Here is a 72089-nt window from a genome sequence, read left to right on the forward strand (position 1 = left end):
GAGATAGCCAAGGTTGTACCTTGTGTTGCAGCTGGGCTTGGTAATGTGTAAAAGTCAACTGGGTGGTACTGGTTTTGAAGGTAAGAAGGATCATGGAGAACAAGTGAGGTTTGTCACTGTGAGAGGCCAGGAAAGGCCAATGGTGATGGTACAGCCTCAGTTATAGTTGAAGGACTAAGGCTGAAGGGGTTATGCAAAGAAGTTGAGGCTTAGCAACATAAAGAGAGCCTATGAGAGGTTATATGTGAGGCATAGCTGCAACAGAAGACCCCAGCAGCGTATTGGAGATGCCAGTACCCAGTGGATGATCACCAAGAACAGCAGCAGCAATGGAGTAGAGTCAACCAGAGGCCTGGAGTGCTACAGAGGGCAGAGCTAGAGAAGTGACTCAAGCCCTTTTGAGAAGCCCAGAAGATCACATGTGGATCTCGGGCACTGGAACAAGAAGCTGTAACATTGAAGTTGCCTTAGCGACCCCAAAGATGTTTAAGATGCCAGAGCTATGGACTATCTACTGAGGAAAGCTGCTAAGAGGGAGTGGAACCATCCCAAGAGAAAGAAATGTTTTGCATCCATCAAAGCAGAAAGGAGTTGGAGACCTGGTGAGCACTTTGATATCATACATGGAGATGCAGAGTTTGGAGTTTGCCCAACTGGTTTTGGTCTTGCTTTGGTACAGTGTATCCTCTCTATATTTTGAGATGGTAATATATCCTGTGATGTTGGGGGCATGAGATCTGTTTTTTTATTTTGACTCTGTAGGGAATTAACTTTGGACTTTTAACATTATTAAGATTGTAGTCTAGAGCTCCGGGGTACTGGTTAGTTCATAATGTTGTTCCACCTATAGGGTTGCAGATCCCTTTAGCTCCTTGGGTGCTTTCTCTAGCTCCTCCATTGGGAGCCCTGTGATCCATCCAATAGCTGACTGTGAGCATCCACTTCTGTGTTTGCTAGGCCCCTGCATAGTCTCACAAGAGATAGCTACATCTGGGTCCTTTCGATAAAATCTTGCTAGTGTATGCAATGGTGTCAGCATTTGGAAGCTGATTATGGGGTGGATCCCTAGATATGGCAGTCTCTACATGGTCCATCCTTTTGTCTCAGCTCCAAACTTTGTCTCTGTAACTCCTTCCATGGGTGTTTTGTTCCCAATTCTAAGGAGGGGCATAGTGTCCACACTTCAGTCTTCATTCTTCTTGAGTTTCATGTGTTTAGCAAATTGATTCTTATATCTTGGGTATCCTAGGTTTTGGGCTAATATCCACTTATCAGTGAGTACATATTGTGTGAGTTCCTTTGTGAATGTGTTACCTCACTCAGGATGATGTCCTCCAGGTCCATCCATTTGGCTAGGAATTTCATAAATTCATTCTTTTTAATAGCTGAGTAGCACTCCATTGTGTAAATGTACCACATTTTCTGTATCCATTCCTCTGTTGAGGGGCATCTGGGTTCTTTCCAGCTTCTGGCTATTATAAATAAGGCTGCTATGAACATAGTGGAGCATGTGTCCTTCTCTTGACTCTAGCTGCATATGTATCAAAAGATGGCCTAGTTGGCCATCACTAGAAAGAGAGGCCCATTGGACACACAAACTGTATATGCCCCAGTACAGGGGAATGCCAGGGCCAAAAAAAAAAAAAAAAAAAAAAAAAAGGGAATGAGTGGGTAGGGAAGTGGGGGGGGAGGGAGTATGGGGGACTTTTGGGATAGCATTGGAAATGTAATTGAGGAAAATATGTAATAAAAAAAAAGATTGTAGTCTACAGAACTTTCAAAGTTAGACTAAGAGTATTTTGCCTTATACCCTAATTTTGCAGGCAAATGAATGGAACTAGAAAATATCATCCTGAATGAGGTAATTCAGACCAAAAAGGACTTGTATGCTATGTACTCACTAATAACTGGATATTAGCCAAAGAATGTACATAACACCTAGGATACAATCCACAGAACTCAAGGTTTGCAAGCAGAAGGGCCCGAGTTTGGGAGGGAAAAGAAAGCAATCACAGGGAGGGGCCAGAGGGACCTGGGTGAGAGAGGGGACAGGGAGTGGAAAAGGGGAATATGATCAAGTATTGTGAATGGGGAACAGGAGTGAAGCCCTGAGGGCCAGCGGAATGAACTGAAACAGGCAACCTTGGGAAGTAGGAAGTGGGGAGACCCTCTAGAATTTACCAGAGGCCTGGGAGGTGAGAGATGCTCAGGACTCAAAAGGAGGGACCTTACATGAAATGCCTAATAGTGGGGAGAGAGAACGTGCAGCGTCCATCTTTAGTAGAGAGACAGGACATCAAGTGGAGGGATGGGGTGGCTATTCCACAGTCAAAACTCTGACCCAGAATTATTCCTATCTATAAGAACTTCAGGGACAAAAATGGAGAAGAGACTGAGGGAAAGGAGGTCCAGTGTCCGGCCCAAATTGGGATCCAGCTCAAGGGGAGGCTCCAAGGCCTGACACTATTACTGATGCTATGGTGTGCTTACAGACAGGAGCCTAATATGACTGCCCTCCGATAAGCCTAACAAACAGCTGGAAGAGTCAGATACAACATCATACACTAGCTGATATGAGGCCCCTGACACATATACAGCAGAGGACTGCCTGGTATGACCCCAGTGAGAGAAGAAGCACCTAACCCTGGACAGACTTGTGGCCCCAGGGAGTGAGGAGGTCTGATGGGGTGGAATCAAAGGGTGAGGACATCCTCTTAGAGACAGGGGAGGAGGAATGGGATGAGGAGTAGTCAGAGAGTGGACTGAGAGGGGGATAGCAACTGGACTGTAAAAACAGATTAAAGAATAATAATAAATATTAGTTGATATTAATTATTAATTATTATCATTAATGAAGAGTCACACTGAAATGTATATACCTAATACCCAAACCCAAGTAATCTGCTTTTAGTGGCACAAAATAGCAAGAAGAAGGAGGAAGAGGAGGAGGAGGAAGAGGAGGAGGAGGAGGAGGAGGAGGATAAGAGGAAAAAGAAGCTTGTCACTCAGGTCTTATACTTTAGAAAGATAAAACCTCTAGTGTAGACACTTATTTAATATCAACCTCAACCCAACTACATTTCTAAAATTAGCCACTGCAAATGTTGTTTGTAGACACCAAGTGAGAGTAAGTAGAAGATCTTGACTACTGTCTTGGCAAAGATTTCAACAGAAACAATTATCAGTCCTTTGGGTACTTGAGAGGTCAAAACATTACCAGATCCTATATCTCTCTGAAAACCTATTTAAACAACTCTTTGGAATCAAGGGAGAAGGAATTCCAGAGAGCTTGTGAGCCAATTATTAGAGATATAGTAAAAATATTTCTTTAAGAGACACTACTTGCTCTGGGTGAGTTTCTAAGAGGTAAGTTAAAGGAAAACTTGAGTTATGTCTGAAAGAGATTCACTCTGCATAATATTCCTGGGCGACTAAGAACCAAAACAATTGTCCAAAGAGGTACAGAAAACCAAGTCTAATCAAGTTATTCTTTTCACTTACACATTTTATAGTAGAATACATAAATGCTTTCTGCTTTGAGATTTTGGCTTTATTTTTAGGGTTTTTAATGTGAAGTATAATAGTTCCATATACATGGAAATACATGTGGCTATAAATATATATGAGTGACAAAGTGCATAGGAATTAAGTTCAAAAACCATCAAACTTTCCTGGCTAAAATAGCTGCTTTTGGACTAAACTGTGACAATGAGAATAAGAAAAAAGAAAGAAAGAAAGACAACATCCACTCTAGAAAGACACCAGCTCACAGAGTTGACTGAAAGCTATGCTGTGTGTGCCCAGAGTGAAAGAAACAATGACTGCATTAAATCTACAGAGACATCTCTACACTCAACTATGCCCAGGTTGGTGAAAACTACATTGTTTCTTTACAATTTTTAAACAGATTCCATTGATTTTTGACAATTTATTCTCACACTGAAGCAGACCTTATAATCTTATAGTGGACTCAAATTGTAATGGTTTGCTACAACAATAAGTGAGTGAAACACAATAGCATTAAATAATCTGTGGGAAATCACAAATCAGGTCTTGTCTAGAGTGACTGAAATCACTTTTAAAGTGCTGTGGCCAGTAGCCTCACTAAATACAGTGATTCTGAAGTCTTTTGGTAACAATTTGAAAGCTTTCACCCTTTCCCAATTACATGCTGCTACTTTGAAGTTAGAACCTCAAGTAATAAATACACTGAGAATGATTAACCACATAGACCTCTATAGAAGACCCATGAATAGGAGGAAAATCCTCAGGTAATAAGCCACTCTAAAATCCAAATAGATTTCTCTTCATTTTTATTGTAACAGAGGGGTCTTGATGCTCAGCTCTCTATCCAGAATTTGGATATTACAGGAGAAAAATTATGTGGCTTTATGTTTTTGGAAGATGTTGTGGAAAGAGGCACAAATGGGAAGAAAAAGAATAAATTTTCTCCTTTGTGAGACCACTGACATACTAGTGAAAGTCACAGTTAGAGTTAAGAGAAAATATTTCTTATAGCATTAATCAACATTTCTACCATTTGTCTACTTTGAATGTATACCAAAAACAGAAATTATATTCTTAGGTGTCCTCACATCATGTAGCTTCATTTATAAACAATACAAAACAGCAGAATTTTCCCCGACCTTTAACATGATCCTAATTGAAGAAATAGTTTAACATTTAGAAAAAAAACTATAAAGTACTGTGATGACTAGAGGCACTTTGTACCCTTAACATGTATGCATCCAACAATACGAAGAAATCATGAAAGGATCATGAAAGAAGGAACCACGAGAAGCCTGGCACAGAGCTGCTGTTCTAGAATTAATCATACTCAATGAGATATAAGCACAAATGTTCTTTTATTTTCCATAATAACTCTGTAATTCTGTCTCTGTCCCTGGGTTCATGTGCATCCTATGATACAGAGGAATGATACATACATAACACAGACCTTTACATTGAGTGAGGCTTCAAGCTTTAGTTCTTTAGTGTCTCACTTACTTTCATGCACACTGAGTTCATAGACCTTTAACAGTCACAATCATGCACAAATGTAATTTCAAACAAATTGAGATTCATGATATTTGTCCTATAAGAACTAAACCCAGCACTGAAAGAAAGTCCTATTTGAGATTATCCCCTGGATTTAATTTTAAAAAATAATTGGCAGTAAATCATCAGCCAATAAGCATAAAAGACTTTGGTTGGTTGAACTATTACAATAAAGTATTAGTAGTAAGCCAATCTACTTCTCATCTTCAAAATTACCTGCACAGTGATCTTAATTGAAGAAGTAAGAATGTAGGGTTTTTTCATTGTTTCAGACATTCCAACAATGAGATCACAAAATACTTTAGCTTAGAGTTTAAAATATCACATGGATATTCTCTTGTTTTACAGATGATCATATCCACAGAACCTGAACTAACCCAAGGAAAAGGATGAGCAATGTCACAGAATTTATCCTCCTGGGCCTGACCCAAGACCCAGATCTGCAGAAATTCTTATTCATTGTGTGCTTAATAATCTATTTGATCACACTGGCTGGTAACATGCTCATCTCAGTCACCATCTTCATCAGCCCAGCCCTGGCCACTCCCATGTACTTCTTTCTTTCCTACTTGTCCGTCATAGATGGTTTCTACTCTTCTTCCATAGCACCCAAAATGATCTATGACCTAATCTCTGAGAAGAGCACCATATCCTTCAATGGCTGCATGACTCAGCTTTTTGTGGAGCATTTTTTTGCTGCAGCTGAAATCATCTTGCTGATGTCCATGGCCTATGATCGCTATGTAGCCATCTGCAAGCCCTTGCACTACATGACCATCATGAACCGACCTCTGTGTGTATTCCTGGTGGGGGCTGCTGTAATCTTAGGATTCATCCATGGAGGGATACAGATTTTGTTTATGGCCCAGTTACCATTCTGTGGCCCAAATATCATTGATCACTTTATGTGTGATTTAATACCACTCCTGGAGTTGGCCTGCACTGACACTCACACTCTGGGACCCCTGATCGCTGCCAACAGCGGGTCACTGTGTTTACTCATTTTCTCTATGCTGGTTGCTTCCTATGTGGTCATCCTTCGCTCCCTGAGAAATCACAGTGCAGAAGGGCGTCGCAAAGCCCTGTCTACCTGTGCCTCTCATGTCACCGTTGTTGTCTTATTCTTTGTTCCTTGTTCATACCTGTACCTAAGGCCCATGACCTCCTTCCCCACTGACAAAGCTGTAACTGTGTTTTGCACCCTAGTGACACCTATGCTGAACCCTCTGATCTATACCCTCAGAAATGAGGAAGTCAAAAGGGTTATGAAGAAGCTCTGGGGTCGAATGAGGAAAGCTGGTGACATGTAATCCTGGTGATTTTTATTCTTAGAAACAGTCTTTAGCGCTGTTCAATGGACAGTTGTTCTCCTTAAATGGTGGTGGTGGTGATAATAATAAATTATATATTATCTGTACTATTTTTCCACTGAATAATAATTATATATTTAAATGGAATACATTGTGACAATCCATGCAGATGTGATCAAATCATCGTGAAAAATGTTTCTATCCTTTTGAGATTTGACCTTCTGATATGTATTATAATGATACGTACTGCCCCCAAGACCTGGTTGGGCCCAGGAATGAGTGAATCTGCATGTACAATGCTCCTTAATTTAAAACTATTGGTTAAATTAAAATGCCAACAGCCAATAGCTAACCAGAAGAGACCTAGGCAGGGTTTGGAGTTCCTGGGCATGGGGTCTGAGTGACCACTCAAGGAGATTCAGGAGACTGAAGAAGTGGTGAGAGGAGAAGATGCCATAGGGTAAGAATCTTAAAATCATGGTGATGAGGGCTGGCTAGCTGAAGTTAGAGCAGCCCAGATAGAACATAGTATGTAATAGCTCAGGGTTATCCAAAGGAAAGTAGATTCTAATAGCATAGAGGGTAGATATCTGTCCACCTTTAGTGCTGACAAAGGTTTATTATAAATTAAAGGTCACATTTCTTCTGAGGCACCTCGATTTTGATTCCTGTTCTCCAACCTCACAATATTCCCCTCTTTCCAGTCCTCCCAGCCTAAAATAAAGTATCTTGGCTTTTACATTTGAGTGAGAGTATGCAGTATTTAGCTGTCTGTGCCTGGTCATTTCCCTTATTTCCCTCCAGTTCCACCCAGGGTGCTACAAGCTATAAAACACCATTCTATTTTATAGTTGAATGATATAATGTCAGTGTACACCTCATGTTTTTTTCATTATATTGAGAATTTTTTACTTGAATGCTGTATTTTTATTATCTCCATCTCTTTCCATCCAACTCTTTATAAGGTTTTTTTCTATAATGTGTGTTTGTGTGTGTGTGTGTGTGTGTGTGTGTGTGTGCATGCGCACACACACTCATAAGTGTTACTCATAAGAACGTGTGTTTAGAGATGACTACCATTATGTATTTGATTGCCTATTAGGAAAGTCATCCCTAAAAATGACTAATTCGTACTCTCTCTGGAACCATTGGTTGCCCATGTTTCATCTAGGAAAATATGCAGTCTTGAGAAATCTCCCTCATTTATATTGTCATGTCAACTGGTGTCCTGATCATGCTAAATCAATACAGTTCTAACTTTGTTCCAGATATGCCTCTTACTTCCCATCAAAGAAATTTCTTTTTTTTTTTTTTAGAAATTTCTTTTTGCTACAGATGGAAACTACTACAGAGATCTCCTACTAGTCAAAATGCAAAGAATAAGTGGCCATGGATGGCCTGCCCAAATAGTAGAGCTAAAGCTCAGAAAGCAGTGCAGAAGAGGGGACAGGAACATTGTACGGGCCAGGGGGGTTGGATGCCTGCTGTGAGATACTAGTTACTAACCATGGCAGGGATACCATGCCCATGAAATCTCAGCCATATGGTTGCTGAAATGGAGAGACAATTTTGGAAGTTAGGTTTCTTTAAAAGCACACTAGTGTTATAAGAGTATGCTTTCATTTTAATCCCTGGTGTAGGGATGTGGGGCTGCTTTGCACTGTCCACAGCAGCTGAGCGTGATTTGCTTCATACCCTAGCAGAAGTTTGGATTTGCCAGCTACAGATAATTTCAGCAACGGTGTGATATTTGGAACTGTGGGAACTTTGCAGAAGGTACATATATGGTAAAACCCCAATAGGCTGTCAGTGGTGTTGGTCAGTTAGAGGTTGTTTGTGGTTTGTTAGTCATGGTCAAAGAAAAACAAGAGGAAATAAATTAGCTTCATGGGTTTTCCCTAATTTCTCAGTCTCCTCCATCCTTGTGTCTCTCCTGTCTAGTGTTAGGGGGTGACACTGGGGGTGCGGTTGGGAGTGACACTGGGGGTAAAGGTGGGGGGTGGGGTGGGATAAAGTGTGGGAAAAAGAAAAACACACAAAGCAGCAAACACCAGCTACACTGAATCACACCACAGTTTTTTAATTAATTCTTTCTTCACTGGCAGAAATAGCAATTCACATTAGGCATACATATAAGTGGACTGGACTAACAGTAAGACTCAAAAGGAACAGCAACAGTCCACAGTGTTTTTAGAACCCCTACAATACTTAATTTCTATAAAATAAGAAAAATTAATATAACATAAGTCCCAATTAAACAATACTCATCATTATACCAAGGCCTTCATAAAACATAAACTTTATTTGTTTTTTAAGGAAAATACTTATAAAGAGAAAAGAAACAAGAATTTGCATGGTTCTGTTGTTGTAGGTGTGAAATTGATCAACACTAAAATATTTGGTACCTTTCATGCTCAGCCCTACAGGTTGTATTTTAAATGAGGTTAAACTAAAAGAAACAAAGACAAGTATATATAAAAGTAGTAGAGGAGGTTGAACAAGTCTTCAAGAATGCTATCTTCCTAAGTTAGGTTATCAAATATACTAAATCTACTAACACAGTAGAAAGCTTTTCACTTAGCACACACACACACACACACACACACACACACACACACACACACACACACACACACCTACCTCTTTCAGAAATTCTTTTATGTTATGTCTCAAGTACAAAATTATCTGCTTAAAATAATTCAAGCCGAGGAAATGATTTCTGTGCAAAGTGCCTGCCATGAGAACCTGAGTTTGGATCCTCAGTTCCCATAAAAACCAAGCATGGCAGAAAGCTTATATAACAGTGGTGTTGGAGGAAGGATTCAGAGGGCTTCCAGGGCTTATGAGCTAACACTATGTCTAAACAGTGAACTCTAGGATCAGTGAAAGACCCTGCCTCATAAGTAAGGTGGGAAAATTTGTAAGTCACCTAACTGTGATATGTATATTCACATACATCAAAATACTTAGAAACTAAATATAAGTAAAACTATTTATTAAAATGTTTAGGAAATTGGCTTGAGTAAAGAAAATATGGTTGATAAAGCCTGGAACAAACAGGCTTGCTGTGTCATCTTAGCCTCTGACATTGATGCGCACTGTGAATGCATGCCAGTTGCTTCTCTCTCTACCTGATTCATCAGTACAAAGGAGAATCACATAGTTTTTAAATAGCAAGACATAAATTCTTTACACTAATATAGTGCAGTAGTTGAAAGATTGTGAAAGTTGTTCAAACTCTGGACAAGCTTCACGATATCACCGGACAATAGTAGATGCTGGGGCTGTCATTCCTAATAGAATGTTCATAGCATACAACCCCTGTCCTGCAGTATCCATGACTACAGGAAGTGTTTTGGTTTTGACTTGTTTTATGTAGTGGTTTGTCTATATTTAATTCAGGTTCCATATTAAATGTTAGCTGCATAAAATGAGTTTTGAAGAATTCCTCAGTCTCAATTTTGTAGAAGAGTTTAAGAAGTACTATGAAAGTCTTTCTGTAGGATTGTAAGAACTTGAGATTATCAACCTGAATGAGATAACCCAGCACCAAAAAGACATACATGGTATGTATTAACAAGTGGATATTAGCCATAAAATACAGGTACTCTGATACATTCCACAGACTCAAAGAAGGTAAACAGGGAGGAAGGTGGAAACGAGAAACCTTGAATCTCACTTAGAACAGGGAATAAAATAGTCATAAGAGGAGATGTAGGGAGGACACTTGGAGAGAGGGGGGATGGCAGAGTATGAGGTTCAGATTCAGGTGTGGGGGAAGGATAAACAAGATAGCTAGATGGCCATGAAAATGAATAGAAATCTGCAACTGACAGGGGTAAGGAGTTGAGGGCATCTCCAGGATGAGATAGAGACCCTGAGTAAGGGAGGCACCAAAGAATCAATGGGGGTGATCTTAGCTGTGACTCACTACATTGGAGATACAGAACCTGAAGAGGCCACCTCTAGAGCCAGACAGGAACCTCAGTGGGGCAATAGAGGCACCAACCCACCCACAATATTTTCAACCCAAATTTTATCCTGTCTACATGTAATGCAGGCATGAGGGAGAGAGCAGATACTGAGGGAATGGCCAACTAATAACCAGCCCAACTCCAGACCTATCCCGTGGGCAAGCACCAGTGCCTAATGCTATTAATGATACTCTGTTATGCTTGCAGACAGAAACATGCTGTCCTCTGAGAGGCTCCACTCAGCAGCTGACTCCCACGGATACAGACACCCACTGCCAAGGTGTGGATTGAGCTTGGACACTTATGGAAGAATAGGAAGAAGGATTGTGGGGCCCAAAAAGAATAGGAACTCCACAGGAACACCAAAAGAATCAACTAACCTGGACCCCTGGGGTTCTCAGAGTTTGAACCACCAGCCAACGAACATACATGGGCTGGACTTAGGCCTCTTCACACATATGTAGCTGATGTGTAGCTTGGTCTTCATGTGGGTCCTGAACAACTGGCAAGGAGACTATCCCAAAAGCTGTTGCCTGTACAAGGGATATGTTCTTCTAGCTGGGCTGCCTTGTCTGGCCTCAGTGGGAGAAGAAGTGCCTAGCATCAAAGAGACTTGAAGTGTCAGAATTGGAATATACCCAGTGGGCCCCCACCCACTCAAAGAAGGAGGGGAGGGGAATAGGAGAAGGATTGCAGGGGTGGTGACTGGGAGGGGGCAGTGAGTGAGATATAAAGTGAATAAATAAAATAAATATTAAATATTAAATTAAATATTAACATAAAATAAATATTAAATTAAAAAAAAAGATTTTGAGAGAATCAATAAGTGAGGCTTTCTAGGTCAGGGACTTTCTTTCATGATGACCTGCTTCAGTCTCAAATGGGAATCAAATTTAAGCACATGTTCCAACATAAATGAGTTAAAGGCATTACTCTAAGTCAAATAGGGCATGAAGAAGGTCTATATATGATTCTCAGTGGAAAAAAATTTTATAAATTGGTTACTTTATTTATTAACATTTCAAATGTTATTTCTCTTTCTGGTTTCCACTCCAAAAACCATCTATCTCATAGGCCTTTCCCCTGCTTCTATGAGGATGCTCCCCCACCCACCCACTCCTGCCTCACTGCCCTAGCACACCCCTATGCTAGGGCATTGAGTTTCCACAGGACCAAGGACCTCCCCTTCCATTGATATCAGATAAAGCAAGTTTCTACTACATAACCAGCTGGAGCCAGGGGTACTCTTTGGTTGGTGGTTTAGCCCCTTGGAGCTCTGGAGGATTTGGTCAGTTGATATTGTTGTTCTTCCTATGGGGTTGCAAACCCCTTCAGCTCCTTCAGTCCTTACCCTAACTCCTCCATTGGGGTCCCTGTGCTCAGTCCGATGGTTGGCTGAGAGCATTACCATCTGTGTTGGTCAGGCTCTGGCAGGGCCTCTCAGGGGACAGCTATACCAAGCTCCTGTCAGTAAGCACCTCTTGGCATCAGCAATAGTGTCTGAGTTTGGTGTCTGCTGATGTTATGGATCTTGAGGTGGGGCAGTCTCTGCATGGCCTCTCTTTTAGTCCCTGCTCCACTTTTTGTCCTTGAATTTCCTTAAGAGAGAAGTTCTGGGTTAATATTTTTGAGATGGATGGGTAAACTTCTGGCCTAGCATGTACATAAATCTGAATTCAATCCACAACCCAACAGCATTTCTAAAACTAGCCACTGCTAATGATGTTTGTAGGTACCAGTGGGAGTAAGCAAAGGACCTTGGCAAAGATTTCAAAGGAGAGGATTACCAATCCTCTGGGTATTTGCAAAGCTAAAATATGACCAGACTTTCAAGACTGTGCAAATCTCTTTAAATATTTCTCTAGCATGGAGAAGAAACAGAAGAATCCAAACAAAGGGTTAGTGTGTCAATGCCTGAAGCATAGCATGAATCAATATGATGAAGATTTGTCTAAGAGAAACTACTCTAATGTTTGTGTGTTTCCAAGGAGAAGGAGTTAAAGAGGAGCTTGAGTTGAGAGATAATAGAAATGCTATTTCCACATTGTTCCCAGACTCTTAGGAAGAAGAAAAAAAGTACCTGAATGGATAAGGTGGAAATCTAACCAATTTGATTTTATTTTCTTATACATGCTATAGTTGAATATACTAATGTTTTCTGATTTGAGTAATTTGCCTTTATTCTGTGTTATTATCTATTATTGTGGTGTAAGTGTGTGTGTGTGTGTGTGTGTGTGTGTGTGTGTGTGTGTGTGTGTGTGTCTACACCAATCAATCATAGAAAATTAATAAAGTAAGTAGGAATTAAATCATAGAAATATCAATGTTCCTAATTAGAATATTTTATTTTGGAATAAATTGTGAAAATAGAACCAAAACTAAAAAATAAAAATACATAAATTAGAGAATTGTCTAGAAAAATAATAACTCCAGTGTTAGATTATAGAATCGACTGAACACTGTGCTGGGTGTGTCCAGAGGGGAAGAAAGAATAACTGCAATCAATCCACAGAGGAATCCACAACCAACTACAACCCAGTAGGTGAACACTAAATCTTTTCTCCCCAAATTTAACTTGATTTAGCCAAATTGTTCTCACTCAAGAAGAATATGCAGTTATATGCTTGAAATAAATTTTGTATTTTTCTGTGAAAATGAATTTGGACACAAAATTGGGAAAACACTATCAGTAATTTTACTTACTGTGGTGCTGCTGAGAATGATGGAAATCGCTTCTGAAATGTTGTGGTTTGTGTCTACAACTCACTAAGCAATTAATTCTACATGCTTGTTTGTAATGACTTAAAGTTTGTCCCCTTCTCATGATTTCAACACTGTCGATGTGAAGTTAGGATCTGTGAGACTGATTAGCCGCATCACCCCCTCCTACGGAAGCTGTAAGCAGAGTGGGGACACTCTGGGACTAAAGCCAAATTGAAGATCTATTGCTTCTTCACAGTTCCTCTGCTTCTCACTCTTAATTGGGCTGAAATTTATGGGAATTTTTTAAACTGGAGTAGGCTGGAAGAATTTTTGGTATGATTTTGGGTAGATATTAGGGAAAGAAATAAAGAAAAAAATACCCACAGCTCACTAGCAGCAACTCTAATTCATACTTGGAAAATCTACATCTATTTCATTTTAAATAATATATTGTACTCTCCTTAATATTTCTTCAACTTTACAACGAAACTATAAGTTCATCTTATTTTGACTTAATTTTCTGTTAAAAGGAAAAGTGTGATATCTTATGTGACTCTGTCACTTGTGTTTCATCAACAAGAAAGTTGAGGTAACAACATATCTAGTTTAATTCTAATTGTTAAATGTGATTAGAGAGGAGAAATTTACCCAGTCCTAAGAATGATTATTCTTATGATCAAAGTGCAACTGTAAGAAAAATTTATTACTGAAATACTGAGGTATTTTATGGAGATTTTTTTTTTTACTACTTACATATAAACATCCAGATATGGAGAAAAGAAACATGGAAGAAGTGACCATGGAGAACCAGGGATAAAATATGGTTTTCTGGAGGCATTATACTCAGTAAGCTGTAACACATATGGTTCTTTGGCATTTGTAAAGAAGACAGTTCTACCCATAGCACATCTCTGTCCCTAGGGGCAGATATTATCATATGATAGAGAAGAATTGTAGATCACAAAGTTTAAGGGCTTTAAGTTTAGCAGCATTTGCCTATATAGTGTGTATTGTCCATTTATTTGTTCAGTAATGAATTTTTATCAAAAATGTCAATGTACATAAACAGAACTTCAAAATTATTAATATCTGCCCTGGAAAAACACAATGAAATGCCAGGGCCTGGTTAGAAGATAATTTGTAAGTCATCTACTATAATGATGTTTTGATTTCTTGTAAGATCCTGTCCATGAAAATCCATTAGGAGTAATGCAACCTATCCAATATGATATAACTGCATGGGATGTGTTACTGTCTGCAGAAGTAAACAGCAGTGCAGCTATGTTCACCTCAGGGACCAGAAGTAATAAGATAAGTACTTCAGTGTTTCATGTTAAATATCATCACTGAGACACCCTATGGTTTCTTTTCAGATGACCATATGCACAGAGACTGTACTAAATTGATGGGGAAAAATGAGCAATGTCACAGAATTCATCCTCCTGGGCCTGACCCAAGACCCAGATCTGCAGAAACTCTTATTTATTGTGTGCTTAATAATCTATTTGATCACACTGGCAGGTAACATGCTCATCTCAGTCACCATTTTCATCAGCCCAGCCCTGGCCACTCCCATGTACTTCTTTCTGTCCTACTTGTCCATCATAGATGGTTTCTACTCTTCTTCCATCACACCCAAAATGATCTATGACCTAATCTCTGAGAAGAGCACCATATCCTTCAATGGCTGCATGACTCAGCTTTTTGCTGAGCACTTTTTTGCTGCAGCTGAAATCATCTTGCTGATTTCCATGGCCTATGATCGCTATGTAGCCATCTGCAAGCCCTTGCACTACATGACCATCATGAACCGACATGTATGTATTTTCTTAGTGGTAGCAGCTGGAATCGTGGGGTTTGTTCATGGAATGATACAGACTACATTTATAGCCCAATTACCCTTCTGTGGCCCCAATATCATTAATCACTTTATATGTGATTTAATACCACTTTTGGAGTTGGCCTGCACTGACACTCACACTCTGGGGCCACTGATAGCTGCCAACAGCGGGTCAATGTGTTTACTCATTTTCTCTATGCTGGTTGCTTCCTATGTGGTCATCCTTCGCTCCCTAAGGAATCACAGTGCAGAAGGGCGTCGCAAAGCCCTGTCTACCTGTGCCTCTCATGTCACCGTTGTTGTCTTATTCTTTGTACCTTGTTCATACTTGTATGTGAGACCAGTGATCTCCTTCCACATTGACAAAATTGTGAGTGTGTTTTACACCCTAGTGACTCCTCTGTTGAACCCTCTGATCTATACCCTCAGAAATGAGGAGGTCAAAAGGGTTATGAAGAAGCTCCTGGGGTCAAATCATGTCAAACACTAGTTAAATAAAGCCAGTCATTTGTTATAGCAAGGCAGGAATACCTAGTGGTATTTCATATAGATTTTTTTCTCTAAGTGATTTAAATTAATATAGACAAGTACATTTTGTACCAGAATTAGCACAGGATGATATATATTAATGTAGTAGAAACAGTATAATTACACTTATAGAAAACGTATATGACAACATCAAAATGATAAGGGTTTCTAGGACATTAAAATTTTATTAATTATTTATATTTAAAATCTTTAAATTCAGTTCCAATTTTTAATCAAAATAGTTTATTGTGAACTATGGTCACCCTAGTCTGCTTAGAAGGCATTTCTCCTATTGAACCATATTTAGGGATTTGTACCCCTACTTCACTTGCTCCTTCTCTTTCTTGCCCTCCCTAGCCTGTAATGATCTTTACTTGGCTCCCAACTTCAGTGAGACAAAGACAACAAATGCTGTGGAGAATGCAAGGGAAGGGGAACTCCTATTCACCTTGATAGAAGGGTAAACTAATGCAGCCACAATGGAAATCAGTTAGAGTCTTTTTCAAAAAAATAAAATAAAACAATATGACCCAGCTATAACTCTCCTGGGCATTTCCTTAAAGGGCATTGACCTACAACCAAGGTGTCTGTAAGTCTGTGTTAGTTGCTTCTCTCTTCATACTAACTAAGAAATGGAATTTACCAATGTGTATACACTGATAAATGGATAAAGAAAATGTGGTAATATACATAATGGAATTTTATTCCACACACAAAAAAATGAAAATACATAATTTCCAGGACAGCCAGGGCTATACAGAGAAACCCTGTCTCAAAAAACCAAAATAATAGTAATAACAATAATAATAATTTTCATATAAATGATTGAGTCTAAAAAATATTATATTGAATGAGATAATCCAGATCCAAAGTGGGAAACACTGTATGTTCTTTTTCACATGTGGATCTAACTTGTACTTTTACATTTCTATAGTTAAGGAAAAATCCCTAAAAAGCCTTGAAAGCAAGAAAGAAAACAAAATGGTATGAAGAAGAAAGAGGGTTGAAGGGGAAGAATAGAAAAACACATTTCATGTGAAAGTTAGGATGCAAATACTATGGGCGAAAATATTTAAATGGGGGTTGGGGGAAGGGTGAAGGAAAGTGGGAGTGATGGGCAGCAGGGGGATAAACAAAAACTAAGGATGTATGAAAACCATATGGAAACCTACAACTATAAAAACTAACTGACTAACTAAAAGGATATAAAAATGGGTCTAAGCCACTATTGATTGATTTTTTTTTCTGCTTAATTTTATATTTTGTTTTGTTTGTTTTTAGTTACTTGTTATATTTTTGAGATAATAATACAGTTACCTCATTTCTCCTTCCAAATGCTCCTGTATAATGCTTCTTGCTTTCTTTCAAAATCATGGCCTCTTTTTGTCAATAATTGTTATATATATATTATATATATTCGTGTGTGTGTGTGTGTGTGTGTGTGTGTGTGTGTGTGTGTGTGTGATCATAATGTATATAGTCAGAGACAAAACGATGATGGAGTTTTCTCTGAGGGTGTGTCTCCTAATAATGCCAAAGCTATACTCATAAAGTCCCACAGATATGATTGTCTACACATGAACTGAACAAGGATAACAGCAATAGGCATGCTAATGTGAATGGGGGAAAGGCCGAGAGGACTCAGCCCTACACAAAGAACCACAGGCAACTAAGGAGTACCAAGAGCAGGAAAAATAGTCTTCTTCAGGGAAGAGCACACCAATACCAACAATGGTCATTGCTTAAAAAATGCATACAAGTAATATAATTTTCAAAAAGTGTTTAATAAGTAGGTTTTAACATGATGATCTCAGAAGCCATAGTTTAATAAACCAAAATCTATTACAATATCCCTACCAGCCTTGGGGAAACCCAAATACTGTTTTTCTGCTAAAGGAATACAGCAATACAATGACTCTTAATAATATTCTGCCATACTCATAGATCTGTGCTTCACTCACCCATCATAATAGAAGCCTCTTCGGGCAATAGATGAAAACTAACACAGAGACCCACAACTGGAGTACATATCAAGAATGAGAAATCTTGGAACACGCAATTCTAAATGGGGTGTTTGCATTAAACCTTTCCCCTTCAGGACTCAGGGAGCTATGTCAAAAAGGAGGTAGAAAAATTGTAAGAGCCAGAGGGAATGGATGAGTCCAAGAAAACAGTATCTTCCAGACACAGTAAGACTGATGCACATATGAACTCAAAGAGACTTTAGCAGCACATATAGGCCTTGGATAGGTTCAAGCTATACAGGGTCCCATGCAGAGACGGTGAAATGAACATAAATTCTCAATCCTAACCAACAAGCTATCTCCTACTGACATCAGATTGCAAAGGAAAAATGGAGTCTCCAATGACTCCAATGTCCAATACACAGACTCTCCAATGGAGTCTGTGTATATTAACCACATAAGGTTAGGGGCCTATGCTCAGCAGTAAATGACCAACACAAAATTAACTCACTGGTAGTTTTGTAAACTTTATGTCTCACGTTGCTTTATTTGGACATTTTTGCCTTACTAAGATTCTGCTTATATGCTATGGTTTCAAAGTTTAAGATTTTTAATGGTTTGTTGGTGTGTGTGTGTGTGTGTGTGTGTGTGTGTGTGTGTGTGTGCCTCTCTGTGTATATGCCTCTGTGTGTGTAACCTCTATGTGTGTGTGCCTCTGTGTGTATGTGTTTGTGCCCATGTTCATATGTATGTTTATGATTTTTATTTGCTCTGGTTTATTTTATGCTGATTTGTTTGTTTGTTTGATCATTTGCCTGTTGGTGTTATAAAAAAAAAAAGAGAGAACAAAGCCTGTAGAGTTTGGGGAGGAGGTTCTGGTAGGATTTGGGAGAGGAGTAACTGTGATCAGAATATATTGTATAAAATTTTTAAAAGAATAAATCCCAGTGTCATGCAGGATAGGGCACTTTGAACTATTGTTGAGGGACCTTCAGAGCCTCCCAAAATAACATAAACTATTGCCATTCCTCTTGATGCAAAACAGATCAGATTGCAAGAACCTTTTGTTGAAGATAGCATACAGTTTGAATGCAGGACATGGGTAAGTCAAGCTGGAACTGACCTGAAAAATGACTAACCTTCACAGTGCCAGAAGTTGCTATGAAGGATACTCCATGAGAAAAGCCATCAATGGTCTTATCTTGTTGTAGATTCTAAATCCTTATTCCAACCTCCCAAGGTAAATTATGTCCATTGATTTAATAGTGGCAAGACTGTTTTGGATATAGCCAACTGCTTTCTAGTTGCATTTGAGGGCCATTCGCGTGCAGAAATGATATCTGGTTCTGTAAGCCTCGTAAAACACCTGTGGCTGAGTGCCTCAGACCTAATCAAGGCATCTTCATCTCCCCCTCTAAGACCCAAAGAACATTGTGGAAAAGAGAGCAGGAAGAAAAAGACAGAGGACATAGGTGAGCTATGAAATACCATCTTGTACATGTGACATGGCCACTGCAATCTTGAACATACATTAGCTGAGGCTACTGCATCAGACTTACATAAATAAAAACACATAGTGGAAATTGACTATTGAGAACTCAGCAGAAGTAAGAGGGTTGTTAGAGGGCGGCTAGTGGGCAGTGCATATGATCATACCGCACTGTCTATAAGTGTGATACTGCCAAAAATAAAGAAACTAGTATGTGATTTATTTAGACAGTGGACTTTTTAGCCATAAAAAAAGAAATTATGTCATTTTTAAGAAATAGATGCAGCAGAAAATAATCATATTAAGCAAATTAAGAAAGACCACATGTCTCTCTCATTTGTGAAATCTAGGTATTATGTATATAAAGTCATTTGTTTGTGTATGCATGATATGAGTGTAAAACACTCTCTAGAGTAACAAAGAGGAGAGAGGGGGATGATAAATTAAGGATGGGGTTTATGGGGTGAGTATATTCAAAGTACACTATATACTCATACATGAATGTCTTTATGGAATACTATACTGTCTACAATGAAGATATGTCAATTCAAAATATTGTTAAAACAAAAACTTGAGTTCATAATTCTCAATAGAATAAATATGAGATGAAATCAAGTGCAAGTGATGGAGCCTGGAGAGGAGGGAGAGCAGCAAATTAATAAAAGGAAGATACAGAGCAGTAGGGAGGCACACATGAGAAGAAAGCACATGTAAAAATGCCACAGTGCAATCCATTGTTATGCATGTGTGACAATACACGGGTTTTTGTAATATAAGAAGGCATTCTTGAGGGGGGAGTGAAAAAACACTCAGGATCCTCTCCTCTCTTAGTCCTCTGGAGGAAGGAGGAGACTGGACCCAACAGAACCAGGACCAGATTTCCCTCTGGGCTAAGCTTGTAGTTTCTGTGGGGAGCTCAGAAATTTATCTGATACAGAAACTGGAATATCTTCTGCTGCCAGAAATTCCTGTGCTTTCAGACTTTACAACAGGTCAACTTCATATATAGAACATTAAAAAGAGCAGGTGCTATACTATGATTTCTCATGAATGCCCATCTTGTAAACATACAGAAGGAGTAATATTCTTTTCAGCATTGTCTTCATGTGGATTCCCCAACAACAGGTGCTGGGGCTGTCCCTGAATCTGCTGCCTGCCTGCCTATGGATCCTGTTCCCCTAACTGGGCTGCTTTGCCTGGCCTCAGTGGGAGAGGATGTTCCTAATCCTACAGTGACTTAATGTATGTGTGGGGGAGTGATACCTAGAGAAGTGCTCCCCTTCTTAAAGGAGAAGGGGAAGAAAGAATCAGGGAGGATCTGCATGAGGGAATTCTGGAAGGAGAGGGGGCTGATGTTGGGATGTAAAATGAATAAATAAATTTAATAAAAATTTTGAAAAGAATTAAAAATCAAACTCACTTCTTTTAAAGATCTAATTTTAGTTTCCAAGCAAAACAAAATGAGAAATATAGTTAATACATTCAATCAACACTAATTAGATTCAATAGTTTGTATTAAACACATATATAACAATAACTGTTGATGATGTCATGAATTTAAAGCAAGAACACATATGGGGTTGTAAAAGGAGGGGATAAAAATGATGGAGGTACAGTATTTTTATGTACGAAATCCTCAAAAATGTAAAATAAAATTTTCTTTAAAGGGTGAAATGATGTTAAAGGTGATGATCATTATTAAAAATCGTGTGAAGGAAATACCATATTCAAAATTGCCACTTCATGCTAATTACGAAGACACTAACTCATGATGTTATTTTTGTGATATAAACTTTAGCTAACTTTTAACTAAAATTGGCTTTAAAGATGTTGAGCTAAAGTTGGGATTAGGTAGAACACAAGTCAAAGTTTCTCTAATGTAAAACCTTTCTGCCCTATGAACCTCCACACTTATTCTCCTGAATGTAAGCAAAACAAGCCAATTTCTTACATTTATGTTCCTGTCATTTTTTAATTGAAGAGAATCTTATTAGAGTTTAAAAGAAAAACCCAGGGTAGCAAGCTATAAATGTTTGTAGCTGCTCAAAGAGGGAAGATGAGGAGAAAAAGTGATGCCATTTGGATTAAACGAGAAGGGAAACCAGTCACATGATAAAGAGAGGAGCATTAGAGACAGAGTAAGGAAACCCAGAATACCAGAAAGCACATTTACTCTGCCCAGCAGTCAAAAGAAGACAGAAGTAAAGAATTAAAAATAAAGTAACACGTAATGCTTTCTGAAGTCTCAAAGTAGCACACCACCCTATCAAATGTCACAGAGGCGCATAGTGACAGCCTTCAGCACAAAAGAAAGAGGAGGAAGAGAAGGAAGAGGAGAGGAGGAGGGGGGAGGAGGAGGGGAGGAGGAGGAGGGGGAGGAGGAGCAGTTGAAGGGCCAACAGGAAGAGGAGGAGCAGAAGAAGGTGAAAAAAAGAAAAGAAATCCTTCAGTTGGTGGAAAAGTTTCAAAAGGTGAATAGAAAAAATGTTTTAAGTAGTTTTCCATGAATATAGAATATATTTTTTCTGTTGTGGCATAAAAAATTTTTCAAGTATGACTTTTGTCTTTTTGTTGCCCAGTATATTTTCCACAAAAATTAAATAAACCTCATTCTTATGAGTAATGTGTCTACTTGCTTTTATTTTTCTGTTTTAGTGATCATTTGTGAATATGAATCTGCATTGCAATGAAGTTGTAAAAAGTAAGTCAATTTGCTTTTATTTGTCCCTTCAGTAAAGAAAATAGAGTAGTGGATGTGAGCATATTCTTCTAATTCCTTTTGAAAACATAGCAACTGCTTTCATATGGACAAAAACATATCACATATACACAGGTATACTCTTTACTGATAGTAAATTTATATATTTTGGGGCTTTTGTTCCTTTGTTAATTAGTTTGCTCATTTCATTTTTAGTGGTCAAGCTTTGTGTTTGGTTTTGCTTTGGCCAGAGTCTGAGTATGTTCTCCATTCTCAAGATTTTCCTGCCTACACTCCCAAGTGCTGGGATTATAGTCATGTGCCACCATCAATAGCAATCCATAAATCTTTAAGTACAGTTTGACTCTATATTGTTTTCCAGACCAGTTTCTATTGGTGGATGCAGATCTGATTTCACTTTGTTCATTACTATAGAATAATCCATCATATTGGCTATATGATATTGAAGAATTCTCCTACTTAATTATTTCTCTGTTTTATCACCAAAAATATATTTTATTACCAAAAAATATGGTAAATATACTTGTACGTGTTTCTGTGGCACACTCATGAGAAAGTTTTCTAAAAAATATTTAAGAAAACTAAAGTTTATTTTATATTTTTACTAAATAGACAGCATCAAGCTACTACTTGTAGTTTCTGTGTCACCAGCAGTATGAGAGGTGGGCCAGTTCTCATCACTGATAACACTCACACTGTCAAATATCTTAGCCTTGAGCTGCAGTTGGGCATCTTATGGCAATGTGTGTTTGCCATATTTGCATCTATAAACTATTAATACCTTCATCTATTCGTCTCTGTATCTATTAGTTGATTAACTTTGCGTGTGTCTTTGTAGATGTGTTCTTTGTTATTTCACTGTTTTTAGCTATGGGGTGGTCTGCAAATATCTTCTCTGAGGCAGTGACTGACTTTTAACCTACCTATGACATCGTATCATTCAAAAGCACTTCATGATCTTGTCATCTTCTCTTAATTTAATTAGCATACACAATATGAGCTTCCACTGTGGCATTTTAAACACAGTTTGTTCCTGTGATTCTCCCCTCTCATTCTCCTAACACAGGGGCCACCCTTCATACCCTTCTACTCCTCAGACTACTTTCTGCATTCTGGTCACCTTTGTCATATTGCTCTCCCCAACCTTCTTCAACATCTCTTTTGTCATCTTGTGATCTCCTGTTCAATTTCATAGACTATAACTACATTTGTCTCTTTATACATACACATAAGTATGCCAAACCTATATATGAGATACAGAAACTTTTTGTCTTTTTGAATCTGGATTATCTTATTTAAAATGAAACATTTTAGAAAAAGCAATTGATCGGTGAATCCATCTGCTTCTGAAATTGCCTCTCACAGAAGACCTTTTTATTACTGGGTCAATCTCAAAAACTAATCAAATTCTGAGATATACTTCAACACAAATTAACCTAAAAATCAGCACACTAGGTATATGAAGCTTGAGGACAAAACACTTGCATCCTCCCAACAAGGCCATGAGTTCAATCCCCAACACCCGCACCCCACATGTTTCAATATACTTTATACCTAAGGTGGACTGTAATTAGCACAGTAGTTGCAAGAAACTTACAAAAAAGTAAATTACTGCTTAAGAAATAAGAAAAACAAGAAAGTTTCCTAAAAATTGTTGACCGAGGTGGACTGCAGTAATATGAATGTGCTTAATGTCACTGAATTCTAGAATAAAATTAGTTAAAATTGCATTCTATGGATTTATGTGTATGTGCATATGTAAAATATATACAGAACCATACATAAATGGCTTTAGAAGATAAATAGTAACAGGGGCCCATGAATCAGGTTGATGGCAAACAAAGGCACAAAATCAGGAAAACAAACAATCCAGAAAAAAAAATGAGGACTACTGGCCAAGGAACTAAAAGATCTGCTTTGGTTTGCTTTGCTAATCCTGTAATTCAGGAGTATCTGTTGATTTTAATCAGCTGTCAAAAGTTGCTAACAAAGAAAGAGGATTCCATGCAAAGTTGCAGTCAGTTCGTTATCAACACAGAGGTTAGAGGAAAGAGTATAGTAGAATTTCCTTTGTAGAGGAATTCCTAACTCCCAAGGTATTTTTACTCAAGTACTTGTCTGTGTGGCTTGACTTTCTCAGTGGTACTGATCTAGAGCATAGAATCTGAGTGTCAGCATGCTCTGCCAGAGGAGTTGAGAGAAAAAGATGCATGCCCCTCAGACTACAAGTTCCTCATGTGTCACATAAGTAATTACACTAAAAGAATGTGTCTATTCTAATGCTTTTATTAATTACTACACAATCTTTGGTGCTAGAAATCCTTCCATTTAATCTCTTTAGCCATTTGCTGATTTTTAAAATAATTGCAATCTACAAGAGCCATCAGGACACTTCCATTTCTAAACCAGGTTCAACAATATCACAATCAGCAAACAAGCCCCAGAAGGAACCTTTCAAAGTCTTACAATTAATCTCAACCTAAACTGCAACCTAGATGCCTACTTAATGCCAGCTGCATTTCTGATGCACTACTAATGATGTTTGTGGGAGTAAGCAAGACGTCTTGACTGCTGCCTTGGCAAAGACTTCCACAGAGACTACTACCGATCCTCTGGGTGTTTGAGAGGCAAACCATGACCAGATTCTGCAGACTGTGGAAGTTTATTTAAAAGCATTGGTTCTCAACCTCCCTAATGCTGCAACCCCTTAATACAGTTGCTCATGTTGTAGTGATCCTTCACCATGAAATTATTTTCATTGCTACTTCATAGCTGTAATTTTACTACTGTTATAACTCATAATTTAAATATCTATGGTTTTCAATAGTCTTGGAAAACCCTAAAGAGGTCACAGTCACAGAAATCCCTGATTTAAAGGTTTATTTAGGATCAACAAAGAAAGGATCAAAAAGATGGGGAATGGTCAGTGAGCAGCAACAGAAGCAAGCATATGTCAACAAGGTGAAGATTTGTTTAGAATGCTGCTGTTGATGTTGGTAGGTGTCTAAGGAGACATATAAAGAGGAGCTTGAGTTAAAATGAAAGGACTTTTCTCCGCACAGCGTTCATGGACTCTTAGAAAGCAGAGCGTAAGCCAAATATGGAAAGAAAAAACAAGTTGAGTATATTCACTTATTGTTTTATATTTAAATACAGTGATATTTTCTGATTTGAATGTTTTTGTTTAGGTTGAACTTGATAATAAAACAGAGAAGGGTAGTAAGAATTGGGTCCTAGAACTATCAAAACATCACTATGAGCTGTTCTATAGCTTACTTTGGGAGCTAATCACAACTGGAACCAAATGGACATTAATATCTAAATTGGAGAAGTGTCTAGAAAAATGATAATCCCAGTGTCAGCTTATAGAGTCCAGTGAATGCCATGCTGTATGGTCCCGGAGGAAAGAAGCAATAAATTATTCAATCTACAAACAGTGGAATCCACAACCAACTAAACCCAGGTCAGTGTAAACTACATCTTTTCCTCCGAATTTTAAAGCAGATTAACTTGACTTAGACAATTTCTCACTGAAGAATCCTTGTAGTTGCAAACTAGCTAAAGCTTAATGGTTTTTTTATGAAAATAAATAAATGTAATGTAACATTATGTTACTATTAAAAATACTTTCTGTAATTCATCCAAACCAGTTAGTATTGGGAAAGAAGACACTTGTAAATAATCTTACAAGTGCACTGATTGTAAACAGTTCTGCTTGTAGCCAATTAAAGTTTTCCCTCTTTTCATAACTTACACAGTCACTTTGAAATTATGATTTGTGAATGAATTAAAGTCATTGAGAATTATTAGCCACAAAACCCCCACAGAGAGGAACCATGAACAGAACAGATACACTTAGGGACTTAGCCATCCTGAAAACCAAATGTGTTTTCCTCATTTGTATTGGGTAAAGGTCACAATTATGAGCTTTGTAGCCAAAGCTGTTGTAAAAATTATATGGAATGTTTTTTGCAGATAATATGGAAATAGGGGAAATAGGGCAGAGAAAGATTAAAAATCCCAGTATTGATACCACTGGAAAAGCCACATATAGTACATTTAAAAGAACACACTGTTGCATATCTTCAAATTTTCTAGCACTTGGCAATGAAAACTGCAAATTCATCTTATTTTGACTGAAGTTATCCTCCAAAGGAAAAAGCTTATTATATTAGCTAGCCATCTCATTTATGCCTTGTCAATAATAAAGCTAGAGTAACCTCAGTCTCTAGATTTTTAATTGGTAAATGTTAGTGCAAAGCACGGTTTGGCTTAACAGTGAGCATATTACTAGACATCATAGAAGTTTAACTTCAAACATACTTTCTAAGGGCCCCTAAGGAGACTTTGTATCACATGTAGAGTTTCAAAGATACAGGTGAAGGAACATGAAAGAATGGATATGAATTGGGCATGAAACCTGTAGCTATAAAATGAAATGGAGTATGCTAAAAGAGGTGTAATAAAGGTGGATCCTTGATATTCAGAAGGAAAAAGGTCAGTTTGTAGCTGTGGCTGTCTGAGGTGCTGGTCATTCATTTGATAGAGAGGAATAATATACCACAGAGTATAAGTACTTTTGATTTAAAAGGATTTATTTCATTAGTATGGTATATACAGATGAATTTCATAAAATATTGGTATTTGTGCATCCATAACTTCAAAACTACTATAACTTCAAAATAATTGTGATGTTGATTACATTTATCCTACATAAAACCAATGAAATAAGCCAGGTGAGAGACTGGTTAGAATTTAAAAGTTACCTGTGTAATCAATAATAACAGCTTAATTTTTTTCCTCCTCTCCCTCCCCCTCCTTTTCCTCCTCCTCTCCCTCCTCCTCTCCCTCCTCCTCTTCCTCCTCTTCCTCTTCTTCCTCTTCCTCCTCCTCCTCCTCCTATTTGAAAATAGATTCTTCTCTCAGTCAATTCATCCCTACCAGGTTTCCTTCCCTTCACTCCTCCTGCCTCCTTACAACCTCCCTTCTCTCCAAGTTCTACTTCCCTTCTGTTTCTTCTTCAGAAAAGATCAAACCTCCAAGTGATGACACCTAAGTATGACAAAACAAGATACAATAAGGCAAGGTGAAAGCCCTCATAGAGGGACTGGACAATGCAACCCATTAAGAGAAAAAGAGTTCTTGCAATGTATGTAAGGTCCTGTCACTCTTCCATTAAAACCCATTAGGAATTATCCAACCTATCAAATCTGATTTTATAGCTGCATGGGATGTGATACTGAGAAGAAATGCAGCTACATAGACCACAAAGACCAGAAGTAATAAGATGATACAGTACTTCAGTGTTTCATGTTAAATATCATCACTCACTGAGACACCCTATGGTTTCTTTTCAGATGACCATATGCACAGAGGCTGTACTAAATTGATGGGGAAAAATGAGCAATGTCACAGAATTCATTCTCCTGGGCCTGACCCAAGACCCAGATCTGCAGAAACTCTTATTTATTGTGTGCTTAATAATCTATTTGATCACACTGGCAGGTAACATGCTCATCTCAGTCACCATTTTCATCAGCCCAGCCCTGGCCACTCCCATGTACTTCTTTCTGTCCTACTTGTCCATCATAGATGGTTTCTACTCTTCTTCCATAGCACCCAAAATGATCTATGACCTAATCTCTGAGAAGAGCACCATATCCTTCAATGGCTGCATGACTCAGCTTTTTGCTGAGCACTTTTTTGCTGCTGATGAAATCATCTTGTTGATTGCCATGGCCTATGATCGCTATGTAGCTATCTGCAAGCCCTTACACTACATGACCATCATGAGCCAACCTCTGTGTGTATTCCTGGTGGGTGCCGCTGTAATCTTAGGATTCATTCACGGAGCAATACAAACTTTATTTATGGCCCAGTTACCCTTCTGTGGTCCCAATACCATCAACCATTTTATGTGTGATTTAATACCACTCCTGGAGTTGGCCTGCACTGACACTCACACTCTGGGACCCCTGATCGCTGCCAACAGCGGGTCACTGTGTTTGCTTACTTTCTCTATGCTGGTTGCTTCCTATGTGGTCATTCTTCGCTCCCTGAGAAATCACAGTGCAGAAGGGCGTCGCAAAGCCCTGTCTACCTGTGCCTCTCATGTCACCGTTGTTGTCTTATTCTTTGTTCCTTGTTCATACCTGTACCTAAGGCCCATGACCTCCTTCCCCACTGACAAAGCTGTAACTGTGTTTTGCACCCTAGTGACACCTATGCTGAACCCTCTGATCTATACCCTCAGAAATGAGGAGGTCAAAAGGGTTATGAAGAAGCTCTGGGGTCGAATGAGGAAAGCTGGTGACATGTAATCCTGGTGATTTGTATCTTTATAAACAATGTCTAATGCTATTTCATGGACATTTGTTCTCCTTTTGAAATGAGTAAAATTTAAGATAGTCAATTTTCTTATTGGCACAATCACAATATTTATTGGTGATGTGCAGTCTCTTAAATACATGTAAACAAAATCTGTAATCAAACCAGTGTAGCAAATTTTCCACCCCATTAAAATTTATCATCCATTATGTTGAGGTTCTTTAACTCATTTCTCTTCTCTGTAAAATAACAAATACCTCTGAACATGGCTAGCCCCTCTACTTAGAACTCATTGTTCCTTCACAAGTGTATCTTTATACCAATTGTCTAACTTTACCTACTCTCCCTCTTTACTAACCTACCTAGCCTCTGTGACCTCAGCTTCTGAGATTCTACTCTCAGCTTCAGTGAGATAAAAATGCTTTGACTTCCACATATGAGTGAGGACATGCAGTATTTGCCCTGGTGGTCTACCTGCCTACTGTCATTGCCACATATGCTAGGATTCCATTCAGGTCTTGGTTGAGTAGGATTCTAATGTAAATATAAACTACATTTCCTAGTTAGAGTTATATATAAGTGAATTGTACTGACACATTATGAGCAGCATGAAGAGGTCACAATAAATCTCGGTATTCCCATAATGCTTAATGTCTTTAAGATACGAAAAATAAGTAAATACCACTAAATTCAACTTAAACTGTATTCATTACTTACCAATGCACCCAGAAAATGCAATTTTTAATATTTTATTAGGCAGATATCTATGTGGGTTAAGTATCAAAGCTTCAAACAATTATTTTATTTAATGTGATATAGTGAAAACCATGCAACATATTCTGATCGTATTCACCATGCACTCTGTTCAGATCCACTCCAACCTCCTGATGCTCCTAACTTCATGTCCTTTTGTTTGTTTTTTTTTTTTTTTTTTTGGATAGGACATTGAGACAAATTTGTGCTGTCTATAAATATATATGAGGGGTGGCTATTGAAAAACAATGGGAAAAGTAGGAAGGAAGGGGAAGAAAGGAAAAGAATAAAAAAAAACCACTTAATATGTGTATTCATTCTCATATTCAATAGAAATCTAAGCTCTATTTGTGGGTCAATGATTTAATAAATGGGGAAAATTCTATTTTAAGAAGTTTTTCAGCCCATAAGGGTGTTATGCATAAATTTGAAATGAGGCTATTCTCTTTTTATTAAGTGGTATATTTTCCACAAAACTTAAAAGTGAAGTTTTACTGTATTTCAAGTCTTTATTCTTTAATTTCACTATCTAATATGAACCAAGCTCCAGTTCCCATCAGCTGCTATTCCTCTCCTATCCTCACCCATTTTATTGGGCACAGCCTAAGGGTGAATAAGGATGAATTTGGGGGCAAGGAACCAGGATCATAAAGATTTATATGCCTAGGATGCTTTGTTAAACTGAGCAATGGAATAATTTATCCCTTCAGTGTAGTTACCAACTTTTAGGCAAGCAGAGGCTTAAACTTATTGACTGTAGCAAATGTTACATTAAAGAGCCAATAATTGAAGAGTAGAGATAAAAATAAAATGGTTGAATAGTAAAGAAGTCATGGAGGTAGTGAGTGGATAGATCATTGCAAAAACTAACTTCACACAGGATGAATACATGCATACTGCAATGTCTGGAGACACAGGAAATTCTTGGAACTGGGAGCAGACATATATATACATACATGTATATATGTATGTGTGTGTGTGTGTGTGTGTGTGTGTGTGTGTGTGTGTGTGTAGTGCCTGAAGAGACATAAGAGGGTTTGGATCCCCTGGAATGGGAGTCACAGGCAACTATGAGTTGCCACATGGGTGCTGGAAAATGAACCCAGGTCCTCTTGAAAGAACATTAAGTGCTTTAAATTTCAAAGCCATCTCTCCAGCATCAAATGCCATGTTTTAAGACAGAAGATGATCATTGTTTTCTATCAATGGGCACCATTCTTATGAGCACCATGTCTCTCTAGTTTTATTTTTCTACTTGTAATAATCACATGTGGATATATTTACATATATCTCTGCTTTTCTGTGTCTTGAATAAAGAAAATATTATGATGAATTTCATTATCATCCTTTCAATGCTTTTCGAATCAAAAATTATAAGCCAAAAAAATAGTGTTTTCTTTTCTCATTAATAGTATAACTAACACACACACACACACAAAACCACTTCATTTCTTTGTTCATTTCTTTGCTCAAATTGTTTCTGTCTTTTGTTCTGGCTATGTAACTCAGCCTGGTCTTAGCATTCCCCTACTAATGTATTTCTGTCTTGTAAAAAAAAATCTACTATTTATTTCAAAAAATAATTCTGTGCTGAATACATGTATAAGGATGTTTTCTAAATAAAAGAAATACCTGTGAATAAATAAAACAGCTCAACTTCTATGTTTAATAAATACCACCAAATGGCTTTCTGTACAGACTATGTCACTAGCAGAGTGCTTATCTTAGAAGCATTGACATTATCATGTGTCTAGTCTTAATGAGATTGGGCCTCTTTGCCAATATACATTTAAACTGTAAGTTCTTCTTTCCATATTTGACTGATTACCTATTGGTTAACTTCACTTTTTTCCTTGGATAATTATTCTTTATGTTCCATTTGTTAGTTGCAAAAATAGATTGTAAATATCATAACGTGCTTTTGTGTGTTATCATTGAAAATATTTTATATATTAGGTAGTCACATTTTTAATCCCTTTTTGTCTCACCTCAGAAATTTTTCTCTAGCCTAGGATATGAATGTATTCTCAAACATCATCTTCTAACAATCTTCCAAAAGTAATTCTCAGATGTAGTATATTTTAATCTGGAATTTATCTTTATGGTCAAATGAAACAAGAATTGAGTTTTTCCCCCAATTGGCTCCACGTTCTCTTGTAGGGCTAAATCTAACTTTCCAGTTGTGCACAATTTTACATGAACTTCCATTGAATGCAAAACTCCACTTACAACATTAATATATAATATAAAATTAACTATATGTAATCAGTATACATGAAAATATGTGATAGTGCATCATATATAATTGATTCATATCATATGTGATGTATATATTTCACATCATATAGTTAATATCAAAATGGGAAAAAGTAACCGATAGCAATATTTGGCCTTAAAACTTTTCAGCTGCTAGTTTATTAGATATATAAGTTTAAGAATAAAGCAATGACAATTCTATAGAAAGCTTCTGCTTTTATTAATTCTTGGAGCCAAATATTTTATATTTTTCCTGATAATAATCTTTATTAATTTATAACTTATTGTTTTCTATTATGAGACTTGGGGTTAATGGAGAAATTTTTACCTAGCATATACACCAAAAGATAAAGGTCTCTATGTTACAATATACTGCACCACAGATTATGCATCAAACAAAGGATAAATTTGTTATAAAGTATAGAACCTACACAATATCAAAGAGTGAAAATTTGAAAAGCATAATCAAACTTTGTAAAACAAGAAAATGATGGAATAAAAATGGGTCTGTCTTTAAATTTCAAAGACACAAGGACTAGAGAGATGATGCATCAATTCAGAGCTTATACTGCTCTTGCACAGGACTGACCCAATTCCTAGCACCCATGTTAGGCATAGCCACCTAAAGCTCCAAAGAGATCCAACTCTTCTAACCTCCTCAGTAGGCAGCTACACTCAAATACACTCCTGTGCACACATACATAATTCAAAAGTAAAAAATATAAACCTTTTTCAGCAAAATATTTCAGAACACAAAAACCCTTTGGGATGTATAATAAGAATGATTATAGTCACAAAACAAAAATTCTTAGTCTGTGAAAGGAATGTGTGGGGAGAGGAGAAGGAATCAGAAGGAGACAAGAAAGGATGGGACGAGAATCATCAGAATTCATTATATAGATGTAAGACATTATAAATAAATAAATAATAATAAATAAACAAATGCCACTTTATTTCTCACCCCCCCAAAAAAAAATCTGCTCTAAAGTCAGGATATATTGAAGCTAGTGAAGACAAGGCAGCAATCTATTTCTGAGGGGGACTAAGTAGACATAGTATCAAACACATTAATAGTTTCCCTTGTTAAGGAAACTGTTAAAAACATAATTTGGATTAATTGTCAAAAGTGGGGGTGGGTGGATATGGGGGACTTTTGGTATAGCATTGGAAATGTAAATGAGTTAAATACCTAATAAAAAATGGAAAAAAAAAAAAAAAAAAAAAGCACCACTTTGACAATGATATCAACTATCTTGGGAATTTCCTGTATTTGGAAACTGAATTAAAAGCTTCATCTAGATCACTTAGTAAAATAGCACTTTGAACATCAATTGTCTTCATATTTCCCTGAGTTTATTGAGATACACAGTTAATACCTTTAAAACGTAGAGAATCCTGTCACTCACTATAGACACACAAATAGACAGGGAAGAGACAATGCTAAGTGAAATAAACCAGACACATCTAGATAAATACAACATGACCTGACATACAAATGTAAAATATTTTTCCCTTACTCTAAATGCATGTATCAAGGACATATGAGCTTTGTATCCCTTATCTAAGGTCATGGCAGTAATAAACATAGAAACTAAGACTGAGACTGTGGTCTGTCTCCAGAGCCCAGGCTCTTGCTTAGCTTGTCTGAGCTAGTGTGGAAGCCATGCTGCCAGTGTCACAAAGGATGACGATGCACACCATCTTGTAGGTACACATATATGACTATATACGAAGGTTTTTCAAATGTGTCTTTCCACACTTTTCTATAGCTCAATTAATTATCACACAGACACAAATTGTCTTGCAATTTAAAGAAAAGAGCATTGATTTCCTATGTTTTGAAACTGCATTAAAGCCTTATCTATATCATATAGTAAAAATAACACTTTAAAACATAAATCATCTTCACATTTCCCCAGTGTATTGAGATATAGAGTTAATACCTTTAAAAGGTGGAGAATCCTGTCATCATGGGTAATAATGGGTTAAAAATAACTGATTTTGATTTATGAAACTAGAATACTTTGGTAACCACACCAGACAACAGAGTTTCCTTATTTCTAAACAAGTAATAATGATAATTCAGGTCAGATTTATCTGTACGGCTAGTCTATAATAAAACAGTGCAACTTAAGTAAAAACACAGTAAACTATGAAAGCTTGGAGGATGGAGGATGCATGGAGTAAGGTGATGTGTGGTAGTGAAAAGGACAAGCTTTAGTTGTCTTGCTTGGAGAAATAGAGTCACCGTTGTTACCTTCTTTCCCATTCAGGCACCTACAACTTCTGAGCGTGTGAAGAGCTTTCTCATGGCATCTTTCACTTCTTCATTTCTCAGAGTATAAATGAGTGGATTCAACATGGGTGTGAGAATACCATAAAACACTGCCATGTTTTTATCTATAGGTAAAGTAGTCGATGGACGCATATAACTAAATATACAGGGCACAAAGAACATAGTAACCACAGTGAAGTGAGCCCCACAGGTAGACAGAGCTTTCCGTCTCCCCTCTGCACTGTGGGACCGCAAAGAGTGCAAGATGACAATGTACGAGGCAGCCAACATGAGGAAGTTCAGCAGGCAAATCACACCACTGTTGGCCACCACCAGCAGGCCGATGACGTATGTGTTGGTGCAGGCCAGCTCCAGTAAAGGATACAAGTCACACACAAAGTGGTTTATTACATTGGGTCCACAGAAAGGCAACTGAAAAATCAGAAGGATCTGAACCAACGAATGCAGGAAACCACCCAGCCAAGCCACCGCCACCAGCACGACACAAAGGTGCCTGGTCATGGTGGTGGTATAGTGCAGGGGTTTGCAGATGGCCACATAGCGGTCATAGGCCATCACTGTGAGCAGAATGATCTCAACACCTCCCAGGAAATGAGCTCCAAAGAGCTGGGCCATGCAGCCCTCATAAGAAAGAGTCGTCCCTTCATACAAGGAATCAGCAATAAGTTTAGGCGCCAAAGAAGAGGAATAGCAGGTGTCAATAAAGGATAGATTGGAAAGGAAGAAATACATGGGAGAAGCCAGGCTGGAGCTGAAGGTGACAGTGACCACAATGAGCATGTTGCCACAAACTGTGACTGCATAGATAACCAAGAAGACCACAAAGAGAAGTCTCTGGATCTCTGGCCTCTGAGAAAGTCCCAGCATAAAAAACTCTGTAATATTGTGTGGTATTTCCATAGATTCCAAGGATACTGAGTATGTAGTTGCAGTGTTGCCTATAAAGTGAAAAGAATATATACAAGAAAATTACTCCAGGAGATAGGAAATGTTGCAAGGTTTCCTTTGAATACTTCACTCTCCTCTTAGCATGCTTTTCCCAGAAATTTTATACGAATTTATTCTGTTATCTCTTAAATATCATCACATGCCCTTTGCTTCACGGAGCACTAGTTATTAGTTACAAATAACTCATGATCTCAGCTTCTTTGCTTACAACTGTGATTAAACCTTTAATAGTAATTTTTCTAATTCCAAATGAGATGTACTTCCGACCATATTCAGGGTCAATATAATGTAATTTGAGGAAAATAAGAAGAGATGAAGAAGAGGAACAGGAGGAAGGGGAGGGGAGAGGAAAGAGGAAGGGGAGGAAGAGAAATAAGAGGAAGAGGAGGAAGAGGAGGAACTAAAGTAGATGTGAGAAACCAGATGTGGTTACAGTTGGAGACTTTCATGTTTTCCTCTTTGCTTCTGCTCATTTACTCCTGTACTCCCCCACCCCAGGCCTTGGACAGGATCATGTATAAGAAGCCAACCTAATTTACCATCTCCCACACACTCACAAAAACCCTTTACATTGTTTACGTTCTTCTGGGTTTTGCTTGTCTTTGATCTTACTAAAATCCACCTAGCTAAAGGCTGCAACTTCCTCTACTGACTACTAGACAGACTTGGCATTTAAAAAGGTAAGTGTCACTGTATTACACAATCTATTGATAACATAAAACAAACTATAAGGACAGAAATATCAGGCATTCTGCGATGCTCTACTTTTTTCTTTGCTTTTGTTTTCAGATAGGATCTTACAACACAGCCCAGGCTATGTACAAGCCTCTTGTCTCAGCCTTCCTAGAGTTGAGATTGCAGACAGGAACTACATTAACCAGCTCGGATGCTAACAGGCTATAAATGACAGACTAGTACAGCAGAACATTCCTACATACTTCCTATGCTCCTGATGATATTAGACCACTGCAGCTTTTGTTTCGAGAAACCTGTCAGTAGGCCTTCACAACTCTCTTACCTAGAAGTACAAGCCTTTTTGAATAGTTAAAACTTCCCACTTGCTAAAGATATAGAATATTTAGTACAAGAACTAAGGGAAAAACCATAGAGTGTCAGAAAGATCAATCCTGCAAGGAAAAAAAAATGTGCTAATCAGGAATCATGTCTCTTTGCTGTTTATGCTGTACTGCAAGGAGGTAAATATAAGTTTCTATAAGTGACAGGACTGATGGGGCAAACCTTTCTAGCCAAAAGTTCAGACAGCGACACTGCAGATCAAACCAGCATGACCCTCCCCGAGCACTTTGCAAAATATATCAGCTAATTTCACTCTCACGTCATCCCCACGGAGTAAATTCTCACCTTGTACACACAGAAAATGAGACACTGCATTCAACAACTTTGGGCTAGTCCTGAGCAGTTTTAGTGCATTTTGTGTTTCTGTTTTGGTTTTCTTTTGAGAAATACAAATAGCAAATTAGTGGCAGATCTAAGTCTTGCCCCCAGGCAATCCTGCCACAGTGTCTGTGGGCTGGGCTATATGATATTGTCAGTTAATACTTCTCTATGTGATTCCTGCCATTGGCAATCATTCTCAACCTAACAATGGATAATGTACAACTTCTCAAAGCCTTAGTGGTTTTGTCTATAAAATAAGAGCAAACATGCCTGCAATTATTATGTCCATGTTCAAAACTGGGCTAAGATTTTAAGTAAAAGAGTTCTGGAGCAACCTAATGTAGCAGCAAGGACGTGAAAACAGGGTAAGTTATGTGTATATAAGGACCTGGAACTGATAAATATCTAATAATTAATATATGTGATTATCACTAGCAGCTAGATCATGGACAATTCTTTGTGTGGTTTAAGGAACTAAGACAGACTGCAGACTGGCATTTTAAATATATAAACATGAAATGTGAAAAATGTCCTAATCTTTATTCTAATACTGAAAATAAAATCACACTGAATATTATAAAATATAAATGGTAAATTAATATTCCCAAAATAAAAATGATATGATGACTTGTCTCTCTGATTCATACTTGTGACTATAGAAAAAATATTGATTAAAAACTATTTTTAAAAACTCTCCTGTTTGGATTATCTATACAAGTATTCTATGTAACATGAGAATTCTACTAAAACTGCCCCAGGGCATTTTTATTCTGGATGTTCTTATCTTTTGTTTTAAAAATAGATTATAAGCCAGGCTTAGTGATACATGCCTATAACATGGATCTGAGATGTTAAGACAGGAGCTTGCTGTGAATTCAAGGTCAGTCTCAGCTGCATGATGAGAAGTACCAAACCAGCGGGACAACATAGCAAGATCAGATGCTCACAGTCATCTACTGGATAGAACACAGGGCCCCTAATGAAGGAGCTAGAGAAAGTACCCAAGGAGCTAAAGGGGTCCGCAACCCTATAGGTGAAACAACAATATGAACTAACCAGTACCCCCCCCCCCCCCATGAGCTGTGTCTCTAGCTGCATAAGATGGCCTAGTCAGCCATCAGTGGGAGGAAAGGCCCTTGGTCTTACAAAGATCATATGCCCCAGTACAGGGGAATGCCAGGGCCATGAAGCAGGAGTGGGTGCATTGGGGAGCAGGGCAGGGGGAGGGTGTAGGGGGCTTTGGGGATAGCATTTGAAATGTAAATGAAGAAAATATCTAATAAAAAAATTTTTACAAATAAAAACAAACAAACAAGAAAGAAAGAACACTTACATTGACTGAGTCTGTGCACACCACAGGAGCTCCACAGTTTTCTCACATCCCCACATCATGAACTGGTGAACCTGGAAAAGTTCATAAAGGGTCATCAAGGCTAGCCTGTACATGTGATCTCAAATTTACAGTCTCCTATCTGTTTTAATTTTTGATGAGAGTTAAGCAATTTTTACATTGATGCAAAGCACATTATAGTTGTCACCAAGTAACAAAATTTGTCTGAACTGAAAACTTCCTGCTACTAGTAAAGTAAATGTGAGGTCCAAAAGGTCAATCATTCATTCACAAAAGGTCAATCATTCATTCACAAAAGGCTACGAATCCACTGCATTGCCACTCCCCTTTCATTTGCTAAAGAACATAACTTTTAAAATCTCATTTAATCCTGATGGATTTGAGATTCAGGAGAGCAGTTGTTTCAATCCTGTGTAGGAGGTATGAAGCAAAAGCATGACTGGATCCTAGGTCCTTCCTCAAATCATGCTGTGCCCTGTTCAGATAACCACAGCCTTCAGCTTTCTACTTCATCTGGCTTTTACTGCTAATGGCCAAGGAGAAAAGTTTCACAGAAGGGTTATGTGGCTTGGTCAGTCTGCTTTATGCAAAGAATTTCCATGCACAGAGTCTCAGAAAAAAAACCTTTTCCCTTCTACTGAAAGGGGTTATTTATACGGTGGGAATATGGCAGGGATTATTAGCCCCATATGCTCTCTGCCTCTCGGAGGACAATCACCCCACCCCCACAGGATCAACTGCTGGAGCCAGATTAGAAGCAGCTTCTGGTCACAAGTTGGGACAGTGTGGAGGCCATCATTAATTAATCCCTGTGAATACAGTTTGCTCTCCTAAGGAAGAAATTTTAGTTTGTCTCTTAAGATCTCTCACATCCTTCTAGTGTCTAGAGACAAAGAGTCCACCAATTGCTAAGAAGGAAAGAAAGTTAGGATATTTCAAATTCTCATATTGGTGGTTGGAATTTTTAGAGGATCCCCAAAAGAGAAGGAAACAAAATCATCATCACTTGTTGAACCTCCTGTTCTAGACACAGGGACCAGGCCCCTCCAGGTGTCATCTTTTCCTTCCCCACTCTACACAGGTAAGAGACAAAAGTTACTGCCTGATACCTACATCTCTACTCCAGGTTATGCTAAAAGATTAAGGGAAGTAAAGTCAGAACAACTTTAGTTGTAATTATACCTCCACCACTTCCATCCTCCAGAAAATAACCAGGGCATCTACCAAAATCCTATATAACATTTGCGCATAATGAGTATAGCAATAAAATAAATGAATTATAGGTTCATATAACCTGAGAACATCTCACAAGTCCAGTGATGGGCCTAAATAAGCAGACATCAAAGACAACACATCATATTATTACTTATCTTAAAATTTAAATATATAAAAGCATAAAGAAAAATAATTTTTTCATAACGTCAATTGGTAGTGTTGGGTTTTAGAGACAAAAAGAGGTGGGTCTTGAAGTGACTAAGAGTCTACTACATCTTTTTTGTTTGTTTGTTTGTTTGTTTGTTTGTTTGTTTGTTTTGTTTGTTTTGTTTTTATTAGATATTTTCTTTACTTACATTTCAAATATTATTCCCTTTCCTAGTTTCCCCTCAGAAAATCACCTATCCTCCCACCCCTTCCCACTGCTCCCCAACTCACCCACTCCCATTCCTGGTTCTAGAATTTCCCTATACTGGGGCCTAGAGCCTTCACAGGACCAAGGGCCTCTCCTCCCATTGATGACCGACTAGGCCATCTTCTGCTACATATATAGCTAGAACTATAACACAAGTTCCACCATGAGTTTTCTTTGATTGGTGGTATAGTTCCAAGGAGCTCGGGAGTGCTAGTTAGTTCATATTGATGTTACTCCTATGGATCTTCCTATGGGTGTTTCTCTGGCTCATTCATTGGGGACCTTGTGCTCCTTCCAATGGATGACTGTGAGCATCCACTTCTGTATTTGACAGGCACTGGCAGAGCCTCGCAGAAGACAGCTATATCAGGGTCCTGTCAGCAGGCTCTTGTTGGCATCTGCCTAGTGACTGGGTTTGGTGGTTGTTTATGGGGTGGATCCCCAAGTAGGGCAGTCTCTGGATGGTCATTCCTTCAGGCTCTGCTCCAAACTTTGTCTCTGTAACTCCTTCCATGGGAATTTTGTTCCCCATTCTAAGAAGGTATGAAGTATGCACACTTTGGTCTTCCTTCTTCTTGAGTTTCATGTGTTTTGCAAATTGTATCTTGTGTATTCTAGGTTTCTGGGTTAATATCCACTTATCAGTGAGTGCACATCATGTGAGTTCTTTTGTCATTGGATTACCTCACTCAGGATGATATCCTCCAGATCCATCCATTTGCCTAAGAATTTCATGAATTCATTGTTTTTAATAACTGAGGGATACTCCATTGTGTAAATGTACCACATTTTCTGTATCCATTCCTCTGTTGAGGGACATCTGAGTTCTTTCCAGATTTTGGCTATCATAAATAAGGCTGCTATGAACAAGGTGGAGCATGTATCCTTGTTACCGGTTGGAACATCTTCTGGGTATATGCCCAGAAGAGGTATTGCTGGATCTGCAGGTAGTATTATGTCCAATTTTCTGAAGAACCACCAAACTGATTTCCAGAGTGGTTGTACAAGCTTGCAATCCCACCAACATTGAAGGAGTGTTCCTCTTTCTCCACATCCATGCCAGCATCTGCTGTCACCTGAATTTTTGATCTTAGCCATTCTGACTGGTGTGAGGTGGAATCTCAGGGTTGTTTTGATTTGCATTTCCCTGATGATTAAGGATGTTGAACATTTTTTCAGGTGCTTCTCTGCCATTCGGTATTCCTCAGGTGAGAATTCTTTGTTTAGCTCTGTACTCCATTTTTAATGGGCTTATTTGATTTTCTGGTGTCCAGCTTCTTGAGTTCTTTGTATATATTGGATATTAGTCTCCTATCAGATTTAGGATTGGTAAAGATTCTTTCCCAATCTGTTGGTGGCCTTTTTGTCTGATTTGGTCTTCTTTTGGGACTCCTAACACTGGAAGCAGGGGCTGCATCTTACTCTTTTGCCTGCAGCTGGGACTCCTTTCCTCCTACTGGGTTTCCTTGTCCTGCCTTAATATGAGGGGAAGTGCCTAGTGTCATTGCAATTTGATATGCCATGTTTGGTTGGTATCTCTGGAAGGCCTGCCCATTTCTGAAGGGAAAGGAGGGTAGGAGGAGTGGATCAGGAGGAGAGAAGAGGTGGGAGGAGGAACTGGAAGGAGATGAGAAAGGGGAAAACGTGGTTGGAATATATGAGAGAGAAAAAATTTTTTAATTACCCAGTAAAATAGAACTCACTCACAGAGTTGAGAACTGTTACTATTTTGACACATGTAAATAGATAACTTATTTATGCCTAGATACTAGATAATAAGGTACAGAATTTTGCATCACTGGGAAATATGTTGTTTCAACATGTTTTTAATCTCAGCAATATGTTAACACTCTTTCTATTATAGCAAATTAACATAAGTATCATGTTTTGAGTAGACTGTTAAAGTTACTATACCACAGAAAATAAAATTGCAAATGTGTGTTACTTTCCCTACATATTAAACAGTATAATTGTATAGTTAATGAAACCAGGAAAGGTATCTAATAACAGTACACAGGGAAGATTGCTTCATCTAATAAGTTATTTCACTTTGTGTTATTTTCCTCCACAAAGGAACATAAAACAAACAAATAAATAAACCAACTTTCTTGACCATGGTTATCAATTAAATTCAGTCTTCAAGCATCATATGTGAGATCCTGATGAGAGACCTCCAATGGCACAGGTCAGAATGAGACACTCACAGGGCAGACTAAGAGTATTTAAGTTGGCAAGTGACTAGGACTAATCTTTTGGCAAGTGCATTAGAGAGATTAGATGATATCTTTGATAATGGGTCTAAAGTTGTATGTGGATACACATTCAGGCTGTAGAGATGGCTCAACAGTTAAGGACATATGCTATTCTTCCAGAGGCCCTATCATATCACCTTCAAATATCGATACTTTGACTTCTTCTTTTCCAATTTGTAGCCCCTTGATCTCTGTCTTATTGCTCTAGCTAGTACTTCAAGTACTATATTCAAGAGATATGGAGAGAGTGGAAAGATTTGTCTTCTCCCTGATTTTAGTGGAAATGCTTTAATGTTCTCTTCAGTTAATTTGATGTTGCCTTTTGGCTTCTTTGCCTTTCTTGTGTTATGTGTGCCTCATGTATCCCTTCTCTCCCCAAGACTTTAATCATGAAGCAATGTCAGATTTTATCAAACATCTTTTTGACATCTAGTGAGATGATCATGTGGGTGTTTTTCTTTCAGTTTGTTTATATTGTGGATTACATTGGTAGATTTTCATATACTGAACCATTCCTGCATCCCTGGAATAAAGACTACTTGATCATGGTGTATGAAGCCTTTGATGTTTTCTTGGATTTGATTTGCTAGTATTTTATTGAATATTTTTTCATCAATGTACATAAGGGAAATTGATATGAAATTCTTTCTTTATTTAGTCTTGGTATGCTTTAGATATCAGGGAGATTGTGATCTCATAGAATGAATTTGGCAGAGTTGCTTCAGTTTCTATTTTTTGGAATAGTTTGAGGAGTATTGGCATTAGCTCTTCTCTTAAAGTCTGGTAGAATCCTGCACTGAAATCATATGGCCCTGGACTTTTTTGGTTGGGATACTTTAAATGACAGGTTCTATTTCTTTAGGTGTTACAGGGCAGTTTAAATAGTTTACCTGATCTTGATTTAACTTTGGTAAGTGGTATCTGTCTAGAAAGTCATCAATTTCATTAAGATTTTCCAATTTAGTAGAATACTAAAGTAAAACCTAGTAATTCTTTGAATTTCCTCAATGTCTGCTATTATGTCTCCCTTTTCATTTCTATTTTTGTTTATTTGGATTCTGTCTGTCTTTTGGTTAGTTTAGAAAAGGGCTTATCAATCTTGTTGATTTTTTTTTCAGAGAGCCAGCTCTTGTTTTTGTTGATTCTTTGTGTTGTTCTCTTTGTTTCTGACTGATTGACTTCAGCCCTGATTTTGATTATTTCCTGCCTTACAATCTTCTCTGGTGGGCTTGCTTAATTTTTTTTTTCTTAAAGCTTTTGGGTGTACTTTTAAATTTCTGTCATGAAAACTTTCTCATTTATTTATTAAGGCACTTAATACTATGAACTTTCCTCAGCACTGCTTTCATCGTGTCTCTTAAATTTGGGTATGTTGTGCCCTCATTTTCATTGAATTCTAGAGAGTCTTTAGTTTCTTTCTTTATTTATTTCCTTTCTTTTTTATAATAGATCACAATTTTATTTGAAAACAATTCTTTGGTATACAAATCCTTTACCATCTTTTAAAATCAAAATTTGATGCTAATCAAATACTTTTTTATTTTAGAGTTACATCCTTTTAAATTGTTTTATTTGTTTATATTCCAAATGTTGCCCCCTTCCCATTGCCCCCTCCAAGAGTTCTTTACCCCATCCCCATCCTCTTTGCCTCTGAGAGGGTGCTCCTCACCACACCACCCAACCACCTGCCCCTGACTCACTCTACCCTCCACCACATCCTCCCTCCCTGGGGCAGCAAGTCTCTACAGTATTAGGCACTTCCTCTCCCACTAAGGACAAACAAGGCAGTTCTCTGCTACATATGTACCAGGGTCCAAGGACCAGCCTGTGTATGCTCTTTGGTTGGCAGCTTAGTCTTTGGAAGCTCTGAAGGGTCCAGGTTACTTGATACTGTTGGTCTTCATATGGGGTTGCCATGCCTATCAGCTCCTTCAATCCTTCCCCTAAGCTCTTCAGTAGGGGTGCTGACCTCAGTCCAGTGATTGGCTGTAAGTATCTGTATCTGTCTCAGTCAGCTGTTAGTAGAGCCTCTCATAGGAGAGTCATATTTGATTCCTGTCTGCAAGCATAACATGGCATCAATAATGGTGTCAGGGTTTGGAGCAACAGATCCCAAGTTGGGCCTGTCACTGGATGGGCTTTCCTTCAATCTCTGCATTTCTTTTAGACAGAAACAATTCTGGGCCAAAAATTTTGAAGGTGGATTGGTGACCACATGCCTCCACTGTAGATCCTGCTATCTACTGGAGGTAGTTTCTTCAGGTTCCATCTCCCCACTGTTGGGCATTTCAACTAAGGTCACCCTCATTGAGTACTGGAAGCCTCTCACCTCCCAGGTCTCTGAGACTTTCTAGAAGTTCACTTGCCTGCCCCCACCCCCTTACAGCTATATATTTCCATTCATTCTCTTGGCCCTCTGGGCCTCTCTACTGTCTCCCTCCATACTTGATCCTGCCTCCTTTTTCCCTCCACCTCCACCCTCCCACTCAGACTGCTTCCTCTCTTCCTCTGCCTTCTGTAATTATTTCCTTCCCTCTTTGAAGTGTGATTGAAGCATCCTTACTTAGGCCTTGATTCTTGTTAAACTTCTTGTTATCTATCATAGGTGTTCTGTACTAGTTGGCTAATATATATTTATCAGTGAATACATACCATGCATGTCCTTTTGGGTCTGGGTTACATCACTCAGGATGATATTTTCTAGTTCCATCCCATTTGCCTGTAAATTCATGATGTCCTCATTTTTAATAGCTGGGTGGTATTCCATTGTGTACACGAACCACATTTTCTGTATCCATTTTTCAATTGATGGACATCTGGGTTGTTACCAGTTTCTGGTTGTTATGAATAAGGCTGCTATAAGCATAGTGGAGCACATGTACTTGTGGAATGGTAGTGCATTTTTTTAGTATATGTCAAAGAATGGTATAGCTGGGGCTTCAGGTAGAACTATTTCTAAATTTCTGAAGAAACACCAGATTGATTTCCAGAGTGGTCATACCAGTTTGCAATCCCACAGACTAGATATGTGAACAAGATCAATCATTTTGCTGCATGTAAGAAACACACATCAGCATCAAAAGCAGAGACTACCTGGAAAAAGCTAGAAAAATGTTTTCCAAACAAACAGTCCCAAGAAACAAGCTGGAGTCTCCATTTTAATATCCAAAAAGATAGATTTTCAATCAAAAGTAATCAAAAAAGATTGGGAAGAACACTTCATAATCATCAAAGGAAAAAATCCACCAAGTTACAGTCTGAATTCTGAAAATCTATACCCCAAATGCAAGGGCATCTTTCTTTCTTTCTTTCTTTCTTTCTTTCTTTCTTTCTTTCTTTCTTTCTTTCTTTCTTTCTTTCTTTCTTTCTTTCTTCCTTTCTTTCTTCCTTCCTTCCTTCCTTCCTTCCTTTCTTTCTTTCTTTCTTTCTTTTTCTGTAATTAAGTTTATTTGTATAGATAATTGCATTTTTTACATTTTAATTAGATATTTTCTTCATTTGCATTTCAAATGCTATCCAGAAAGTCCCCTATATCCTCTCCCCACCCTGCACTCCAACCCACCTACTCCTGTATCTACTTTCTTGAAAGAAACATTACTAAATCTCAACACACACACATTAAAATCCACACAATAATAGTGGGAAATTTTAACACCCAACTGTCTTTTAAATTTATTTCTTCTTTTTCTTTATGTGCTGTCACACTCACATGCATACACACACACACACAGACACACACACACACACACACACACACACACACACATAAACCCATACACACTTATTCTAAAATGCATAGATACAGACTTCTCTGTCTCTGTAACATGTAATGTTACTTGTATTTATATGTTTTCAAGGCCAACTGCTTGGTTTTGGATAACCAGTTGATGTGCTTTTCCAGTGGGAAGATTATTTCTCTCATTCTTTTTTTTTTTTTTTTTGCATTTTTTAAATTAGACATTGTCTTCATTTACATTTCAAATGCTATCCCAAAAGTCCCCCAGACCCTCCTCCCCACTCCCCTACCCACCCACTCCCACTTCTTGGCCCTGGCATTCCCCTGTACTGAGGCATATATAGTTTGCAAGACCAAGGGGGCCTCTCTTCCCAATGATGGCAGACTAGGCCATCTTCTGATACATATGCAGCTAGTGCTTTGTCTAGTGTTGAAGTCTTGTGAGCTTTATCTCTTCCATACTAACATGGCCATTGGAGTCATCTTTGTTCAGATTAGGTTTAGGAAACCATGATGGTGAGACTTCATGGTTGTAACTTCTGATATTTCTAGGAGACAATCTTACAGCAAACAGTTTCTCTGGCTCTTACAATCTTTCAGGCCTCTCTTCTACAATGATCCTTGAGCCTTAGATGCAAAGTTGTGTTGTAGATGTATCAGTTGAAACTGGGCTTTGCAACTCTAAATTTTGGTTGGTTGTGGTTTTTTGTAATGGTCTGTGTCTATTGCAAAGACAAGCTTCCTTAATGAGGGGTGAGGAATACACTTATATCTGTGGGTACAGACAAATATTTAGAGCATAGTTAGAGATTGTGATGATTTTGTAAAGGAGTGGTTGTAGGTTCTTTTCCAAGATCCATGACATTTGTAGCCCTGAATAGTTGAGTAGATTTTCAGTACCAGGCATGATTTCACTCTTGTTGATCAGATAGGTATTAAGTCCAATTAGAGAACTGTTGGTTAGTGCCAAGAAATGAGGACTACTACTTCAAAAACGTTTCTCCAATGAGGAATGAGGAATGAATGAGAAATATACTACTATGGGTATGCAAAGAAGTACTTAGGGAGTAGTGTAATACTATGCATATTTAGCAGATTAATATTTAGAGGTTCTCCCCTAAGAGCTATGACCTACCTAGATTTTTTTTCTATGTAAGTGATACCAGGAATGAGTTCCATCTTGTGGAGTGGGTCTTAAGGCCAAGCAAAAAGTGGTTGTTTACATTTGTGCCACTATTGTACCAACGAGGAAATCTTGCAAGGCTAGTTGTTATTGTAGCTTTCAAGAACCACAGATGAATGAGACTCTTATCCCTCCCCTATCCCTGTCACCTCCAGTCAGTACATAGCCCCTTTTAGCACTGTAAAAGCTAACTTGCAGAGATAAAACTTCCATGTCAATACAATTTTATACATTCCATGGCACAAGCTTTTGGTGTCTTCAGCAATAGAGTTTTGCCATCTAGTCTGGAAGATAACTAATGCAATAGCAATGACTTATAATGTTAGGGGACCTTACTAACCAGCAACTTAAAAAGATGTTACCCATAACTAGCAATTGGCTTTTAATTTGATAGCTAGTAATGACTGTGAGGGACATTGTCCCCTCTTTATAAAGTGACTCCTTTTAAGCTTTTAAAAGTACATGTATTTTATATAGGGAGAGAATTTTCAAATGTCTTTACTGTTAAGTTTTCCCTCCCCACACTCTCTCCTCTATCTACCCTCCCATCTCCCACCTCATTCAACCATTCTTGTTCCATTGTTATTCTTTCCCAAATCATACTACATGGTTTTACATCCTTTCTTCTACTTTCCATACATGGTCCCATGGTCCCATACTAGCTTCCTAAATTCTACACACACACACACACACACACACACACACACACACAAACAAACACTTAATAAATAAGTCAACAAAATATTTTTAAATGCAATGTAAATATATGTAACTAAAACATTGGTTTTTCTTGGCCCTGATTATAATAAATAATGCCATTCACACACAATCTTATGACTTGGAATTTTCACTTAACATATTTCAAAAAGCCACATGTATATTTCATAATTTACTAATATAAATAACTCATTGAGTGAATGTATTAAAATTACTTTACCATTTTTATGTGTATTGTTTTTTTTCTATATTTTTCACATATAGATGTTCATGTAAGCCTTCTCTTACATGAGGAAAGGCTTCTCTAGCATATGCAGTGCAGTGTAAAATTGTTGCTGAAGGGTATGCTTAATTGTTTAAAAAGTGACTGAACAAATATGCATTCTAACTAGCAAAGGTTAGGGAGATTCTGTTGCTGTCCACCCTTGACAATACATGTACAATGACTTTGTATGGCAGTTTAGAGTGTAGGTACAACCCATATTCTTAGGTTACCTGAGAGGCTACGACAAGAATACTAGTTTGAAATATCTCAAACACAAATATTGACTTGTTATTGTTGGGACAGCTCAAAGGGAAGGCTCCAGAACATTAGATATCTGCTAAGGGCTTCCTTCATGATACAAGGATGCAGGTTGAATTATTTGCCCAACGGGAAAAGGTGGTAACAGAGATCTGGGTGAAAGTGAATCTATAGACTACTGATGAGGGTATTGAACTTTTTCTATGGATGCTAAAGTATGACTGCAAAGATGGGAAATCTGGGTCACAGGTTCTTCTAGACATTGCCCACCTCTCTATATTATCACATGTGAGCTATGGGAAAAAAAACAGGGCCACAGAGGACTGTGATGTTTAAATTACTGGTTCAGTGCCAGCTTCCTCCAGCTTGGGAGTTGGAAGAGATTGCTTTTCTTTAAGAGTGGAGTCTTCATTTCAGATACATGTGGAAGACACCTTCAACTTAGTCTGGTTTTCAGAACTGGAAGAAAAGTAGAGTGGTGTAATTCCTATTTGAGTTAGACATCTGGTTAGTGACTTTATTCTAGAAGTCAAACATTGGAGTGTCAAAACTGGGATCTCTAGGTAGGAAGAACAGCCATCTATTTCTCTAATTGTCTTACTTCTGACTGAAGAGAACCAGGGAAGAAGGGACCAGAATGTAAGGCAACTGTATGTGTGATGAGGCTGTGGTGGTTGCAACAGGAAGCATGTTGGGAACTGCTCTTATAGTCAGCGTTCAAAATTACAACTGGAATTACAGAAAATTTCAAACCTTCAGCAAGAGGACAAATTATACCTTAGTTAAGCCTTTCAAGTTTCAACTTGACTGCACAGGTAAGTTTTTCTTTATTGTTGATAACTTTTTGCTAAATTAAAATTTTATATTTGTTCTTATATTATAAGCTAACAAAATAATCTCTTTGAAAATTGTGCATGGTTGTAGTATTTGTGTGTGTGTGTGTGTGTGTGTGTGTGTGTGTGTGTGTATGAATACCTGTGCCTGTAGAAAACAAATGTCAGTGTTAGAAATCTTCCTCCATTAAGGTTCTTTCACTGAACTTGGAACTGCTGGCTTTTGTGAGACTGACTTACAGGGAGCTCCAGGGATTTATGTATTTCTCACCTAGTATTGGAATTAGAAATATGTGCTGTCAACCTCTGACTTCTACACTCACATGCATGTACAAGGGCACACATATGTAAGTACCCAGATATGTATGTCTCTAGGAAAGGATGACCTGCAGCATAAGTGGGCACCTAAAAATAGTTACAGACTACTGACACTGGGGTCATACTTTTGGAGGAAATGAGCATGCCAGCAAAGAAGAAAATTGAGTATGGTCTGAACTATGATGGTTTCATCAAGTAGACAAATACAGACAGTAAAGCTAGAGAAGAAACAGAATGAAGGTCACAGACTATGACTGTGTATAGGCTTGTAGTCACTTAAGAGATATTGCATATCAAGGGAGGTTTATCATGGACATGTCTTCTGAAGGCATTAATGCATATGTGAGAGGTTAAAAACCACCTCACTGTAAACCAAGGTAGGAAATGATCCAGGAGAAAGGCAGAGAAGGAACTCTGTAGTAGAAAGCACAGTAAAGATGTCAAAAGTACTAGAAAAGCATCTAACTTCGATTTGACAATGGCCCATGTTGAAAAATGATTGGATTTATTGAATTATTATTGGTCAACCCTCTTTGACTCTACTCTCTAAAAGCATGGTCACAGGCTAAGACATTCTTGATGATTCCTCATTAATTGTAGGTAAAGTTCAAACTCCTTAACACCACTCCATATATCAGGGGTATTCTTGGTCTTCTGCTTTACATTTAGTTACTTGCTGAACAACTAAAGCCATACAGAGTGCACTCACATTTTCTATGTCTTTTTGGTATGCTCTTATTTTAATTATTAACTCCTTATCTTTTAATACTTGGATCAAGGTTTTCTGCAAAAGATTGTATTTAAATTACCTATTTCATGAAATCTTTTTTTATTATTTCAGATCATACCACCCAAACTAGCTTCCTCATGGCTGACATACACAATGTGACTGAGTTCCTTTTTCTGGGACTCTCTTCTAACAAAGAGGTGGAGATAGTTTGCTTTGTAATATTTCTGCTCTTGTACATGGCCATTGTGCTTGGGAATCTTCTCATGGTGGTCACTGTGGTAGCCAGCAGAAGTCTTGGATCCCCCATGTACTTCTTTCTTGGCTACCTCTCCTTTGTGGAGATCTGCTACTCCTCCACAACAGCTCCAAAACTCATCTTGGACCTTCTAGCTGAAAAAAAATCCATATCTGTATGGGGCTGCATGACACAGCTTTTCTTCATGCACTTCTTTGGTGGCGCTGAGATATTCCTGCTCACAGTGATGGCCTATGACCGTTATGTGGCCATCTGCAAGCCCCTGCACTACACCAGCATTATGAACCGAAATGTGTGTGCAGTCCTCGTAGGAACAGCATGGATAGGAGGCTTTGTGCATTCCTTTGCCCAAATACTTCTCATCTTTCCTTTGCCCTTCTGTGGCCCCAATATCATCGATCATTATTTCTGTGACTTGCTTCCTTTGCTTAAACTTGCCTGCTCAGACACCTTCCTTATTGGCCTACTGATTGTTGCCAATGCGGGAACTCTGTCAGTGATCAGCTTTGTGGTCCTCTTAGCATCCTATGTGGTCATCTTGTTCCATCTAAGAACTCAGAGTGCTGAGGGACGGCGCAAAGCTCTGTCCACCTGTGGATCCCATGTCACTGTGGTTATATTGTTCTTTGGTCCATGTGTCTTCATCTATTTGAGGCCTTCTGATACCCTACCTGTAGACAAGATGATAGCTGTGTTCTACACAGTGATAACTCCCCTGCTCAATCCTCTCATCTACTCCCTGAGAAATGCAAAAGTGAAGAAAACCATGAAGAGTCTATGGTTCAGGACAATGAAAGTAGATGAGAAATAGAATCTGGATATTGGCTATTGGGTTTGGAATGGTGCTGAGTCCAAACTGATGGGCACTGAGGGAAAGGACTGCTCATTTAGCATTATTGTAGCTGATAAATATCTTAAAACACTTATAAATTAAATCCTGTTATTAACATATTGTTACAAAATGAGCTAGTTTAGATTGTTTGCATCCTTACCACTATCCATAATACTGTAGCAAATATTTGCCACAGAATATTAGACCGCACTTATTTTGGTTTAAATTTACTTTCTATAGTACTTTTATGACATGAGGCAGAAACATTTTTGCTCCATAGATTTAATTTGAACAATTTGTTTTACAGGTACACTCTTTTTTTTTTCTTTTTTTTTTTTAAATTGGGTATTTATTTCATTTACATTTCCAATGCTATTCCAAAAGTCTCCCACACGTTCCCCCACCCATTCCCCCACCCACCCATTCCCACTTCTTGGCCCTGTCGTTCCCCTGTACTGAGGCATATAAAGTTTGCACAACTAATGGGCCTCTCTTTCCACCGATGGCCAACTAGGCCATTTTCTGATTCATATGCAGCTAGAGACATGAGCTCCGGGGGGGGGGGGTTACTGGTTAGTTCATATTGTTGTTCCACCTATAGGATTGCAGATCCCTTTAGCTCCTTGGGTACTTTCTCTAGCTCCTCCATTGGGGGCCCTGTAGTCCATCCAATAGCTGACTGTGAGCATCCACTTATGTGTTTGCTAGGCCCTGGCATAGTCTCACAAGAGACAGCTATATCTGGGTCCTTTCAGCAAAATCTTGCTAGTGTATGCAATGGTGTCAGCGTTTGGAAGTTGATTATGGGATGGATTCCCGGGTACACTCTTAATAGAAACATATACTTAATTTAACAGAATATTTGTTTGTTTGTTTGTTTGTTTGTTTGTTTGTTTATTGTTAGGTGTGAAATGGCTGTGAACACAGCTGTACTGCACCTTTTTGCCTACAGGAGCACCATCAACCTGAGTAATGCATGTCTCACTTTCTAGTATGCAGATGGTGTTGCTCTTTTCTGCATGCTTATCTGTTTTGCCTTTTTCTGGGCCATATTTATCCTCCAATACTATTCTGGTAGAAAAATATTCTAGAAAAGGGATCAAGGGAATTACTAGAGAAGCAACTGGCTCTGACTTGTGATGTTGAGGTTTCTCTGAGAGTTAAAGGTTAATATATAACTTGCTTTTGCTGACACTAAACTGTGACTTTATGTGTGCATTGTGCTTGTTGATGACATTGTTACATGGGGTTTTTTTTGGAAAATAATGGCCTTGAGGAAAATAATAAAAAGGTTTTTGATTGTGTATTATTGCATAACAAGGAAGTCTGTGACCAATAAAAGACAGAGGTGAACTCAGAGAAGGAAAGAAAGAGAGAGACAGAGATAGAGACAGAAAGAGGGACAGAGAGAGAAAGAGAGGACCTGAAAGCTGTATCCAAGTTCATCTTCAGAACAGCAATGAGTGACCTGTCAGCCTTCACATGCATTCTTGCCTAAAACTCTGATTTTGCACTGATCCAATCCTCCCATACCCGACCCTCGAAACAACTGAGGCTGGTCCTCAGCAATTTATTTATTTTGGCTGAGAAATAAATGAGTTAAAGAGCTACCACACTGTATCATGACAGATACTGGTTAATTATAAAAGGAAACAAGCACCTTCTTAACCACCTCTTCTCCAAATGTCCAAAGTGACCATCACTAGTACTGAGATAAATTAATGGCACTCAAATCCTCATATGATGTGCTCCAGAGACACATAACACTACTGTGCTCTTCTTACCAAAACATATAACCTAATTATACCTAAATATAATTGTTTAATAGCTTGAAAAAATAGAACTGAAAGATGTTCTGCAACATTACTGGCATTTAGTATATGAAAATATGAAGAGTAAGCAAGATTGAAGAATTGTCTCCCCTTCAAAGTACTCCTAAGGATTGGCTGCATACCAAGCAGTAGATACCAACCAAAAAAACAAAAAAGTCATGGCATCTTTGGAGTTTTCTTTTCTCATAATGTTGTGCCAACAATTTTCTTTTTTTAAAAAAATCTTATTTTTAATTTTACACACACATACACACACACACATATATATATATATATATATATATATATATATATATATATATACACACATACATATATGTTCTCTCATTTGATGATACAGTTTTTCCCATATATTTGAAGGATTTCAGTTTAGTGTTTTTATGGGATACCTAAGTGTACAAATCTCTGCATCTATATCTGTTTCTTTCGTCCGTTAATGAACTAATTTCCTTCTATTTTATTGTCTTTTCCTATTCCAGTGTGTTAGTTTTTGTTTTATTTTCTTAAAATCCCTTAGAAAACAGCTTTTTTTTTAAAATGAGAGACTGAAGATGGTTGAATCTGGATGGGAGAGAAGGTAGGGAGGAACTGGAAAGAGTAAAGGGAAGGGAAACCATAATAATGACATATTATGTGAGAAAAATGAGCATTCTTTTTTATATAAACACAAAATAAAACATAATTTGTTTAAATGACTGATAGGTCGTTGTCACTATAGTATGCATATGTAAGACCACATCCCTAAAACTCCATGTTAGACCACTAGAGGATAACTGGTACCATATAAATCTTGGATAACATTTTATAGCCTGGAATTCAAATGCCCCTCAACCAGAAGGATCCTAAGTACCTTTATATGGTGAACACCCAGACTTGTTTCTTGTATGATTTGCAGGTGATTACAATACATGACCACCATTAAGGATGTTTGTTCCTTGGTAGATCACAATAAGATTCAGCTTTAGGGAAGGGCTGACTGTGGAAAACCTGTCTAGGGTTCTCGAGGAAATAGCATGTGGGAGGTTTGCAGTTCCTTTGCACATTGCTTCAACAAAATGCCTAAAGCTGAAGTTTCTTTTTAAACTGTTCATTCAGAAAGAAGATTATTCATTAGCAAGTTTCAGCTGTGTCTCTGCAGCTGCTTAAGTGAACATGTCTCTGTTGTGCTATATGTAGCATAGTATAATGTGGAGAATTGTGTGTAAGACCAACCTTCTGTCATTAGAAGAAAGTGACAATGTGCTATGTAATCCTGTTTGTGTTTAGAACTACATGCAAAATTTTGGGGGTGTGTGAAGTATATTGTTAGGTTTATCTTGTTCGAGTATTTACACTATTACTTTCTAAACAAAGCTGAAATTTTATGTTAGACCCTCCCAAGTGTCCTTTTTGACATCCCTTTTTGAGAAAAATCTAGTACTCACATTTGTGGCATTAGGAAGTGTATGGTTTTGTTTGAGAGTAAGAATGTAGTGAGAGTTACATCTTACATACCATCTTATATACCAGAGGAATCAACAGTGAAACTCAGCTTGTATTACAGTTTCCAAGGAAAAAATAATGTTTGTGTATTAGAAAACCACAAAACTCACCTGTTTGGTACTACTATAAACTGCCAAAGGATGTACCAAGAATTGAGAAGTTACAGGGCTGGAGAGATGGCTCAGAGGTTAAGAGCACTCAGTGCTCTTCCAGAGGTCTTGAGTTCAATTCCCAGCAACCACATGGTGGCTCACAACCACCTACAATGGTATGTGATGCCCTCTTCTGGTGTGTCTGACAGCTATTGTGTACTCACATAAACGAAGAATTGAGAAGTTGCAGATGAAGTATGCAATTTGTCTCTGTAATCCTTTCTTGTCTCCTTTGATGGAAGCATCCTATGTAAAGCTTATAGTCTTTGTTTCTGTTGTCCTTTGTCCTTTTGGTGCCCCTTCCCTTCAAGTTCTGGTCTCTCCCCCAATCTTCCTCATCTCTCTCTCCAACTTCTATGTTTCCTGCAGCTTCTTCTCTCTCTTGGCAGTCAACTGTATTCCCAGTGCTCCCTTTAGGTTCCCACTTAAGGACGTCAGCCTCAGAATGAATGCATGTAAATTTTTACTTTTAGAAAGCAAAGAAATGAATTTCTAATGATGATTCCAGGGTTGAGCTTTGTGGGTCTTTTTCCATTAAAAAAAATATATCTTCAATAAAAATAAATAAGTAGACGAACAAACATGCTGTCAACAAAAAAGAAAAACCAAACAGGTTTTTTCCGTTAATGAACTAATGACGACAACTAAGCGAGATATGTGCTCCTGGATCAGCTCTCTCCAGATGGAAGAGTGGAACTCCCTAAATGTTGGTTTGCCAGCTTGGAAAATGATACCACTCATCTTAGGAAGCATCTTTGCATTTAGGAATTACTCATTGAAGTAGTTGAGATAAAAGGACACTATGTGGCAGTTTTCAATGATTTTAGTTATGCATGCATTTAAGTAAATTATTGTAATTTCTGAGTATCATAAAGTAGAGCAGGCAGGAACATGACTGCAATGGATTTGCATAATTATCTGTATGGATTTTAATAAAAATTAAAGTTTCGCCTTCTGTAATATATCTTGATAACAACAACTAACCACTCAAGAAACGTCAAAACATAAAAGTTATATTTAAATAAGTCCAATCCAATATTTGGAGATGCAACATATCTTCTTATTGATTGATTGATTGATTGATTCACTCTACAGCCTGCTCCCCTATCAGTCACTTTTTCCCACAATCTTTTTCCCATCTCCCCCTCCGTCTCTCCTCTGAGTGGGTAGAGGTCTCCTGTACATCCCCCAACCCTGGCACATTCAAGTCTCTGCAAGGCTACGTGCATCCTGTCCCACTGAGGCCAGAAAATGCAGCCCAGCTAGAAGAACATATCACACTTACAAGCAACAGCTTTTTGGATAGCCCTTATTCCAGTTGTTCGGGACTCACATGAAAGCCATCTGCATATCTCTATACATGTATGGGAGGCCTAGGTCCAGCCCATGTATGTTCTATGGTTGGTGATTCAGACTCTGAAAGCTCCAAAGGTCTAGGTTAGTTGGTTCTGTTGGGCTTCCTGAGTAATCCCTATCCCCTTCAGGGCCCTCAATCTTTCTTCCTATTCTTCCATAAGAGTCCCCAAGCTACATCCACTGTGGTAGATGTTGTGGGTGTCTGTATCTATCTGAGTCAGCTGCTGGGTGGAGCCTCTCAGAGGACAGTCATGCTAGACTCCTTTCTGCAAGCATAACAGAGTATCATTAATAGTACCAGACACTGGCTCTTGCCCATGGGATGGGTCCTTAGTTGGGCTGGTTATTGATTGGCCATTCCCTCAGTCTCTGCTACATCCCATGTCCCTGCATTTCTTGAGAACAGGATAAATTTTGGGTCAAAAGTTTTGTGGGTGTGTTGCTGTCCCTAATGCTCCACTAGGATTCCTGCCTTGCTACAGGATGAGGCCTCTTCAGGTTCCATATCTCCAATGCTGTGAGTCATAGCTAAGATCACCCCCATTGACTCTTGGGTGCCTCCCTAATCCCAGGTCTCTTTCTTTTCCTAGAGATGGCCCACACATCTCCACACCCTACAGTTGCAGATTTACATTCATTCTCTTGGCCATCTGGCCATCATCCTGTCCCTCCCCATACATGATCCTGAACCCAGCCCCCATTCCCCTCCATATCCCCCTCCCACCCAGTTCTCTCCCTCCATCTGTCTCTTATGCCTATTTTATACCCCCTTCTAAGTGAAAGTCAAGCATCCTCCTTTGTGCTTTCCTTCTTGTTTAGCTTCCTTGCGTTGTGGAGTATAGCATTAGTATTCTGTATTTTATGGCTAATATCCACTTATCAGATATTATACCATGCATGTCCTTTTCAGACTGGGTTACCTCACTTAGGAGGGTATTCTCAAGTTCTATCCATTTGCCTGAAATTTTTTATTATGCCTTTTCTTAATAGCTAAATAGTATTCCATGATGTAGGTGTACCACATTTTCTTTATCCACTCAGTTGCAGGACATCTGGGTTGCTTCCAGTTTTAGGCCATTATGAATAAAGCTGCTGTGAACATAGTTGAGCAAATGTGTTTGTAGGATGGTGGCGGATCTCCTTGGGAATATGCCCATGAGTGGTATAGCTGGGTCTTGAGGTAAACCTATTTCCAGGTTTCTGAGAAACTTCCAAGTTGATTTCCATAGTGGTTGTACAAGATTGCATTCCTAGGAACAATAGAAGAGTGTTCCCCTTGGGCCACATCCAAGCCATCATGTGATTTTATTTGAGTTTTTGATATTAGCCATTCTGATGTGTGTAAGATGGAACCTCAGAAATGTTTTGATTTTCATTTCCCTGATGACTTACAAACTTTGAATGTCTTTAAGTCATTCTCTGCCATTTGAAATTCCTCTGTTGACAATCTCTGTTTAGCTCTGTATTTCATTTTTAATTGGGTTTATTTGGGTTTCTGGTGTCTAATTTCTTGAGATCTTTTAATATGAATTTTGGATATTAGGTCTCTGACAGATGTATGGTTGGTAAAGTTTCTTTCCAAATCTGTGAGCTGTCATTTTGTCCTATTGACAGTGTCCTTTGCCTTTGTCCTTTTGCTTTTTAGTTTCATGAGGTCCCATTTATCAATTATTGATCTTAGAACCTGAGCTACAGGTGTTCTGTTTGGGAAATTGTCTCCTGTACCAATGATTCAAGGGTGCTTCCCACTTTCTCTTCTATGAGATTTAGTGTATCTGACTTTAAGTTGAGGTCCTTGATCTACATAGATTTGAGTTTTGTGCAGGGTGACAAATGTGGATTTATTTTCATTCTTCTACATCTAGACACTCACTTAGACCAGCATCGTTTGTTGCTGATGCTTTCCTTTTTCCATTGTATGGCTTTGGCTTCTTTGTCAAAATCAAGTGTCCATAGGTGTGTACGTTTATTTCTGGTTCTTTGATTTGATCCCATTGGTCAAAATGTTTGTTTCTGTACCAGTACCATGCAATTTTTATCACAATTGCTCTTAGTACAGCTTGAAGACAGGGATGGTGATTCCTCCAGAAATGCTTTTATTGTTTAGGATTATTTTTATTTTCCTGCATTTTTGTTTTCCATATGAACTTGAGAATTGCTCTTTAAAGTACTGTGAAAAATTGTACTGGAATTTTGATGGATATCGCATTGAATTTGTAGATTGCTTTTGATAAGTTGACCATTTTCACTATGATAATCCTAGCTATCCATGAGCATGGGAGATCTTTCCATTTCTTCAGTTTCTTTCTTCAGGGACTTGAAATTCTTGTCATGGAGATCTTTCACTTGCTTGGTTAAACTTACACCAAGATATTTTATATTATTCATGGCTATTGTAAAGAGTGTTGTTTCCATAATTTCTTTCTTGGTACATTTGTCATTTGTATAAAAGAGGGTTTCTTTGAGTTAATTTTGTATTCAGTCACTTTGCTGAAGCTGTTTATCAGCTGTAGGAATTCTCTGGTGGAATTTTGGGGATTGCTTATGTATAGTATCATATCATTCACAAATAACAAATCTTTGACTTCTCCATTTCCAATTTGTATACCCTTGATCTCCTTTAGTTGTCTTATTGTTCTGGCTAGAATTTCAAGTACTATATTAAACAGGTAGGGAGAGAACCAGCAGCCTTATTGTGTAATTTTAATGTAATTGCCTTAAGTTTCTCTTCAGGAAGTTTGATGTTAGCTATTGACTTGCTGTACATTGCTTTGAGTGTGTTTTGTATGTGCCTTCTATGCCTTATCTGTCTAAGACTTTTAACATGAAGGGGTATTGGATTTTACCAAAGGCTTTTTGTCAGCACCTAATGAGATGATCATATTTTTTTCTTTCAGCTTGTTTATATGGTAGAGTATGTTGATGAATTTTCATATATTGAACTATCCCTGTATCCCTACTTGATCATGGTATATGATGTTTTATATGTGCTCCTGGATTCAGGTTGCAAGTATTTTATTAAGTATTTTTGTATTAATGTCCACAAGAGAAATTGGTCTGAAGTTTTCTTTTGATGTTGAGTTTTTTGTGTGCTTTAGATATCAGGGTGATTGTGGCTTCATAGAATGAGTATTGCAGTGTTCCTTCTGTTTCTATTTTGTGGAAAGGTTTGCGGACTGTTGGTATTAGCTGTTCTTTGAAAATCTGGTAGAATTGTGCACTAAAATTCTGGCTTTTGTTTTTTTCATTTTGGTTGGGAGGCTTTTAATGACTGCTTCTGTTTCTTTGGGAGTTATAGGGCTGTTTAAATATTTATCTGATCTTGATTTAACTTTGGTAAGTGGTATCTGTCTAGAAAATCATCCATATCTTAAGATTTTCTGATTTTTATGAAATAAGACCTAAGGATTTTTTTAATTTCTTCAGTGTCTGTTGTTATGTCTCCCTTTCCATTTCTGATTTTGTTTATTTTGGTACTATTCCTCTTGTCTTTTGAGTAGTTTGATTAAGGGTTTGTCTATTTTGTTAATTTTCTCAAAGAACCAGCTCTTGTTTTTGTTAATTTTTTGTATAGTTCTCTTAGTTCTCTTAATTTCCAACCGATTGGTTTCAGGACTGATATTATTTCCTACCTTGTCCTCCTCTTTGATGTACTTGCTCCTTTTTGTTTTCTAGAGCTTTCAAGTATACTTTTAAATTCTGGTATTAGAACTTTCTAATTTCTTTACGGAGCCATTTAATGCTATGAACTTTCCTCTTAATACTGCTTCCATTTTGTCCCATAAATTTGGGTATGTTGTGCCTTCATTTTCATTGAATTCTAGAAAGTCTTTTAGCTTCTTCCCTGACCCAGAGATTATTTAATAGAAAGTTGTTCAATGTCAATGAGTACATAGGCTTTCCAATGTTTCTGTTGTTGCTGAAGTCCAGCTTTAGTGCATGATGGTCTCAAGGTGTGATTTCAATGTTCTTGTATCTGTTGAGGCTTGCTTTGTAACCGACTATATGGTCAATTTTGGAGAAGGATCCATGAGGTGCTGAGAAGAAAGTGTATTCTTCTATGTTTGGGTGAAATATTTATAATATCTGTTAGGTTCATTATTTCTCTGTTTAGTTTTTGTCTGAATGACCTTTAATTGGAGTGGGGGTGTTGAAGTCTCCCACTATTAACTTGGGTGGTTCAATGTGTGATTTAAGCTTTAGCAATGTTTTTTTTACAAATATGAGTGCTCTTGTGTTTGGGGCATAGATGTTCAGAATTGAGATATCATCTTGATAGATTTTTTCCTTTGAAGAGTATGAAGTATCCTTTCCTGCCTCTTTTGATTAATTTAGGTTAGCTGAAAATTTATTTAATTAGGTATTAGAATGGCTACTCCAGCTTGCTTCTTCTTTCTTCCTTCCTTTCTTTCTTTCTTTTATTCTTTTTTCTTTTTCTTTTTCTTTTCTTCTTTTTATTTTTTTAAGAAGATCATTTAGTTTATTGATTCAGAAAGGTCAGACAGAATTCATCATTCATATCATCACCCATTTGCTAGGTTTACTTGGGTTTTCTTTTTCATTTAAAAACAAAAAACTATTTTTAAATCTTCATTCTTTTTTTGCTCTTGATTATTTTCTATTTTCCTTTGTTGAAAATAGTTTTTTTCTTTACAACATATTCTGACTACATTTTCCTCTTTTCCAAATCCTCTTGGATATCTCTCATCACCAAATGAGGCCTCCAATACAAGGAATATGTTATATCTAATAACATTGCTTAGCAAAGTGGCCCCACAGGAACCCCCCCACCCCCACCCAAACAACCCAGACTGTTGTTCCAGCTTGCTTCTTGAGTCCATTTGCTTGGAAAACTTTTTCCAACCCTTTACCCTGAGGTAATATTTATCTTTATTGCTGATGACTGTGTTTCTTATATGCAATAGAATTATGAATCCAGTTTTCACATCCATTCTGATAGCCTGTGTCTTTTTAGGGGAGAATTGAGTCCATGGATGTTGAAAGATAGTAATGACCAGTAATTGCAATTTCCTATTATTTTGATGTTGATGGTATGTGTGTGTGTGTGTGTGTGTGTGTGTGTGAGTGTGTACTTCTCTTGTTTTGCTGGTATGGAATTACTCATTTCCTGTTTTGTTTTGTTTTGTTTTGTTTTTTTTAGATGTAGTTAACATTCTTGAGTGCCGGAAGCCATGGCCTCAGCCATGGCCTTGTGGAAAATTTCTAGCTTACATAAACAGCCCTGAGAGCACATTCGTGTTCATAACAGAAAGAATATTTGTGGGTAGAGAGGGCACAGAATAAAGTTTTTCAGAGCTTGATCAGTAAAATTGTCTTGTTCTCATTCTTCATGTTTCTTGTCCCTCTCACTCTCTCTCCCCTGCCCTAGGTCCCTGCTGACTATCCTTGCAGGTCGAGGCACTTGGGTTGAAGTTTTCCTTCTGGTATTCTCTGTAGAGCTGGATTTGTGGATAGATATTTTTTAAATCTGGATTTGACTTGAAATATCTTGTTTTCTCCATCAATTGTGATTGAGAGTTTTTCAGGGTATAGTGATCTAGGTTGGCATCCATGGTTTTTTAGAGGTTGGAAGATATCTGTTCAGGCCCCTCTAGATTTTAGAGTCTACGTTGAGAACTACAGTGTGATTCTGATAGTTCTGCCTTTGTATATTATCTGACCTTTTCCCCTTGCTACTTTTAATACCCTTCCTTTGTTCTGTAGATTTTCGTTTTGATTATTATATGGGAGGAGGACTTTTATTTTCCTAGTCCAGTCTTATTAGTGTTTTATAAGCTTCTTGTATGTTTATAGGCATCTCTTTCTTTAGTTTGGGAAAGTTTTCTTCTATGATTTTGTTGAAAATATTTTCTAGCTCTTGAAGCTGGGAGTTTTCTCCTCCTTCTATTCCTATGATTCTTTGGTTAGGTCTTTTCACGGTACCCTAGATTTCCTGGCTGTTTTGTGTCAGAAAATTATTAGGTTTATCATTTTCTCTAATGGTTGTATCAACTTCCTTCTATTGTGTCTTCTATAACTGAGATTCTCTCTTCCATCTCTTGTGTTCTGTTGGTGATGCTTGTATCTATTGTTCCTGTTCTCTTCTCTAAATTTTTCATCACCAGAATTCCCTTAGTTTGTGTTTTCCTCATTGCTTCTATTTCTACTTTTATGTCTCGCAGTTTTATTTATTTCTTTCACTTGTTCAATCTTATTTTCCTATATACATTTAAGGGATTTATTTCTTTCCTCTTCAAAGACTTCTACCTGTTTATATGTTCCTGTATTTCTTTAAGGTATTTTTTCATTTTCTCTTTAAAAGTCTCTATCATCTTAATAAGATTGCATTTAAGATAATTTTCTTGTGCTTTTGCTGTGTTAAGATATCCAGGGCTTGCTGTAATTGGGGACCTGTGCTCTAAAGGTGTCATTGTTTTAACTTTTGTTGATTATGTTCTTTCAAGTGCCTTTAGCCATCTGGATGGTTTTAGTCCTTGGATGTTCCTGCTGTAATAGGTATTGAGAGTTGGAGTTCACTTTGGTTGTCCTGGTGTGGCAGATCTCTGATGGGTGACCAAGTCAGCTCAGTCAGTCAACAGGATCTCAAGGGAGGGAGGGAGGATTAAAAAGAAAAAGATAATTAGACAACACTATATAACAGGACTCCAGCCAGTGTCGAGGCTGAAGCAGGTTTATTTTTCTTCAGTCTGCTTTTATACCATTCTAGGTACTTTCAAAGAATAGAGCCAGTTCTTAGATCAAAGACAAGTAATCAAGGAAATAAACAAAGAGATCAAACAAGGCAATAAACAAAGCCCCCTGGTCACTGTTTCTAGGGGTTATCAGGATGACCAAGATAAAAGGAATGTCACACATTCCTAGGTTGAGTTTACCTTGAGCTTTGTATTAGCCCAAATGCAAATATCCTTATCTGACTACTCTCACAATGACAAATTCTTACCAAATTTCTGGAAGCAGCCTCAAAAGCTCTCCACAGATGGGTATCCTTGGGCTATATGGTTCTGCCTCAGCAAGTCTGTATGGTTTGGAGCTTTAGGTCTGATGAACGTGGGCAGAGATGTGGAGGGGAAATGAAGGTTCAACTGGCCTAGCAAACTGCTCAGGGCAGCTTGGAATGCCCAGCGGACTCAGGAATCTGGGAAGATGGATGGGGAAAGAGAATCTTACCTGTATGATTCAGGAACAGCAGGTCTAATGGAGGTGAGAGGAGAGGTGAAAAGGTTGTCCTGGGATAGCAGGATGCTCAGAGGACTCAGCAATCAGGGAAGATGCATAGGGGAAGGGAAGGGAAGCTTACCTGTATGGTTAAGGACCCACAGGTATGATGAGAGAAGGGGGAGAATGGAGGTCCTCCTGGCTGCTCAGATCAGTTTGACCTGAGCACTCAACAAGCTGGGATGATCAAATGAAATTTTTGATGTGTTTTTAGATTCAGTTTGTGAGAAATTTATTGAGGATTTTTACATCGATATTCAGAAGCAAAATTGGTCTGAAATTCTCTTTGTTGAGTCTTTGTGCTGTTTAGGTATCAGGTATGTAGTTATGGCCTCATAGGATGGATTTAGCAGTGTTCTTTCTGTTTCTCTGTTGTAGAATTGTTTGAGGAGTATTGCTATTAGCCCTTCTTTGAAAGCCTGGTAGAATTCTGTGCTAAAATCATCTGGACCTGAGTGGTTTTTACTTGAACCGTTTTTAATGACTTCTTCTATTTTCTTAAGGGTCATAGAACTGTTTAGATAATTTACCTGATCTTGATTTAACTTTGGTAAATGGTATCTGCCTAGAAAATCATCCATTTTGTTTAGATTTTGGTCCCCCCAAAACTGGAGGGGGGTGCTTTCTCTAAAACTGTTGCCTGTCTGTAGAATCTGTCCCCCCAACCCCATCCCCACCCCCACCCCTGGGCTGTGAATGCACCTAATCCTGCAGAGACTTGATGTACCAAGGTGGGAAATAATCAGGGAGGTGGAAGGAGGAGGTGCTCACCATCTCAGAGGAAAAGGTGAGGGGGAAGAAGGGAGGGACTATGTGAGGGGGGATCAGGAGGGGAAAATGATTGGAATGTAAATAAAAAATAAATAAAAAGTTTTTTAAAGGAGCATACCATATACTGAATTAACATTCATCATTTGTGTGTGATGAGGGCTTACCTATATATACTATGTAGAAATGTACTTCACTATTTCAAATATCATTTATATTATGTAATCATGTCCATGTTGATTTGGGTACAAACAAGCTTTGTATACTTTCATAATTTGAGCTGTCAATGCTAACCTCACTTGCTGTTTGTCAATATCCAAGCTATAGTTTCTTCTGTTATTACTGAAGATAGAATACAGATGCAGGATAAAGCATCAGTGACTAAAGTGATGCACAGTGCAGCATCCAAGGTGGAGCAGCAAGTTACTAGTTGTCAACAAAGCCACTATGCTCATCACAGATGCTTAGTATCCCAGGTTAGGAGAGATTCCCTCTTAAACATAGGTGAGGAAGACAAAGGTTGCTCTTCTATACTCTTGAATTTGGGGAAAACTGTTATGAAGAAACTCTAAGTGTGGATTTTTACATATTTTCAAATATTCATGCAGTTTTATCCTGAAATTTTTGACAATCACTTAGGCCCCATACAAAATGTGAATTCTTACAGCTATGATTTATTTCCCCAACTGGAACTTGTATCGTCCATTCACAATTCTTCATTTTCTCCAGAGATTCTTCATGGCATTTTTCACCTCTGCATTTCTCAGAGTATAAATCAGGGGGTTGAACATGGGTGTCAAAATACAATAAAACACAGCTACTATTTTGTCTATGGACAGAGTAGATGATGGTCTCATGTAAATAAATATACAGGGCACAAAGAACAAAGCAACAACAGTGAAGTGGGCTCCACAGGTAGACAGAGCTTTCCGTCTTCCCTCTGCACTGTGGGACCTCAAAGTGCGCAGGATGACAATGTACGAGGCAGCCAGCATGAGGAAGTTCAACAGGCAAATCACACCACTGTTGGCCACCACCAGCAGGCCAATGACATATGTGTCAGTGCAGGCCAGCTCCAGTAAAGGATACAAGTCACACACAAAGTGGTTTATCACATTGGGACCACAGAAGGGCAACTGAAGGACCAGAAAGAGCTGAGCTGTTGAATGCAGGATGCCACCCAGCCAAGCCACTGCCACCAGCACAATACAGACATGCCTGGTCATGGTGGTGGTATAGTGTAGGGGCTTGCAGATGGCCACATAGCGGTCATAGGCCATCACTGTGAGCAGAATGATCTCAGTTCCTCCCAATAAATGAGCCACAAAGAACTGGGCCAAGCAGCCCTCAAAAGAGATGGCTCTTCCCTCATGCAGGGAGTCAGCGATGAGTTTGGGTGTCATACAAGAGGAATAGCAAGTATCAATAAAGGAAAGATATGAGAGGAAAAAGTACATAGGAGAACCTAGGGTGGGGCTGAAGGTAATCGTGATAATGATGAGCATGTTGCCCCCAACAGAGACCAGGAAGACCAGCAGAAAAAGCCCAAACAACATCCTCTGCACCTGGGGGTTCTGGGAGAGACCCAGCATGAAAAATTCTGTGACATTGCGTGGACTATCCATGAACTCTCAGCTGCATCCAGAGACTTACCAAGGAAGTTCAGTTACTGACTCTTTGAAACATTTCAAGTAACTGGAGGCTGAAGGAAAACAGTTTTTACAGAGTATAGTTATTCTAAATTCTGAATCCCAAAATAAAGACCTATTAGCAATATAAATCATGTTATTTCTAGTTAGTTATTTCAGGGAAGTATAAAGGAATAGACAAAATAAATACCCCTTAAGCTATTGTATTTTTTGCTTTGGGGCATGTAAGAAGCAGTACATTTTTATCATGCGTGTACATGGGGGGATGTCTGTGGGTGTGGGTGTGCCTGTGTGTGTCTGTCTTTGTGGTTTGATGCATGGATATCTGGGTGCTCACATGTGTGCACAGTTGTATATGCATATGTGTGCAGAAGCCAGAGGCTGACATCAGGGGTTTTTCTCAGCTACTCCTTGTCTTATATATTGAGGCATAGCCTCTCTCACTGAGTAAGAACTAAAGCTTGCAGATATAGCTATCTGGCTAGACAACTTGCCCCAGAGACACCAGAGTCTCTGTCTCCCGCATGCTGGGAATAAAGCTGGTCTGCAACATCTGCCAGCTCTTACTGGAGTACCGGGAATCTGAATTCTCATCTTCACATTCATACAGGAAGCTCTTTGCATGCTTGCTCTTTTCATGCTTGCTCATCACCCCAATCCTCAAACCCATTTTTTTTAATTTTTAAAGACAATAATAATCGATTATAAGAATATCTTCAACAGTTCTCTTCATCCGCACCCCTACCAGTATCAGGCCTACCCCTGCTGAACTGAGTTTCAGAGTAATTAGTTGATGGAGAAAGCACCTCCAATCTTTGCATTCAGGGCAGCTACCAGACATACATCAGATCCTTTGAGTTGGAAGTGAAAGTAAAGGTAGCCATGGGTGCCTGGAGCTCCTGGACCAGTAAACATGTCCTCTTAATATTAAGAAAGGAAAGGTGGGTCCTCCTGCATGTCCTGTGTGGCACATGCCCTTCTTTCCACTGGCCCTGCCTGCCACACAGCCTGCCTCAAAGCTGGCAGGAATTGGCACCAAGTGTTAGGCCAGAGAAATACCTACAAATTGATGCCACCTGCATCAAATGCCTTAACATCAGCTTCCACAGTTCCCCTTTCATCCTGAAAGAAGAAAAGAGCTTCACTTTGGTGAAGGAAGGAAGAAAGGAAGGAAGGGAGGGAGGGAGGGAGGGAGGGAGGGAGGGAGGGAGGGAGGGAGGGAGGGAGGGAGGGAGGGATGAAGAACCTTTTCCTTCTTCAAAGCTCTTTGAAGTCTCCTGTTTTAATATTTGTACAAGCACAATGACTGAAAATGGATGCTATTCTAGCCATTCTTGATGTTTGTACCCATATAAAGTCTATGAAATTCAAGTCAAGGATTCTTTTGAGGAAACTCGACTAGACCATGTAATTTAAAATCAAATATAGTTATGCCTTTAGGAGACCTATGGGGACAGGTGGAAAGAATTATTAAACTGGAAAAAGAAATAGCAAGCTTAAGAAGGAAAATGAATATGTGTCTTCAAGACAGTGTAGATAGACTCAAAGATGGATCAAAACCACCTACTTTGTGAAGAATTAAGATGCAAATTACATGTTACTTAAAAGCATATCAGAGCACCAATATATTAATTTCACCAACTGCCTTAAGCAATTTTCCCTTAGAGTTCAAGTCTTGAGTGAGATCAAAAAGACACAATATTTCCAATTTTCTAAATCTAAAATAGAGTTGTGGCAACATCCAGTTTTCCATACATAAAATTTGACTCTTCCATTCTTTTTATCAATGGAGATACTTATGACAATTAGACTGAAATGGAGTTCTTGAAGCTTTTCTTAAAATGACATATCACTATAAAAGTTTTATAGTCTTGAATCTAAGAAAATGTTAATATTTCTTCTTTGTTAATATTTATATGTTATTTTTATTAAGATATTTACTTTACACCCAGATCACAGCTTCCTCTTCCTCCCTTCCTCCCCTCCCCCCCTCTCCCCTCTCCTCTCCATCAGCTCTTCCTCCCCTTCTCCTGAGAAAAAGGAAGGCCTGAATAAATGGGAAATTTTAATGACATATTTGAGAATGAATAGAAGTCCTTACATGACAATCATGTACTCAGAAATTTTCTTGGGAAACACTTTGTGGTATTTCTGGTTTTGTTTTTTAAACATCTGGTAAGGAACAACTAGTGACATATAATATCTTCATGTAAGGAAAATATTTCTATGCCAAAGTTGAGATACTACATTCTACAGAACATGAGAGTAGGAGCACATCCCATTAAATATGAACAGAAAACTACTGGGTTTTATATTAGATAAAATATTAGAATTGACGTTGAAAATTTATAGAACAAAAATTCTGGGGCACAGGACAAGTTTTGTTTTAAACTTTTCGTGTTTTTTTAAACTAGTCAAAGTAAGCTTCCTTATAAGAAACCTAGAGTTTAATATATGTTGTAAAGTAATTCAAAAATAATATTTTTAATGTGAAGTACCTTTGAGAATTCAAACTCAGTAAGGCTTCAAGTGCCTCAACCTGGGAAAAACTGGTGAATTATAATCTTCTTTAAAAAATATGGAAAATAATGCAGAACTCAGGCTCTAACTTTTACCTAGACAAACTAAATAAATAAATGTATATTATTCTTTTTCTTATAATAAAATACCAGATTTCTACCTTCATAACTGATAAATAAACATTCCTGTGCTCTTGCACTGATAAGTACATTTAATTGTCTCTCTATGTCAAAATACTTTCAGTCTTCCTCTTAATAAATTACACTGTAATTTAATCACAGCAGGGTACTTATGGAGGAGTTAGAGAAAGGACTGAAGGAGCTGAAGGGGTTTGCATTCCCATAGGAAGAACAACAATATCAACCAACCAGACCTCCCAGAGCTCCCAGGGACTAAACCACCAACCAAAGAGAACACATGGAGGGACCCATGGCTCCAGCTGCATATGTAGCAGAGGATGGCCTTGTTGAGCATCAATGGGAGGAGAGGCCCTTGATCCTGTGAAGGCTTGATGCCACAGTGTAGGGGAATGCCAGGGCAGGTGGGGAGTCAGGAGTGGATGGGTGGGTGGGAGAACACCCTCATATAAGCAGGGGGAGGGGAGAAGGGCTAACGGGTTTCAGGGGTGGGGGGACCGGGAAAGGGGATAACACTTGAAATGTAAATAAAGAAAATATCCAGAAAAAAAGAAGAAATAATAATTTACAAGTAAAAATGGAACCTATCTTACTCATCAGATTGCTTTTTACCTTTTTGTAAATAAAATCAAACAGAACAACCTTAATTCCTAAAAGAAATAAAATATAGTTCTTTAAAACAGCATGTGCCTCTGTGATAAAGCTATGCAAATACCAGTTTTATAGAAGAGAAGTACCAAGACTATTTTTGTGGTTGTCGTTAATCCCTGCCCTTACAAGGAATAGGCAAGAGAATTGGAAACTCCTGGCCAGGTTAATCTATGTGCCACCTTGTTTCAAAAACAAAGCAATAAAAACTAGTAAAAATTACAGCAGCTTTTTCCAACTGTACCCCACAGATTTTCTAGTCAATGTCTCTCCAGGTACTACTAACCTTTACAAAGTGGGGCAGGGGCACCTGAGGGTCAGGAACTTGATGTAATGAAGAACAGTGCCCTAGGAGATGCAACTCAGTGGTAAAACATGTGTTTGGAATTCATGAAAACTGATGTTCAAACTCTGACACCATAAAAAGAAAAGAAAAAACAGGGGTTAAATATGGCATGATTGTCTTTCCTTGAGTTGCTTCAAGCCTCCTGAAAGAAATAATATTTAAATAATATGGTAAATTGTATAAAAGAAATAGGTGCAAAATATTCTGGTATACACTGTTGAGTTGAAAGTCAATGAAGCCCTAGAATCTTTAGACCATTTTACAAACAAGTTTTTTGATATAAAACAAATTCCTCCTTAGAATGACTTAAAATGACAAAAGAGGATAAACACTGGAGTTTGGCCTAAGTTCAGTGTTACTTGGGTTTTAAGACATTTTATGCAGAAAGAAAAAAAAAACACTGAACAAAATTGTTCACTGAAAAAAAAATTACAAGTGGATATTAGCCTAGAAACTTAGAATACTCAAGATACAAGATACAATTTGCAAAACACATGAAACTCAAGAAGAACAAAGACTAAAGTGTGGACATTTTGCCCCTTCTTAGAATTGGGAACAAAACACCCATGGAAGGAGTTACAGAGACAAAGTTTGGAGCTGAGACAAAAGGATGGACCATCTAGAGACTGCCATACCCGGGGGATCTATCCCATAATCAGCTTCCAAACGCAGACACCATTGCGTACACCAGCTAGATTTTGCAGAAAGGACCCTGATATAGCTGTCTCTTGTGAGACTATGCCGGGGCCTAGCAAACACAGAAGTAGATGCTCACAGTCAGCTATTGGACGGATCACAGGGCCCTCAATGAAGGAGCTAGAGAAAGTACCCAAGGAGCTAAAGGGGTCTGCAACCCTATAGGTGGAACAACAATATGAACTGGCCGGTGCCCCCCGGAGCTCGTGTCTCTGGCTGTGTGTGTTGGGCCATCATTGGGAAGAGAGGGCCGTTGGTCTCGCAAACTTTATATGCCTCAGTAAGGGGGAACACCAGGGCCATGAAGTGGGAATGGGTGGGTAGGGGAGTCGGGGGTGGGGTATGGGGGACTTTTGGGATAGCATTGGGAATGTAAATGAAGAAAATACCTAATAAACAAAAAAAAAGTTAAAAAAAAAAAGTTTACAGTGAAGAGAAAGACTTCACTGAAAGAAAGCCACAGCTGTAAGCAGGTCAAATCTAAGAACTGGAGCATTTGAGACCCAGTATGCTGGGAAAAATAATCCTCCTGGCAGATTTCTGAACTAATTCAACTCTTACAGAACAGCTGGCATCCATTCTTCCTGTTTTTCATTAAAATCTTCTATCGAGTGGTTGCTGTTATCACTGATCCACACAGCAAGAAGGTATCTGTAGTCACTCACTAAGATGTTACTCTGTGCCACCTTGACAAGAGATCAAAAACTTGTGGTCTACACAATTCTAGAATGGATGCACATGTCTTCTGCCTCCAAATCCATCCTATCCTTGTGTTTCAATCCATTAATATACATCATTAAAATAGGATAAATCAGGGGTCTCAAAAAGCAAAAGAATGAAGTTTTATATATATATTAAAGATGGTCAGGAGAGCCTTATTAATCAAATCTAGGTAGACTTCCTTGTGTTATCTCAATTCTCAGTGTTAAAATAAGGGTTAATTTTAATTTTGGTGTAATTAATAAAGAAATCAATCTTTACACCATAAGTGGGTTTGGTTTGGTTTGGGGGGTATTTTTTGATATTTAGACAGTTGAAAACTTTTTAAAGTTAAGGATTATTTTAGTGTATATTAAACAATAGCATTGAATTCACAGAAGTGTAATTCAAATTTTAACATTTAAAAAAATCCCAATGGAATGGAGAGAATGTTTTTATAAAGGTTTCGTAATGATGTCCTGAAATACAATGTTGTAACTTTACTCCGTGATACTCTAAAAAGAGTTTGAAGGTTCAAACATACAAAGTTGGGGTTTTATAGCTGCCAACCTAATTCAGATTCAGTGAGAAACCATTCTCAAGGAAATAAAGTAGAGACTGGTAGACTAGGACACCTGACATTTTCTTCTGGCTTCTATACACCTACACATACATGTGTGTAAACACCATACAAATATATATGTGCATGCACACATACACACATGAGAGAGAGAGAGAGAGAGAGAGAGAGAGAGAGAGAGAGATTGCACAAATCTTTCCCAAAGACCAACTGTGCTCAACATTTAATCTAGATCAATTCTCAAAATAAGTTGATGCTCCAGTAATATCATTGTTAGTCTTTTCTACTTCATAGCTCTCCTAAATCCTGACTTATCCACACATATGGCAATCATGTTGACATTAGTCAACCATCCAGTCATATCATTATCCATTTCAATTGCCTAAAGCTCTCTTTACCTTTGGAATAAAAAGTAAGCATTATGGTCACATTCTAAGGCTGCTGCTGGCAGTGGGCATGTACCCACATTGTTCTTCCGCTTCCATCCACGAACACTTTCATGAGCTGCACCATACTATACTACTTTAAACTTCCTGGTTTAGTAATAATTTTTCAAATACAGTATCAGGCAACTGGCCCCAGCCTTATATAACCTTCCTCTTCTAGTAGCTTCCTTTCAAAACTATGTATCAAACATACCGTTCATCTCTGTAAGGAATTTAATCCCTTCCCCTAACCCAGATATATTATAAAACTGCTATGCTCCCTCAGTAGTCAGATTGTATCTCCATTCTAGCTCTTTTTATATTGTGTATCTTGAAAGCACAAGGGGTTCTGTGCATTAAAATATCCATACTGGCAGGCCTTCAATGGCTCCTAATGAAATATATACTGAATGAATGAAAACTAAAACCAAAAGATTTAGGAAATGTAATAAAACCAGAACTTAAGCACCTTCTTGCCAGAATTCTTTGACATCCTGACGTGGCAACTGATAAAATCAATTAGATTCCTTCCATGTCATTAGGTGTTCCTTCTCCGGGATTGAACAGTGCATTCATTAAAAGTCTTAGCTGGGATTAAAGAAAGTTCCCACAAGGAGAGAAATGCAGTGAGAAACTGCAGTTTAATATTATCTTCTCTATCCTCGAAATCTATGACAGTCTAAGTGACCTTGTTCACAGACTGAAAAAATAATCTCACGCATGTGTGAGATACAGGATGCCTCTTCAACTGTCAATTCCCAAGTTTACCCTCTAAAAGTACATCAAGGAGAGAATTCTTATGATTGTAATGATTATTCTCAGCTGTCAACTTGACTACATCTGTAATTAACTATAACTCAAATAACTGAGCATACCTGTGAGGAGTTTTTTTTTCTCTCTCTCTTAATTAAATCATTTAAAGTAGGAAGACACACTCACTTCTAATCCTGATATTTTGAGTTGGGAAGATCCACATGGAAGAAGGAATCTGTTCTCCCTTTGCCTTCTTGTTCTTGCTCTCACTAGCAACTTCATTCTTTCACTAGCATCAGAAGCAACTTCTTCAGAATTTTAGCATATACTGAGACACCCAGCCTTGTGGAGTGAACAACTGCTGAATTCTTGGACCTCCCATTGCTAAAAGCCATTGTTGATTGAGCTGAAATAGGCTTGTAACATTGTGGGTGTGTATTTGTGTGTGTGTGTGTGTGTGTGTGTGTGTGTGTGTGTGTGTGCATTTATGTGTACATGAGAGAGATTCATTCTCTTAGTTCTATTCCTCTAAAGCAGGAGTTTGTAACCTGCTTAATGCAGCAACAATTTAATACAGTTCTTCAAAATGTGGTAACTTCCAACAATAAAATTATTCCCTTGCTATTTCATAACTATAATTTTGATACTGTTATGAATTATAATGTAACTACCCAATATACAGGATATCTGACATGCAGCCCCTGAAGGGGTTTCAACCCACATTAGTCTCATGACTAATACAGTCTTATAAAACCCTTGTGTTTCTTACATGTTAGAAATCTGACACAGAATGACTTATTAGCCAGCCCAAGTCATAAATACTGCCCCCATATCTTCTGACTTCCCAGTTTGAACTCCCACTTACATTACACAATTTCCTCTCAGA

The 72089-nt window shown here is 38.2% G+C and overlaps 6 protein-coding genes and 1 pseudogene across 6 annotated transcripts; 5 read left to right on the forward strand and 2 right to left on the reverse strand.

The window, feature by feature from the left end:
- The first annotated feature begins 5447 nt into the window (after positions 1-5447).
- Olfr1261 (olfactory receptor 1261) lies at positions 5448-6368 on the forward strand. Its single transcript, NM_146474.1, has one exon. The coding sequence runs from the start codon at positions 5448-5450 to the stop codon at positions 6366-6368; it is 921 nt and encodes a 306-aa protein (NP_666685.1).
- An 8092-nt stretch (positions 6369-14460) lies between these two features.
- On the forward strand, positions 14461-15375 carry Olfr1262 (olfactory receptor 1262). Its single transcript, NM_146974.1, has one exon. It carries the CDS (start codon positions 14461-14463, stop codon positions 15373-15375), a length of 915 nt encoding a protein of 304 aa, NP_667185.1.
- An 11609-nt stretch (positions 15376-26984) lies between these two features.
- On the forward strand, positions 26985-27905 carry Olfr1263 (olfactory receptor 1263). Its single transcript, NM_146794.1, has one exon. The coding sequence runs from the start codon at positions 26985-26987 to the stop codon at positions 27903-27905; it is 921 nt and encodes a 306-aa protein (NP_667005.1).
- A 5285-nt stretch (positions 27906-33190) lies between these two features.
- On the reverse strand, positions 33191-34117 carry Olfr1264 (olfactory receptor 1264). Its single transcript, NM_021368.1, has one exon. It carries the CDS (start codon positions 34115-34117, stop codon positions 33191-33193), a length of 927 nt encoding a protein of 308 aa, NP_067343.1.
- A 14856-nt stretch (positions 34118-48973) lies between these two features.
- On the forward strand, positions 48974-49903 carry Olfr1265 (olfactory receptor 1265). The gene has a single exon (NM_146343.1). The coding sequence runs from the start codon at positions 48974-48976 to the stop codon at positions 49901-49903; it is 930 nt and encodes a 309-aa protein (NP_666455.1).
- Positions 49904-63466: 13563 nt separating this feature from the next.
- On the reverse strand, positions 63467-64375 carry Olfr140 (olfactory receptor 140). Its single transcript, NM_020515.1, has one exon. The coding sequence runs from the start codon at positions 64373-64375 to the stop codon at positions 63467-63469; it is 909 nt and encodes a 302-aa protein (NP_065261.1).
- Positions 65471-66112, forward strand: Gm19081 (predicted gene, 19081; annotated as a pseudogene).

The sequence above is a fragment of the Mus musculus genome, chromosome 2 (genome assembly GCF_000001635.26).
Source record: "Mus musculus strain C57BL/6J chromosome 2, GRCm38.p6 C57BL/6J".
In the NCBI taxonomy this organism is placed as follows: Eukaryota; Metazoa; Chordata; class Mammalia; order Rodentia; family Muridae; genus Mus; species Mus musculus.

Bases quoted from the DNA above. Each gene is read 5' to 3' on its own strand.
- Olfr1265 (NM_146343.1), top strand. From the start codon at position 48,974: ATGGCTGACATACACAATGTGACTGAGTTCCTTTTTCTGGGACTCTCT.
- Olfr1261 (NM_146474.1), top strand. From the start codon at position 5,448: ATGAGCAATGTCACAGAATTTATCCTCCTGGGCCTGACCCAAGACCCA.
- Olfr140 (NM_020515.1), bottom strand. From the start codon at position 64,375: ATGGATAGTCCACGCAATGTCACAGAATTTTTCATGCTGGGTCTCTCC.
- Olfr1263 (NM_146794.1), top strand. From the start codon at position 26,985: ATGAGCAATGTCACAGAATTCATTCTCCTGGGCCTGACCCAAGACCCA.
- Olfr1262 (NM_146974.1), top strand. From the start codon at position 14,461: ATGAGCAATGTCACAGAATTCATCCTCCTGGGCCTGACCCAAGACCCA.
- Olfr1264 (NM_021368.1), bottom strand. From the start codon at position 34,117: ATGGAAATACCACACAATATTACAGAGTTTTTTATGCTGGGACTTTCT.